Source organism: Adiantum capillus-veneris, chromosome 5 (genome assembly GCF_014529385.1).
Source record: "Adiantum capillus-veneris isolate H3 chromosome 5, ASM1452938v2, whole genome shotgun sequence".
Lineage (NCBI taxonomy): Eukaryota > Viridiplantae > Streptophyta > Polypodiopsida > Polypodiales > Pteridaceae > Adiantum > Adiantum capillus-veneris.
In genome coordinates this window covers 100,241,556-100,313,644 of record NC_140935.1, presented here as the reverse complement: position 1 = coordinate 100,313,644, position 72,089 = coordinate 100,241,556, and the positions used below count along the sequence as shown (strand labels likewise).

Here is a 72,089-nt window from a genome sequence, read left to right as displayed (position 1 = left end):
CTGTCATGTAATGTATACACCAACCATTTTGGCATACCTCTAGCCTGCTCATTTTCAGCGCTTTCCTCATCAAGTACATCATGTACATCTGCATCAGTAATAGGCTGATCTGTAACATTTTTTAAAACCCCCATAGGCTGTACATTTGCCTCATTGGAATTTACATTCAAACTTCCACCACTCAAAAGAGGCAACAAAGTGTCATAAATGTCTTGTGAGCTTACATTACTGTCTCTAGTACATGACAGCAAGGGCTGAACATAATCTTCCACAAACACTACATCCCGTGAAACCAAAATACGTTTTGTTTGCGGATGGTACAACATGTAACCTTTGCTTTCAGCACTATAACCAACAATAATACATTTGACAGCCTTATCATCCAATTTTTTGCGCTGTGTTTGTGACACCAAAGCCTATGCCAAATAGCCAAAAACACACATGTGCTCAATAGAAGGTTTTCTATCATGCCATGCTTCATATGGAGTAATAAAATGCAAAGCTTTTGTAGCACACATGTTAACTACATAAGTGGCACACATGATGGCCTCAAGCCAAAAAGAATGTGGCAAAGCTTGACTTTTGACCATACATTGTGCCACTTCCGTAAGTGACCCGTTATTCCTCTCAGCAACACCATTTTGTTGAGGTGTATAAGACACTGTACATTGGTGTTTTATCCCATGACTAGCCAAAAATGCATTAAATTCATGAGACATATACTCCCCCCCTCGATCGGAACGGAGGGTGCCCATAGTACATTTCGATACATTTTTCAGCCATAGCCAGAAATTGTTTGAAGCACATAATAACTTTAGACTTCGCTTTAAGCGCAAGTACTCATGCATGCCTGGAGTAATCATCAATGAAAGTCACAAAGTACAGGTAATTGCCCAAGGCCGGAGTTTGCATGGTCCCACAAACATCACTATGCACAAGCTGCAACCTGCATGTGGCCCTAATTGAACCCTCCTTTGGAAACTTAGAACCCTGCATTTTACCCAAAATACATGTTGGAATTAGGGTTGCAGAGAAACACACACAGCTTGGAGAAGACGAAGGAAGCTCAAGGCACACAATAGAGAGTGTATAACTTAGTGTGCAATGGAAAGATAGATAGCCCTAGAGTGATGGGCATATATACAATGCTCGGGGGAAAAAACCTCCTAAAGAGGGAAAAAATGCCCTGGCAGTCCTAGTGTGTTCACACACATCACTACCACATGTATATGATAACAAATCCCCCCTGGAGTGATGCGGTGAACGAGAGCTGGCACATGAGTAAAGCGAAGTGCCATGCTCTGAGGACATGATCAGTCCACAAAGGGGAGTAAGCCCAAAGCTTTGCAGAAAGCTTCAAGCTTCTCACAAGACAATGCCTTTGTGAAAAGATCTGCAAGGTTGTCCTGTGTTGGCACATAAGCCAAGCTGATCTCTCCTGCTGAGAGCCTCTCCCTGACATAGTGGTAATGCACCTCAATGTGCTTTGTACGAGCATGAAAAACTGGGTTCCTCGCAAGTGCCAATGCGCTCTGACTGTTAGTGTAGATAGTGTTGGCAATGTCCTGTCCAACGCCCAAATGAGCCATAAGGTGTTTGAGTCATACACACTCAACCGTAGCTGTGAAGACTGCCCTGTACTCAGCCTCACAACTCGAAGTGGCCACAGTAGGTTGCTTCTTGCTCAACCATGATATACATGAACTGCCAAGCATGAAACAAAAACCACTTGTGGACACTCGCATGTCAAAACAACCAGCCAAATCTGAAAAAGCATGTAAGTCTGGCGGCAATGATCCCCCCTTGGGATAAAACAAGCTAAGATGTAAAGTTCCACTAAGGTAGTGGAAAATCCTCTTGACAGCCTGCCAATGCTTAGACCCTGGGCTATGCATAAATCTGCTGACCTGCGAGACTGCAAACTGAATATCCGGCCTCGTGTTGCATACATAAATGAGGCAGCCAACAACAGTTTGATAAAGAGTGACATCAGCAGGATCACCAGCATCATGTAGACTCAACTTCAAACCTGTTTCCATGGAGTGGCAATAGGTTTGCAATCCTCAAGTCGAAACTTACATAGCAATGTCTCTATGTATTTTTTTTGACACAAGGCAATACCATTATCACACTGCTTAAACTATATACCCAAGTAATGATGCAACAGCCCCAAATCTTTCATGTTGAAAGTAGCAGTCAAATCAGCCTTAAATTCAACAATATGTCTCTCATTTGGTCCAGTGATCAGCAAATCATCAACATAAAGAACCACACTGAGAAGTACATCACCCTCACGCTTTACATACAATGTGCTTTCTGTTGGACTGTTACGAAAGCCTTGTTTGACCAAATGAGTGTCAACCTCGCCTGGTTCTTGCTCGCCTTGTAAGCCCTCAGCCCCCTTCGCTCCAGCTTACCTCTGGTTCTGCCTGTTCTCAGCCTCTCCTGGCTCATGCTCACCTTGTAAGGCTTCATTCGAAGTTAGCCGAGCACTGTTCAGCTCGCCCTCCCCGCTTGCCTTGCGTTTCTTCTGCCCCGCTGGCTTGCCACAGTGCATCAAGCACTATGCAGCTCTTTGGAGCTTGGTGTTTCCAACTTTAAAGTACATAACCTTTCACCTAAAACTCTCTCCCTCCCTGAAAAGCGATGCTTAGCTTTAGGTTTAAAATACATCCCTCCCCCTTCAAACCCTTCACCCGTTTCTCTTCTTAACGCTCATACCAAAATGGCAAGAGAATTCAAACCCTTCACCCGTTTCTCTTCTTAACGCTCATACCAAAATGGCAAGAGAATTCAATCTTAAGTTTTTTCTTCAAGAATCATCCAACTCTACCACCCTCTCCTTTCAAAATACCAAATCCCCTTTGGAAGCCGCCCTTGTAAAACCCAGCTCTCAACCAAATCTTACTCACCAACCATATTAACCTTAACCTTATTTTAAACTCTAATTTCTTCCCACCCTCTAAACCTCCCCGTTTTGTCATTCAAGCCTTAAAAAGCCTCAAATTGGATCCTTCCATTGTCATAAAACTTGCTGACAAAAACCTAGGCTTGGCCATACTACCTTTGGATTGGTACGAAAGCAACGCCCTCACTCACCTCAATGATGCCTCCACTTACGAGCCTTGCCTCTCCATCCCGTTTTCCTTTATTGCTTCCCTTCTCTCCTCCATTACCAGCCAATTTTTGATGTTATCTACTTTGGATCGTAACTTCATCCTCTCACCCCTTGACAACCTTGCCCCATTTATTTCATCCCTAAACAGCACAAACCCTCCCTTGTCTCACAACCTATTTGCTCCTATAAAGGCTATATCTTTGAAAAAGCTTCCATTTGGCTTCACTTCCAACTCTTTCCTATCCTCCTCACCTTTAAACAAAATCTTTAAAACTCGCTCACCCTCATCCAGAACCTTAACAATCTCCCCCTCCCACCCAATACCCTACTCTTCACCTTTGATGTAGAGGCCCTCTACCCTAGTATCCCAATCAACCATGGCCTCGCGGCGCTCAAAGCCTCCCTTTCTACCCATTTTGACCCTCTCAAAACCCACTTCATCCTCTCTCTTGCGGCGCTCATCTTGTCGCACCACTACATTACCTTCAAAGGTAAGTTTTGGAAACAAGTCAAAGGCACCGCTATGGGCGCCAATTTTGTCGTAGTGTATGCATGCCTCTTCTGATGCCATTTAGAAGCCTCTTCTTCCCTTTTGAATAGTCCTAACCTTCTCTACTTCAAGCGATATGTAGATGATGCCTTTGGACTATGGATTGGCTCTAAGGCCTCCCTCACCTCTTGTCTGAATGACTATGGAAAACCACTTCAAGATCACATTAAAATCTCTAGCCACATCTCTCCCAACCATGCCACCATCCTCGACATAGGATTTTTTAAAGGAACAAAGTTTGCCACCTCAAGCCTTTTAGACTCTCACTGCCACCAAAAACCCTTAAATTCCTATAACTACATCCCATGGATCTCGTGGCACCCTACACACTTAAAAGTGGCTTTCATTTTTGCAAAACTCAAAAGATTTATCATTAGAGAAATCTCCTTGGAAGGTTTCATTGCTATCCGCAATCTCTTCTATCAACGCCTTAGGGCAAAAGGATATCCACCAGGTTTTCTTCTTTATGTGTTCAAAAAAGCCACCTATCAGAATTGCACCTCCCTCATCAAGACCACTCTTCGACTTAAAAAACCACCCCCCATAACCTTCAAGTTACCTTTCACTCCCTCCACCAGAAGGCTATCACCATCTCTTTGTATCAGCAACCCTATCGCTTCAGCTTGCCAATACAACCCCTCACTCATGGTTCTACCTAGACCCACCATCTGTTGGACCTCTGGGCCTAACCTCCATAGCATGCTTGTACATACTTTGCACCACCCGGGAAGACTCACATAACTCTTTGAATGGGCTACACGTTCCCCTTTTTTTTGGCTTGCCACACACCTTTGACAAAAATATATATTTGAAAATTTCCGTTTTGCTTCAATACCCTACCCTTTAAAATAGGGGAATTTTTGGTTAGGCCCCTCCCTTCCACTTTATCCCCCCCCCCCCCTCCCTCAACACCACTCCTTTCTCCCTTATCTTGGGAGCTCATCTTAGCCAATTAAACCCCCCCATTCTCTTACCTACCTCTTTCTACACCCCTTGTTAAATAATAAGCCAACTCCACCTACCAATATACCTTTGGTATGCTAGCCCCATAAAATTTTCTTTGATCTACTAGCTCCATGAAAAATATAAAAATTGGTATACTAGCTCCATGAAAAAATAATATAAATGGATATTAAAAAATCCTCTTATGTTCCCCTAAATCTGGACCTTTCTTTTCACCCTCTATCTCCCCACTAACTTGGGTATCAAATCACCATCATCTCCAAAAACATAACTCTATTGGGTACGACATGTCTACCCCAACTTTTCCACCTTGTACTTTTGTACACTACCATTAACTCACCTGTCCCTGACTCTTCCACCCTAACTCTTTCCTAGGTACACTTGTACACTACCCTAAATCTTTCCTATGTACACTTGTACACTACCATTAACTCCCTTCCCCCCCCCCCCCCCCCCCCCCCCCCCCCCCCAAAATCCACCTCAAGCTACCCCTATATAAATCCCCATTCACCTCCTTCACCTGTATAAGAAAACTCACACCACTAATGAGTGAAACGCGTTTGGTGTCCCATCTTCTCTACCTAAATCACCCCTCAACCTCCCCGTGTATCCCTATCTAATTTAAGGATATTCAACGTCCCACCGTTCCTTTTGTCTCTCTATACTTGGGGTCGTTTCGCACGCTTTCTTACATTTTTTTCTCACAAAATCCTCTTGACAGCCTACCAATGCTTAGACCCTGGGCTATGCATAAATCTACTGACCTACGAGATTGAAAACTGAATATCCGGCCTCATGTTGCATACATAAATGAGGCAGCCAACAGTAGTTTGATAAAGAGTGACATCAGCAGGATCACTAGCATCATGTAGACTCAACTTCAAACCTGTTTCCATGGAGTGGCAATAGGTTTGCAATCCTCAAGTCCAAACTTACATAGCAATGTCTCTATGTAACTTTTCTGACACAAGGCAATACCATTATCACTCTGCTTAAACTATATACCCAAGTAATGATGCAACAGCCCCAAATCTTTCATCTTGAAAGTAGCAATCAAATCAGCCTTAAATTCAACAATATGTCTCTCATTTGGTCCAGTGATCAACAAATCATCAACATAAAGAACCACAATGAGAAGTACATTACCCTCACGCTTTACATACAATGTGCTTTCTGTTGGACTGTTACGAAAGCCTTGTTTGACCAAATGAGTGTCAGCTTTCTCATACCAAGCACGAGGAGATTGCTCCAACCCATACAAAGCCTTGTACATTTGCACACTTTGTCCTCTTGTCCTTTTATGACAAAACCGCGAGGCTGTGTTACATAAACTTCCTCAAATATGTCACCATTCAAGAAAGCAGTAACAATGTCTGATTGATGTACATCCCAACCAAAATGAGCTGCCAATGCACATAGAAAACGCACAGTAGTCATAGGACAAGTGGGAGCAAAAGTCTCTTCATAATCTATGCCTTTTTGTTGTGCATAACCCTTTGCAACAAGTTGAGACTTATGGCGATCAATCTCACCATCCGGCTTGCATTTCAAGTTGTAAACCCACTTCGTAGCAATGGCATTATTTCCAGGAGGCAAATCACATAAAGTCCATGTGTCATTTTCTATGAGTGCATCATATTCTGATTGCATGGCAGCCATCCAATTTTCTGAATTCTGTGCTTCATCAAAAGACAGAGGCTCCTCAACGTCATATAAACTAGACACAAACAAAGCATAACAATCTGATGCATAAGATACATGGCGAGAGCCTGAACAAGTATGACTAGACAAAGGTGCATTCAATTTACTGTCACGCAAAGTGTGCACCAGCCATTTTGGCATACCTCTAGCCTACTCATTTTCAGCCCTTTCCTCATCAAGTACATCATGTACATCTGCATCAGTAATAGGCTGATGTGTAACATTTTCAAAAACCCCCATAGGCTGTACATTTGACTCATTGAAACTTACATTCGTATTTCCACCACTGAAAAGAGGCAAAAATGTGTCATAAATGTCATGTGAGCTTACATTACTATCTCTAGTACATGACAGCAAGGGCTGAACAGAATCTTCCACAAACTCTAAATCCCATGAAACCAGAATACGTTTTGTTTGCAGATGATACAACATGTAACCTTTGCTTTCAGCACTATAACCAACAAAAATACATTTGACAGCCTTATCATCCAATTTTCTGCGCTGCACTTCTGGCACCAAAGCATATGCCAAACAGCCAAAAACACACATGTGCTCAATACAAGGCTTTCTATCATGCCATGCTTCATATGGAGTAATAGACTGCAAAGCTTTCGTAGGACACCTGTTAAGTACATAAGTGGCACACATGATGGCCTCAAGCCAAAAAGAATATGGCAAAGCTTGACTTTTGACCATACATCGTGCCATTTCCATCAGTGATCTGTTTTTCCTCTCAGCAACACCATATTTGCTGAGGTGTATAAGGCACTGTACATTGGTGTTTTATCCCACGACTAGCCAGAAATGCATTAAATTCATGAGACATATACTCCCCCCCTCTATCGGAACGGAGGGTGCCCATAGTACATTTCGAGACATTTTTCAGCCATAGCCAGAAATTGTTTGAAGCACATAAAAACTTCAGACTTCGCTTTAAGCGGAAATACCCATGCATGCCTGGAGTAATCATCAATGAAAGTCACGAAGTACACGTAATTGCCCAAGGACGGAGTTTGCATGGGCCCACAAACATCACTATGCACAAGCTGCAACGTGCATGTGGCCCGAACTAAACCATCCTTTGGAAACTTAGAACGCTGCATCTTACCCAAAATACAGCCTTCACAAACATGTTTGACAGGTGCTTCACAAGGCGGCAAAGAAGCAACCATATCAGATTTCTGCAAACGCAGCAAACTGGCAAAATTCAGATGACCAAAACGTGCATGCCAAAGTTTTGCATCTGAAATAGCCCTTGAATCTACAACAGCATTTGCAAAATTTTGTCCACACTTGTCATACAAAGTGAGCTTATACAACCCACAGCACAAAAGGCCAGATGCAACAATTTCATCACCAAAACTGAGATCATGAACTGTACATCTCTCATCCACAAATTTGACTACAAGTCCAAGTCTAGCAAGTGCGGATACAGACAAGAGATTCTTCTTGATCCCAGGTACATAAAGTGCATCAACAAGTGTGAAAGAACTGCCATTAGCAGCAGTAAGCACAATCTTTCCAACTCCCTGAACTGGATAAGAGGCATTGTTGGAACAAGTGACTGAATTCCCATGAGGGACAGACTCGAGAGAGGTAAACAATTCACGATGTGAGGTAATATGCTTTGTAGCACCACTGTCGAAATACCACACATGTGAATATGCAGCAACTGACAAGCATGCATCATGGACAACAGGATTGTAAGTGCACTCTGCACTAAAAACCCATTGTGCATCAACATCAGCATGACAGTCTCCTTTCACAAAAGACTCAACAATGGCTGCATTTGTAGTGGAACCATCATTTGCAGTGGAACCACCCTTTTTCTTCGTAGCCTCTTTGGCCTTCAACTTAGGACACGACTTGATCAAGTGATCATTAGCTTTACAATAATAGCAGTGCATCTTCTTTTTGCCCTTATCACTAGAATTTCGAGACGAAATGCCAGCAGAAGCATTAGAAACATGTAATTTTCCACTCGCAGAAGAACCATAAGAAGTGGTTGCATTGTTGTTGCCACCCTTTCTTTGAGAAGCAATAGAAGCCTTTTCAACTGCACGCTATCTAGTCCTATTTTTCTGGAAAGTGACTCTTGCAACAGCAATGTGCATAATGTATCAAACTCAACAACTTCAGGATCTCCTTGGGTCATAAGTCTCTAAGTACTAGCAAAAGTCTAGTAAGAATCTGGTAAGGCATCAAGAACAGTCTGCACAAGGGAACTGTCCGAAATGACTTCACCTGCAAAAACAAGTTGCTCATTGATATCCTTGACACCAACAAGGAAAGTGTCCATATCATCTTCCTCATGCATAATCTTTGATTCCAACTCTTTACGCAACAAAGAAATTTTTGCCTCATTACAGCTTGCATAACGACCAGCCAGAATATCCCAAGCCTGTTTAGCAGCTTTTGCTAAACGAATGTGAGGAGTAATGGTGCGCTTCACAGACAACGCAATCAACAAATGAGCTTGCGTATCCTTTACATGCCAACGAGCTTGTTCTGCCGTAGGCAAAACAACTCTAATAGCAGCAATCCTTGAAGCAAGACCTGCATCATCCTCAAGATCGCCTACATCCTTAGAACCAAGACGTACATCAATGCCCTGCACAATATTCCAGACGCCCTTTGACACAAGAACATGTCGCATCATGTAAGCCCACATAGGGTAATTGTCCCCATCCAATTTGTCCTCAGATGCAAACATCTTGAACACATCTGTTTTGTTGTTAGCCATGAAAAATGCATGCACCTGATGTAAAAATTACCCAAAATGAGGAGAAACTGAGTGAGACCATCACATGCTATATAGCACAACCCGCAGCAGACTGTATGCGACCTTTTATGCAGTATTTGGCACTAACAAAAATTATGTACAAAATGACAAAATTTGTCTGCGCAGACCTGGCTGTAGTGAAAACGGAGGCCGAAATGAGCCCGAATCAGAAATCTAAGCAAACTGAGCTCTATGAGCATTACCCAAAAAATTTATTGACCTACGAACGCTCGCCAAAGCTCACAGAAATCGAAGAAAGTGAGTAGGCGTGTGTTGGAGCTGCTAGCGACTAAGCCCGAGAGGATGCAACCTGCTCTAATACCAATTGTTGGAACTAGGGTTGCAGAGAAACGCACACAGCTTGGAGAAAACGAAGGAAACTCAAGGCACACAATGAAGAGTGTTTTACTTAGTGTGCAATGGAACGATGGATAGCCCTAGAGTGATGGACGTATATATAATGCACGCAGAAAGAAACCTCCTAAAGACGGAAAAAATGCCCCGACGGTCCTAATGTGTTCACACACATCACTACCACATGTATATGATAACAGTGGCTTGTGTCTACTTGAACGCTTAGGTGCCATCATTGAGGGCATGAGATGATCAATTATTTAGTGGGATCTTCAAGGTTGTAGGTGGGACATGCATTTTTATTTGCCGTTTGGTGCCCTTCTTAATCCTTCACCCTTATCCTCATTGCATACTAGCTTCTCCCGCTTCACGTACCAATCTTTGAGATATAACATTGGTTTGTTCAAATTCTTTCATGTACCAGTCTTTGAGATAAACATCGGTTACTTAAAATTCTTTCACTGACTACTCTCTTGAAAATCATTCATTAATCCTTTGCTATTACCTTAAGCTTCTTCCATGGTTGGCCCATATGCTTTCTTGTAACAGCGATCACTCTTCCCTCGCTTGCCTTTGTGAGTTTTGTAGTAAGCCAAATCAAAGATGAATAGAAAAGTGGAATGAAGTTACAAATAGGCCACATTTGTGAGGTGCATTAGTACTTGATTGAAAATAGAGGTTAGAGACACACTCTCGAAAGAAGGACAGATCAATGGGAACAATGTGAATGCTTTCACATTTTGCACATGTGGCTTTTAAAGGTAGATTATGGTGCAAGGCTATTGATTTGTCTCTGATTTTATCCATTTGCCTATTATCATAGGGTATTTGGCCTCAGCACTAAAGGGCACGGGCACTTTAATGAAGCCCAAGCGGTGGGATCTAGGTAGCAAAGTTCAGACACGGAGATCGAGACGCGTGCAACGATAGGATGCTGGGGTAAACTAGGACACTAAAAGGTAAACTTGGACGAGCAGGGGGGTCTATCCAAGTTTATTTATCATTTGCCGGTTTGCCCATATGTCAACTTCCCCATCGCGGGCGTAGCAGTTAGTGCATTGGGCTTTCATGGTGGTGGCGAGGGTTCGAGTCTCCATGCTTGCGATGGGCGCCCATTTTTTTCCACCCTCAATCCCCCTCGAGATTCCCCCTTTCGACCTGCGCCGCCAATGCCATCTCTTTCTACCCGTGCTCTTTAGTGCCGTGGGGGTATTTGGTGGTGTGTTAAGTCCGATGATCTTTCTGACAATGACACGCTTTCTTATCAATAGGCTGGTACTTGTGTAGAGATGCCCACAAACCTCAATATTGAAATGCCCACCAATAGCTTACAAACAATTACGAACCAGTGGAAGCCTCAGGACTAAGTAACACCTATATTTAAGAGGGGGAGGCAATGGGATCAAAGGCGGAGAAGCCCACGCACGAAAGCCGAGAAGATCATAGCCCCAAAAATCAAATCAAAAACTAAACCTGGACAGCCTGGGAAATGCATTTTATTTTATAATATCATGTTGTAAAAAGGGGTGTGAGTACACAATGCGTGCGCGGGTGAAGTGGTTAGCCTCTGTGACCCTAAACATGGACGGCCAGGTCCTGGGTTCAAATCGCCTCGTCGCGCCTCGTTTTTCCCGCTGGCCATGTTTAATGTGCCTCGCCTTTTTGACGGCGCGCCACGTTAGTGCGTCTCGAGATCCCGCCCCACAGTCCCGACCATCAATCCCATTACTCCACCGTGCATTTAATATAGGTGTCATTTAGTCACAAGGCAGTGGAACTAACTTCACCTTTGGTTAGATCACTCTGTTGTCTACTTAACACTCCTACACTAACATAATGACATTTCAATGACCAAAATGATTACTTTGTAAGATTCCCTCCTAACCAATGTCTTCCCTCCGCCTTTGCGCCTCCCCCCCCACCCACCGCCCGCCCAAAAAAAAAAATGCACACACACACACGCTAATACATGGAACAAAGCATCGTTGAGCACAACATCTTTCTCCAACAGGCCTCAACCCGCGAGTTTCCTCACTTGTGTTGACCCTCGCCTGTGTTGATGTCTTGCATAAGGCCATATGCCTTCAAGGTCAAAGCATATATGATTGCATGTGGAAGGTGAAAGGTCTTCCCTTTGAATCTGGTGAAAATAGCACAGAGCTTGATTTGCTACCCCTCGATGGAGACAAAATTGGTGATGCTTACTTGAAAATTGAGAAAAAGTAGTGTGTGTGTGTGTGTGTGTGTGTGTGTGTGTGAGAGAGAGAGAGAGAGAGAGAGAGAGAGGGAGAGAAAAAGAATCTCCTTAGATTCTCCTCCTCTCACTCTTCGGTGCTCCTCCAATTCACTTGTCCTTTGCATTTCTTCGAAGCGCCTCACTACCTCAATTGGCTCATGTGCCCCCCTGCCCAGTGCCCCGTTGTCGTGTCGCTTTACGTGCACAGGTGAAAGATGCAAGTATGCATACTTATTTGAGGTGTTGGTTTTTGGTCTAGATATGAAGTGCTGAAGGAGCCTACATGTCTTTTTAGATCAGTAGTCGGAGCTTTGGATGCCAAGTTATCAGCAGTTGAAGTTTTGTCGGGGCTAGGTTTGTGTCGTGTTAACCATCAGTATCTCGAGCGCCTATGTCGAGTTCTAGTGTCTCCAGTGTTAGTATCTCAAGCGTCAGTACCAGTGTCTCGAAAGCCAGTGTCTCGAGAGCCAGTGTCAAGTTCCAATGACTCTAGTGTCAGTATCTCGACCGTCAGTGTCGAGTTCCAGTGTCTCAAGAACCACTGTCAAGTTCCAGTGTCTCCAATGTCGGTATCTCAAGCGTCAATGTCAGTATCTCGAGTGCTAGTGTCTTGAAAGCCAGTGTCGAATTCCAGTGTCTCCAGTGTCAGTATCTCGAGGGTTAGTACCAAAGTCTCGAGAGCCAGTGTCGAGTTCCAGTGTCTCCAATGTCAATATCTCGAGTGTCAGTGTCAGTATCTCGAGCACCAATGTCGAGTACCAGTGTCTCAAGAGCGAGTGTCGAGTTCCAGTGTCTCCAGTGTCAGTATCTTGAGCGCCTATGTTGAGTATTAGTGTCTCAAGAGCCAGTGTCCAGCGCCAGTGTCAGTGTGTTGAGTACCAGTGTCTCGAGAGCCAGTGTCCAGAGCCAGTAAAACCAATACAAGTGAGACTAGTACCAATATTCAACTGTTGAGCCGTGGAGCTTAAGGAAAGCTAAGAATAACATCTAGAGGGAAAAAAATAGGGAAAAGTGAGGATTATACACGCCATGCAAAAGCTAAATAAAGATAAGGGGGCGGGATTAAAATAGGAGGTCGGACGCGCCCTAAAGGGTAGTTTTAGGGGACAATTGATATAGTTTCCTGGGGGGGGGGGACGAGGAAGGAGAGGCGAGGCAGTGGAGAGCGGGTGGAGTCGAGAGAGAGGAAGAAGGGTGTTGTTTTGCAGAGCGAGAGTTGTCAAGGAGGAACAAGTGTATTGTTTGATGAGCAAGAGGAACGACAGAAGAAGGTTTTGATAAGCAAGCTTCTCGTTCGGGAACGTCTAGCACAGGATTCAAGAGCAAAGAAGAGTATATGGTGGGTATTCTGCTTAGCAATTACGAGTTGCTTCCAATGGGGTTGGGTTATTGGAATAGGGGATTTCAAATCAACAGGCATACCGACGTTGGCGTATGCAGTCGATTTGTATCAAGGATTCCATATATCTGTTTAATGGAAATATCTTCTGGTTGCCAGCTCAAGTAAGTGTTAATATCTATTCTAAGTTGGATTTTAGCCATTAACTCTATTCCGATATGTGATATTCTCCTGAAATTCTCTGAAAACACCTCTATATCATCTTATTAACACTAAATCGGCCCGAGTCATACTAGTTTTCCTTGGTTTGCACCTAGACTACTTCTCCGTCTACAGCCAGAAGCCCAGCGCTTTCCCGGTCGACCCTAGAGAGACGTGCACTGCGACAAATTTGGTAAACCCGATGCGAAACTGACCTGGGTAGACTGAAGTAGTGATGTCAGCATGCCAAGATAATGGTATGCAACAGTTAATGCAGCAATTTGATGCACTTATGCATCAACAGCATCCGCACCATCTGTAGATGATGACTCAAAGTTCGGAAAGAGAAATGGAAGCTCGGATTCGTGAAGCCAGACAAGTAGTGACAAATAAATTGGGGCACTTTGAAGGTTGTGACATTTCTAAATTTTGCAAAGTTTATGAGCAGGTTATGGAAGACAAGGGAGCCAAGGAGCATGCTGTAGTGGAGAATTCGTACTCGTTGTCGTGCCTGAATTACGTGCACGGATTGAGGATTTGAGACTGCACATGGTGCTACATGGGTGGAGTTCAAACAAGCTCTCAAGGATTAATATTTTTTTAAAGGGTAAGGAGCATGTTACAAAGAAGAGTTTTTTGAAATGAGTACAATAGCATAATAAGGGGCTATCTGCTCCAAAATTATTAAAAGAATTTGAAAAGAGATTTGCCCAATTGTCTGCAACCGAACATGTTGCTCTTAATTCAGAGAAATTAGAACTTTTTGTGCTTGCTGCAGATCCAAAGTTGCAGAAAAGCTTAGTTGATCTCCTCGACGATCCCACAGGGGAGTTGGGGCTGAAATCAGATTGGAAAGAAGTGATTGAAGCAGTTAATATGGTGGTGAAATGACAAAGAAGATTGGATAAGTTGGTTGGAATGAATGCAGATGTGGGAGAAAAGGAAGAAGAGGTTCTTGTGCCGACAAAGGAGAAGATTCCAAAGCTAGAGGAGTTGTTCATGGATGAGCTTGAGAAGGGGATCCAATTTGAAAGTTGCGAATCTTGAAGAGAAAAGTTCAACCTCTCGGTCGAGACAAGGCGATCCTCAAAGAGGAAGTGGAAGTCAATATTGTATGTGGTGTGACAGTCTTGGCCGTGTAAGAAATGAGTGCAAGGAGTTTGCTAAAGCCAAGGAAGGATGGTCTAATACACTTGCAAGAAACAGGGTTGCCTCTAAAGACCAAATATGGAAGAGGTGGTATAAGAAAAGCATGGATGAGATGTTGCAAGAACACCATGCAAGTGTAGTTGAAGCACTGAGGTTGAGAACAAAGGGTATGAAAAACCAATTGAAAGTTCTAGCATGAACGGGGCCTTCAGGCCATATGCTATGACAACATCGAAAAAAGGAAAAGTTGGGTATCAACAATTGCGTCAAGTGGGAAATTGTATTAGAAAGACTACTAGGTGGGAAGACCCTGTAGATTCCCTCTCATTATATGCATACATAGCTAAATCTCAAAACAACAAGGCTTTTGTAGAAGAGAAGCGAAAGAGGGAAGAGGATATGGCAGGAACTTCAAAGAGAATGACGGGAGTGTGTTGAGTTTTGAAATAGGAAGTGAATGCTAGCCTAGTTGACCAAGGAAAGGAGTTTGGGATGAAAGCATGAAACTTTGAAGTTTTAACTAAACTTTTACCTCAGGTAAACTTTTGCTAACTTTTGCTAAATTGGTAATATTGGTCTTGTGTGGGGAGAGCAACTTTTGCTAAATTGGTAATATTGGTCTTGTGTGGGGAGAGTTCACATGAAAAAAATAGATGGTTTAATTTTAAGCTTACAAACTCTTAAGTTTTTTTTAAAGCTTAGAAATTTTTGATCTGGTGTTTCCTCTTTTTTATGAATTCTAAGCAAAAGATAGGTTTCATAATTTAATCGTTTTTCAAACCTTTTTTTATCATAATTCTTTTGAATTGCCTTAATTTTTTAAGTACGAGTTTTACTCCATATCTCTCTCTACATTTACATTAAAGAAGAGATGGGAGGGGTGTGTGGGGAGGGTAGAATCTCTCTCTCTCTCTCTCTCTCTCTCTCCCCCAACCAAGATGTCAATCCTTGGGCATCGAGAATTAATTATTAGCCTCAAACATACCACATGATACGTTGTTGTGGTCCCATAGGTCACACTTAGCCTTTTAGGATGATAATGAAATCTCTCTCTCTCTCTCTCTCTCTCTCTCTCTCTCTTATTGAGTACTATACAGGAGGTAATTGGTCGATGGGACAAGGTAGGGGGTAGGGGAGAGCAAGAGGGTGATAGGGGATGCATGGGGCTACATGCTATCAATAACAGACTCCCATTGTACGGGCAATATGGGGTTGAATGGAATGTGGGTAGAAGGCCTATGTGCGAGCAACTTGCACAAGATTGGGGTGCATGTTGCATGGGTGAGAGGCCCTTTGTGTGCAATTGACAATAGGCATTGTAGGGGATGCATATCAAATTCACATTGGGATATGGTCAAAAAGACTATTACAAAAGAAAGTAGTGGAGTTTCTCAAATGGCTATCTGCACATGCGTTTGACATGGAGGACAAATCCTCCAATAGATTTCTATTGGGAATGTTCATTGGTTGGGTATAGCAATTCCATATATATATTTATTTCAAATTGTGATAACTTTATTCTAGTCTAGCATTTAGCTCCATAGTCTAACAAAAATTTTAGTCTCACTTTGTAGGGTTAAGCCTCCCTTCCCCCCCCCCCCCCCTCCCAAAAAAAAAAAAGGATTAATTTTTTAAAAGCAAATGTGTGTGTGTGTGTAGAGAGAGAGAGAGAGAGAGAGAGAGAGAGAGAGAGAGAGAGAGCGCATAGAGGTGGATCTCTTTCTTTGCTTCACTTTGCATATTAACTCGCCTAAGAGGTAGGCCTTGTGATTTTATCACTTGTTTTTATTCAAAAATGATGAAGAATCTGACAATATTTCTAGATTCTATGTTAAGAGATTCTCTCATTGCTCTCTCTCTCTCTCTCTCTCTCTCTCTCTCTCACACACACACACACAGTGTGCGTCTTTTGACTCTAGGGTATGTGCTTGATATTTCTAGAATGTAAATAATGCAATTGAGAAGTGTGGGTACTATCATTCCACCTCAAGAATTTGACTCATGCAATAATTGTCTATTTGCGGCGCCCAACATGGAGTGATGCCCGAACCACCTTAGAGGTGGTCAAAAATAGATTTTGGTATGTGGCCATGAATTTTGGGTATCAAGGATCGGGCTGTAAAAATTTGGCGGAATTCAGAGTCCGTTCAGTATTTTCTCGCTCGAACAAAAGTCTTTTGGGGGTCAAAAATGGACCAAATAGGTCAAAAATGGTGTGAAAAGGCTGAAAATTGCCTTATCACTCACGATTCCATGAGTATCCAACCTGAGGGAGAGTGTGTGGAGTTCAATATCAGCACTTTCACCTCTCTTTGTGTGAGAGGAAGCAGGGTTTCTATAGGTGGTCTCGTCTTGTTCCTGTCCTGTTTTCGAGTGTGTGGAAGAGTGAAGTTTCTTCTCTTCAATTTTTCACTTGGGTGAGTCTATGGAAGTTTTGAGGTTTCCATGGATGTGTGTATACAAGGAATTGAGGGAAGAAGTTGCAGCTTTCTGGAAGACTATGTGACCATATATCGGTGCCATTAGGGTTGAGGCTACACCAAAGAGTCCTCGAAAGTGGAGTTGTTGGTTAATTTTTTTGCAATGGATTGAGTGAGGCCTTTTGTGGTTGGAGGTTTTGAGTTTTTGATGGTTTTTCTTATATCTTTTAGTAGCCATCAAGTGTGATTCAAAGCCTTGATTAACTCGGCTCACTGCGTATTGTTTGCGGGTAGGCAAGGGCTTGTTGTTCGAGACGTTTGGAGCTTAATGTGGGTTTGGGGGGAGAACTTTCATTGAGCTCTTGAGTAGTTGTGTGAGGTGATAAAACCAAGATAGTTCCTTGTGTTTTTTTAAGGTGTTAAGGTGTGTGAGTGTGCGCACCATGTCTTTTGCTCCATCAACGTAATGCCATAGGTTTTCATGACACAAGCGAAGGTGATTGCATCTTTAAGGAGAGGAGAGGGGCACCGGCTAATGGTGGAAATGTTGTTGAGGTAGAGTGACAAGGCAACGAAGGGACATGTGTGGAGGATCAATGCAATAGTTTCATGATAGCGAGTATGAGGGCTAGCAGGGCTCCTGCGTGCTAAGGAGCGAGTGGAAGGGCAGTTCCCTTAGGTGGCTAGAGGAGCAGCCAAGGGGAGAGGGAGGTGGTATGGTATACCACCTGCCTCTTTAGTGTAAAGGGGGTATGGTATACCCCCTTTACACTAAAAGAATCAAAATCTCTGAAGATGCTCTGTGTGTGTGTGTGTGTGTGTGTGTGTGTGTGTGTCACACGTGAGTGGAGACAAGGATGAGGGTGGGGGTACGAGAGAGGTGAGTGAAGGGGAGCAAGGTGTAGGACAGGGGGGGGCATCTTACTAATGGATTTATTTATTTTAACACATGCCATTATGAATCTGTTTAACTAAAGAGGGAGTAGGGGAGGACCCATTCTTTTTAAGGGGAATCACTAGGAGATTCCCTTTGAAAGAAATGGGTGGAGAAGAAAGTGGGAGGGAAGTCGGGTGAGGTATCAAGGTTGGGTGACAAGTGGAAAAGCATGGCGGCAAGGTTGCAGGCATGAGATGACAACTTGGCTAGCTCAAGGGATGACCAACATGCAAACGGTGTTGGAGTGCGCGTCACTCCAGGGTCTCGACCGGGAAAGCACTGGGCTTTGTGGCTGTAGACGGAGAAGTGGTCTAGGTGCAAACCAAGGGAAACCAGTATGACTCGGGCCGAATTAGTGTTAATAAGATGATATAGAGGTGTTTTGAGAGAATTGCAGGAGAATATCACATATCGGAATAGAGTTAATGGATAAAATCCAACTTAGAACAGATATTAACACTTACTTGAGTTGGAAACCAAAAGATGTTTCCATTAAACAAATATCTGGAATCCTTGATACAAATCAGCTGCATACGCCAACGCCGGTATGCCTGTTGATTTGAAATCCCCTATTCCGATAACCCAAACCCATTGGAAGCAACTCGTAATTGCCAAGCAAAACACCCACCCTATACTCTTATTTGCTCTTGAATCCCGTGCTAGACGCTTCCCGAATGAGAAGCTTGCTTATCAAAAACTTCTTCTGTCGTTCCTCCTGCTCGTCAAACAACACACTTGTTCCTCCTTGACAACTCTCGCTCTGCAAAACAACACCCTTCTTCCTCTCTCTTGACTCCACCCACTCTCCACTGCCTTGCCTCTCCTTCCTCGTCCCCCTCCCCCCTAAAAAAACTATATCAACTATCCCCTAAAATTGTCCTTTAGGGCACGTCCAACCTCCTATTTTTACCACCCCCCCCCCCCCCCCCCCCCCCCCCCCCCCCCAAGATGCTATTCTTAGCTTTCCTTAAGCTCCACGGCTCAATACTTGAATACTGGTACTAGTCTCACTTGCATTGGTTTTACTGGCTCTCGAGACACTGGTACTCGACATTGGCTCTCGAGACACTAGTACTCGATACATTGACACTGGCGTTGGACACTGGCTCTTAAGACACTGGTACTCGACACAGGTGCTCAAGACACTGACACTAGAGACACTGGAACTCAACACTGGCTCTCAAGACACTAGTACTCGACACTGGCGCTCAAGATACTGACATTGGAGACACCGGAACTCGACACTAGCTCTCGAGACACTGGTACTGACGCTCCAGATACTGATACTGGAGACACAAGAACTTAACACTGGCTCTTGAGACACTTGTACTCGACACTGGTGCTCGAGATACTGACACTGACGCTCGAGAGACTGACACTGGGGACACTGGAACTCGACACTGGCTCTTGAGACACTGGTACTCGACACTGGCGCTCGAGATACTGACACTGATGCTCAAGATACTGTCACTGGAGACACTCGAACTCGACATTGGCTCTGAAGACACCAGTACTCGACACTGGAGCTCGAGATACTGACATTGGAGACACTAGAACTCGACACTGGCTCTCGAGACACTGGTATCGACGCTCGAGATACAAACACTGGAGACACTGGAACTCGTCACAGGCGCTTGAGATAATGATGGCTAACCCGGCACAAACCTAGCCCCGACAAAACTTCAACTGCTTATAACTTGGCATCCAAAGTTCCGACTACCGATCTAAAAAGACCAGTAGGCTCCTTCAACACTTCATATCTGGACCAAAAACCAGCACCCCGAATAAGTATGCAGATTTGTATCTTTCACCCTGTGCCCGCAAGGCGGCACGACATCCACCCCCTCTAAACCTGCACATCCTCCGGTATGTGCCAAGCTTTAGAAGGTCAATGCTCCATGGCGAAATTTGATTGGTTGGAGTTAAGGCACTCTTCTGTCGGGCCCTCCATTTTTCTTCCGACCCCCCCTTCGGAAGAGTTGATGGCCTCTCTCAGTCCCCTTCGCTTTTTCATTGTTCCTCCTCTACATTGTTCACATTAGGCGGCGGAAGATTTGCGAAGACTTGTTTCTTTCGCCGGTTTAGTCTGAACACAACCTTAGATGTACACACTAGTCATCTAAACTAGTGCTCACTATCTTATTTCACCCAATCAGCATTTTAGACCTATCAAAAAATGCTTGAAAATACAACTCAACTACAACTCCCTCTTTAACAAAGAGCCGAGTCGCCCCAACACCAACAGGGTTAACAACATGAAGGAGTACGAGCGGAAGTGCGACGCGAGAGAGAGTGCGAGAAGAAGAGCACGATGATATGGTGAACTCTCTCTACTCTAATGTGTAGAGCATAGTGAGTTCTTATTAGGTTTTTACAAAAGAATATGTGTACATACCTGGTGGCCCGCCCACTTACCTGGGCGACCACATTGGGCTTTATACCCCAACAACCTCCCACTTAAAGTCCAATGTGGTACTTTAAGTGTGAGAGAAGCTACTATACAAGCTAATATACAAGAGATGTAGAGAAGTGATGTACTACCCTACACCTAATTGCTTGCGAAAATGCGCAAAGCTCTCTGAGGGAAGTCCTTTTGTAAGTAGATCAGCAGGATTTTCTGTGGTGTGAACTTTGACAAGCTGAAGTTGCTTATCCTCGAGCATTTCCCTGATGACGTGATACTTCACATCCACATGCATTGTCTTTGAGTGATAAACTGGATTGCAAGCCAATTGTATAGCACTTTGACTATCACAATATAACACAGGCATCTCTTCTTTGATTCCCAAATCTGTTACTAGTCGATTAAGCCAAATTGATTCTTTGCATGCTTCTGATGCTGCAACATATTCAGCCTCTAGTAGACTGAGTAACACAATCTTGTAATCTAAAAAGCCATGATATTGCTCCACCAGCCAATGTAAAGACATACCCTGACGTAGACCTTCGGTTGTCTAAGTCACTTGCATAATCTGAGTCTGTAAAACCCTTTACACTTAGCTCCTGACTCCCATAGCATATACGCATACTCTTTGTAGCTTTCAGGTATCTCAATATTCCTTTCACTGCCTCCCAATGTTTCTTGCCTGGGTTTGACATGTATCGACTTACTACTCCCACTGCAAATGCAATGTCTGGGCGAGTAGAAATCATTGCATACATCAAACTACCCACTGCAGACGCATATGGAATCTTATCCATTTCAGCCTGTTCTTCCTCAGACACAGGACAATCTTGTTTGCTAAGTTTCACATATGGTGGCAATGGAACACTCAGTGCCTTTCCCTTCTCCATATTGAAACGTTGCAAAACCTTGTCAATATACTCTGTTTGAGATAACCAAATCAACTTCTTTGATCTGTCTCTCTCAATGCGCATACCAAGTATATGACTTGCCTCACCCATGTCTTTCATGTCAAACGATTTTGCCATCTTTGACTTCAAAGCTGAAATTTCTTCCAAGTGCTTGCCAACAATCAACATGTCATCCACATACAAAATAAGGATCAGCCAACTACCATCCTTAACCTTCTTTGTATATAGATAGTGGTCGAACTCACTACATTTGTAGCCTTGAGAAAGCATAAACTTGTGGAATTTATGGTACCATGCCCTCGGTGATTGTTTTAAGCCATAAAGACTCTTTAACAACTGGCATACCCAATCTTCCTTGCCTTTCTCAACAAACCCTTCTGGCTGCTGCATGTAAATTTCCACATCTAAATCACCATGCAAGAACGTCGTCTTGACATCCATTTGGTGCAACACCAAATCTAATATGGCAACCAATGCAAGAAAGCATCTCAATGTAGTCATCTTGACCACCGGAGAGAAGACTTCATCAAAGTCAATGCCTTGTTCTTGCTTAAAGCCCTTGGCAACAAGCCTTGCTTTGTACTTTGGCTAACTATCATGAGCGGTGATCTTATACTTGTAAACCCATTTACAAGGTAGAGCCTTTTTGCCTTGTGGTAATTTAACTAGCTTCCATGTCTTGTTTTTATGCAGAGCTGTCATCTCTGACTGCATGGCCAATTGCCAATTCCCGGAGTCCTTCATTTGCACTGCTTCCTTGTAACATGAAGGCTCATTGCAATCAATCAACATGACATAGTTCATAGATGGAACAAACCTATTAGGAGGTCGCGTGACACGTCCAGATCTACGCACAATAGGTGGCTCAGGTTCAGCCACAACTTGTGGTTCCACTCTATCCTGTCGTTGCTCCTCTTGAGCCCTGACATTTTGTCTTGCACGTGCAGGTCCATCTTCTTGGAAGACAACTCTTCTAATCTCCTCAACCCTCTCTGGTTTAGAATGATATTTGGATTCATTGAAGTGAACATCATTGCTGCGGACAACCTTTCTGGATTCGGGATCCCAAAGTCTGTACCCCATCTCACCAGAGTTACCATAGCCTAGAAAGATGCACTTTCTACTCTTTGGCTCAAGTTTGTTCCTAAATTCTATCCTGTCGTTGCTCCTCTTGAGCCTTGACATTTTGTCTTGCACGTGCAGGTCCATCTTCTTGGAAGACAACTCTTCTAATCTCCTCAACCCTCTCTGGTTTAGAATGATATTTGGATTCATTGAAGTGAACATCATTGCTGCGGACAACCTTTCTGGATTCGGGATCCCAAAGTCTGTACCCCATCTCACCAGAGTTACCATAGCCTAGAAAGATGCACTTTCTACTCTTTGGCTCAAGTTTGTTCCTAAATTCCTTTGGAACGTGAGTATATGCCTCACAGCCAAAGACTCTGAGATGCTTGTATGAGGGCATTTTGCCTGACCATACCATCTCTGGCAGTGAATCCTTCTGCAAAACCTTGCTAGGAGATCTATTTACAAGATGAACAGCTGTTGATACAGCTTCAGCCCAAAACCCATTTGGCAGCTGTGCATTAGACAACATACTTCTGACCTTCTCTTGTATGGTCCCATTCATCCTCTCAGCAACACCATTTTGAGGAGGATTGTAAGGAGCAGTAAGTTCACGTTTTATACCTTTTGACTCACAAAAGTCCTGAAAGGCCTTTGAAACATACTCTCCACCATTGTCAGTGCGTAAGCATTTAAGCTTCTTGCCACTCTGATTCTCCACAAGTGTCACAAACGTTTTGAAAACACTAAACGCTTCATCCTTGTGCTTGAGAAAGTAAACCCATACTTTCCTCGAGTAATCATCTATAAATGTCATAAAGTAAGAAGCTCCCCCTAGAGATAGGTTAGGCATAGGTCCACACAAATCACTATGAACAAGTGCCAACTGTGTATCTCTTCTACTGCTTCTATGCTTATGTGGCTGCTGTGTTTGCTTACCATACATACAATGTTCACAGAATTCAAAATCATTAAATGAAAAGCCAGGCAAATAACCAGAACGAGACAAGATTTCCATTCCCTTCTTGGACATATGTCCTAACCGGCTATGCCACAAAGAAACGTTCGGATGCTCGGTTACATTGATTACATTTTTAGAGACATTTGATACATAAATCATGTAAAGTCCTCCAGACTTTACTCCATGTGCTACTGTCATAGAACCCTTGGATATCTTCCACATGTTCTGTCCAAAAGTGGTGACGTAGCCAGCATCATCAAGTAAACCTGTGTTGATCAAGCTCTTTGTAATTGCGGGAACATGTCTCACATTCTTCAGCGTGAAAGAAGAGCCATTCTGAAACTTCAATTGAACATCTCCAACACCTAAGATCTCACATGTCTGCCCATTGCCTAGCCGAACATGATCTTTAGTGGTCACATAAGAGGTAAACCACTCCTTGTTTGGAGACACATGAAGTGATGCCCCTGAGTCTATAATCCAGTCACTCAGTGCATTTCCATCAGATGATGTAAGAAGAGCTGAGTCCATTGTATTCTTCAAGAAGTAGATGTCTCCTGACACTAGACTGTCATCCTCTGCAACAGTGTTTGTCACATTTATTTCTTGAATCTTCACTGAGGACTTGTTCTTCTCACCATGGTCTTCAGCTTTCTCTTTGCCTTTTTCTGCTTTCCCTTCTCTGCAGTCTCTTTTCATGTGACCCTTCTTGCCACAATGGTAGCATTCTATATCACTCTTGCCTTTAGCACTGCGGGACTTGCTACGAGACTGATTCCTCTTTCCACCTTTGTACTTTTCTTTGGTCCTTCCCCTGACAACTAAGGCTGTTCCTTTGCCTTTGTCCATTGTCTTTCTATTGGTTTCTTCAGTAAGCAGACTTCCTTCTACACCTGCTATGTTCAAACCATTTGGAGGTGCAGGATTACTCAAAGCTGTGCGAAAAGTGTCCCAACTTTCCTGCAATGTGATCAACAGGAACATAGCTCTAACAGGTTCATCAAACTTGACACCTTGAGCTGACAACTGACTATAGATTGTGTTGAATTCATTCAGATGATTGGACATAGGTGTCCCTTCTTTCATCTTCAAGTCAACAAGCTTCTTAAGCCAGTATACCTGTGAAACTGCACTCTGCTTCTCATAAAGATCACTCAGCTTTAACCATGCTTGATAAGCCGACATCTCGTCTGCTACATTGAAGTAAACGCTTTCTGCCAAAGTCAGCATAATGGTAGAAAGTGCCAATTCATCCATTTCGCTCCATTCATCTTCGTCCATATCTTCTGGTTTTATCCCCTTGAGCTTTATAGGTTTTATCTTCTTCTTTTGTACCAGCACGTGCCAAATCTGCTTCTTCCACAATGGGAAAGTGGTTCCATCCAGCTTCTTGATATTGTAAAGAGCAGTGTCCTGTGATCCAGCCATAGCTACGCTTCACAGTAGTTTACTTTCCTGGGAAAAATTCGGCAGAGTTTCCCCTGTAAACTGACCACTGAACCAATATCAACCTGTCAAATGAACCAAGAAAGCTTCAGATTCTGCAGAAATTTTGGCAGAGTCTCCTTTGTAAAATGGCTCTGGTGTACTAAAAACAGCTCAAAAAACACTGTCTCTCTGACACTGTAAGCTGCGGGTAAACCTGTCCTGCACCTGTACTGTCTCTCACTGTCCTATCACTGTCCTGTAAGCATAGACTGCGACAATGCCTCAACGGCAGTAAAGCAAAGATGCAATCCCAATTGTCTAACTCACAGTCAATACATCCTAGGTGCCTATCTAAGGGTGCTCGAGGGATCGCTCCAAGACCTGTATCACCGAAAGGATCTCAACATTCGAGAATCCCCCAGCTCAATAAAACCTCACTCGACCGTCAACAAAGGCTGTAGTAAATCTGACAGTACATAGACTTCCCACAAAGTAATACATCCACAAATTTCCCACTGTATGCTGTAATCGCTGCGGCGGTTGTTTGCTGCGTGACTCACAGCCAGGAAACCCTCAACAGACATACATCATCTCTGACAATACATCCCATGTGGAAGTACCTGCAATGTCAGGATGAAATCTGGAATATCAAGCAGCAAACACAAGCTACCTGATGAACTAGTGGATGTCGCCTACAGTCTGTGTGTAGATGCGCCTGTGTCGTATGTGACACGCCTCCAAGAACTGTGAGCCGTCCTTCGATGTGTAGACAGCCACAAATCAACACTCTCGGAGTGTCGATATCCTCAGCACCTGCAATCGTAGGCCGAAAAACCCAAATTTGCAGAGTCGGATCTACACCCGCTGAGATCACATAGTCGAAAATGGCCTGCGTAGAACTTTGTTGAAGCCGAACAGTGACCGAGATGACCTCAGAATGAAATTCTGAGCACACGAAGACCTACGGGTCCTCCCACAAGATTCGGGGCCGTGTCTTTACCTGTCGAATTTCACTCCAATCTGAGCTGGTGGCCCCGAGCCTTGATCTAAGCTCTGATACCAGTTGAAGGAGTACGAGCGGAAGTGCGACGCGAGAGAGAGTGCGAGAAGAAGAGCACGACGATATGGTGAACTCTCTCTACTCTAATGTGTAGAGCATAGTGAGTTCTTATTAGGTTTTTACAAAAGAATATGTGTACATACCTAGCGGCCCGCCCACTTACCTGGGCGACCACATTGGGCTTTATACCCCAACACAACAAATTACCAAAACTTTGGTCGCACCCACAGATTCTTCATAAAGATCTTGAAAACCTGTTGAAAAGTGGAGCTAGAGTTCACTGCCTCATTGGTCGAAGGTGGCGATAGTCACCTTCGAAGGTGGCGATAGTCACGGTGGGTCGTTGTCATTCATAAAAAATAGCTTAGGCCCCCCCTTTTTACTTTGTTAGCGTAGTGGGCAATTCAAAATCCTTGGCCTGTCGTTAGCCCACGTGGCTCCTCTTTTAAAAAAAACCCCAGAAGAAAAAGCTCTTTAAAAAAACTACACCGTCAAAAGCTACCAACTACCAACTCTTAGTAGCAATTCGATCTTAGTTCGGAGTTTCCCATAGTCACACTGATTTCACGTTCATTGAGAATCCCCTCACAAAATCACAGAAGTGAAATATGGAGAGGAAGACAATGACACACACTCGAAAATAATGAGATTACCTTGGATGACCTCATTAAAAGCCTGTGCTAAGAAGAAGGATTTGTGCCAAGGCAATAAGGAAGATTTGCGCTAGTGGGTTACTTGAGAAGGACACATGCTTACAGAGCTTGTTGGTCAGTATGTATGTTAAGTGCGGTGCACTTGTCAGGGCGCAACAAGTTGTTGATGAGCTTCTAGTCCGGGATGTCGTCGGTTGGACTGTACTTATTGCAGGATATGCTCGACATGGGCAGGGTCATGAAGCTCTGGGCTGTTTTCATCGCTTGCAAAGCGAGGGCCTCTCTCCGGATGCGGTCACCTATGCTTGTGCCTTGAAGGCATGCGGTATTATTCAAGACATTGATCTGGGCAAACAAATTCATGACGAGATTGTTAGTCAGAGGTTGTTGGAGAGAGAGATGTATATTTTTTATTATCGTCCTGGATGGACAAATATGACATGTAGGACCAAAGGTACATGTGATTTTTTATTATCGTTTTGGGTGGTCAAATATGATGTATGGGACCAAAATATACATGTAATGAACTATATGGATAAGTGACTCTCAATGCTCAAGGACTATGTGACGAGACATAGTGGAGAGCCCACGCTATGGCTGGAGCGGAATGTATGTAGGTAGAGGTCATGGTTGAAAATGTGAGAAGCAGTTTCAAAATTCGAAGGTGAATTCTTTCCAATCTAATTCATCACAAATATAAATGTGTTCATGATGCTCAATAAAAAGTCTACCAAGTACTACAAACCATCAAGTTTGCAATTCTTGAAGTTTAGATGAACTATGCCCTTTTTTTCCTAGTAAAAGCATCAGAATTTGTATTAAGAGGGAGAGATCAGAAGCCATTTGAACAGGTCAAAAAGCTGAGAGTATTGGTGTCTCAAACGGCAAATGCCCTAGGTGTCAATGGTAGGAAGATGACATTCCTCATCTGTTCAAAGCTTTGGGCTTTATTCCCTCTTTGGGCTTTGTTCCCTCTTGGAGTCGGTTAGTCTTAGGGAATTCCATAAATCAGCTTTTGGAGGGAGAGATGAAACAGATTGTTTGATCAAGACCAAAGTCCATGTATGAGAGTTCTTTTTTCTGGTTTGAACTTGCAGACAAGTTGAAGCTCGAGAAGTGTCGATTCTACAATATCAACAATCAACACGATAGAGTCAAACGAATGATAATCGACACTAGAGTTGTAGATGCCAGGATGTTCGTGCAAATTGCCAATGCTGAGAAACTTATTTCTCAAATTAACGATGTTATTCAAGCCTTGCCTTGAGGTGTTTCTGATCCAATTTGAGAACATCTATTTTTGTATGCATCTCTTAGGACATCAACTATGTAGCTTGGGAGTGTACCGTCCTTTTGGATATTGTAATATTTTGAACTATGCTCTTGAACATGTAGTTTTGTGTGCCAAAGAACTCTATGACAAGCCTAGGACTTGAGACATGTTACAAAGAGGAAACCAAGATACCAAGCTACCACTTGGGTGATAAAGAACGGAAGAGACCAGAATAGCTGCTTAACTCACCTTAACAGCCTTATCAACAGCTTCACACCCCACAATTGTGGCCTTCGTGTCACCTGTATGACCCACCATGTCCCCATTGGAAGATTCACCCGCACCTACAAGCACAAATAGCCTGATGCCACATCAATCAAGAAGAAAATTCTTAGACATGAACTTGTAAATGTTATTGAAGTCTACCTGATCATACTTGACACTTAAAATTGCGTCCCTGGCTCTCTCACCAATTTGGAGGGCTTTCATGCCAGGCTTTTCATTAAAAGTGATACCTTGGTCACTCTGTATCTCCACATACGTCTCCAGCTTGCTATCAAATAAGCCTGACCGATTCCCATTCCAGAAGAATGTAACATGTCCAAACTTCACTGTCTTGCTATCTCAAGCGCCCAAAAAGATTAATTTCTAAATATACTGCATAGCCCTCCTTGGCATGAGGATTAACAACACAAAGCTGACTCGTCAGGCCTCTTCCAACTGTACCTGCATGCAAAGGTTCGGAGTCCTTTCTTTGCGAAGTATTCACATGATGTTCGGTCAATTTCGGGAGGGTTCACCAAGTACTTGCTAGGGAGCTTCAACTCACCATCATATTGAAGCATACCCGCATAGTGAATTTTGGGCACACCCACCCTATCAAATTTATCAAAGTTTGCATACTCGAGAGCTTTGCCAACATGATCATGCTGTCTGCTGTAAAGTTGAAGGTTACAACTGTATCAACATCAACATTGGACCAACATATTTTCCATTTTTGTCCACAATCACAAATGGAGGACAATATTGGTCATTGAATTTTGGATTATCTGCCTTCAATTGCATAAGAGCTTCTATACCACTCTTGAACTTGTGAGGAGCTTCTCCCAGAACTTGTGCATCCCTGCCTCTTTTTACCAGATTCCAGTCATTCTATTTCACAAAGTCCCAACAAAACTAACTCTTCAAGACTGCATTGTAGACCCAAAAAGTGAAACAATCAACAATGACAATTCCTATTGATCCTGTCTTGGCTCTTAAGGTGTTTGCATGGATGCATTAAGACCCATATTGAAATCTTAGCAAGCTCTTTCAAACCAAAAGGCAACTGTCGATATTTGGTTATCACAAGGTACCTCATAGAAATCCATAGTTACATGCATACGCCCCCCTCCAGATGCTAGTGAGGCATCCACTCCTTGTTGCCGTAACTCTTCTAAATCTTTCTCGAGCAAAATATGTGTCATGACCGGGGATATACCAGGTTTTACGCTTATTTAAGACTGTTTACCGCGTCAATGTTACGGTCAGTTCTCAGCCCCAACTTAATACAACTTTATGTGTTTTGGGAGGAACGTGTTCCTATCTATTAGTAGGTTTTTGGTTTTCTAGGTCAAGTGCCGCAAATGCTCACCAACCGCATAGGAGATTTTGGATTACTTTTAGGTATTCTAGGTATTTATTGGACAACTGGTAGTTCCAAGATTTTCGAATTGTGTGATTGATTTGCCAAATTAAAGGAAATTGGATTTTCCAATCCAATCTTGACAAATATCAATGCTTTTTTACTCCTTGCAGTGTCAAAAATGTCAAAAATCACAAAATGATAATGCTTACTCATTGCACGATTGAATGTCTGTCGTCGATGCACCTTGCATCAACGATGTTGGGCATCTCCTGCTCTTAACCCGCTGCAAGAGACGACAATGGAGGATGAAGGAGATAGTCTTGTGACTATTTGGGTGGAGGAACTTTAGGAAGAAGCGAGAATTTTTATATTTCATCTTGTGTCAATTCAGAGCCTATCAAAATTCACTCGTTGCTTCGTACGTCCAAATCTGGTGGAAGCAAGAAGGATGGTGCTCAATTGTGAAGGGCACATTAATAGTGGGTGATCAATATCAACTGGTGTAAAGAGTTCAAACCAGATTATTTCTGCCATCTGCACTATATGTACTCTTGTTTTGATTAGTTCCAAACTGAAGTTTGGAAAGTTGACAACATCATAGAACAAATCAATCTCATCCTTCATGTGCATAACCTGCTAACACCATAGTCCATGTTGTCAAGTAGTGTTTTGGACTCATCAAGCTTGCCACATTGCCAAGCACAAAATGTTTCTGCAACAGCCCCACAATAGCCCCTAATTGCATAGGTGATTGCATTTGAAGGAAGGCCTTTCCTTCGCATGGGCTAAAAACATCTCAATGCTTCGTTGCCACAGCCATGTTGTGCATATCTCATGAAAACATCCTAGCCATGAAAAAGCGCCTTTCTTTTGCATCTGGTGAAAAATCTGATTACTTCGTCATTGCCATAGCCATGTTGGGAATATCCTGTAGTGCACCACATTTGGCATATATATCAACCAAGGCAGTTTCAAGCACGACATCTTTTTCCAAGAGCCTCTGACTAACAATATAATTGTGATTTTTCTTGTTAGTATCACCGTCGAAAAGCATACAAGCATGACTTCTTTTTTCAACAGCCCTTGAATGAAAATATATAGGTGTAGGTAATTGCATACATGTCGACCAAGGTAGTGCCAACTATAACATTTTTTTCAACAGCCCCTGACTAACGATATCATCCTGAGTTCTTCTGTTCGTCCCAGTGTCTTCCAAATTGCAACATGCCTTCAAGATGCAAGCATAGGTGATTGCACATCTGAAGAGAGATGCTCAATTCGAAAACAGTCCAGAGTGTTCTATGTTAAGCATATCCCGTAATTAGTGCATTCCAAGAGACGACATTCCGAAATAGAAAGCTCCTCAAGCACTCTTTGGTGCTATCCCAAGAACAACACATTTCGCATACGTGATCATTGCTCCTACATAGTGCCACATGCTTTCAAGATGCAAGCATAGGTGATTACATCAGGAGAAATGTCCTCGCTTTGCATCTTGAAAATAGCTAGCTAGCCAGAGCTCCCTGGTCCTGTCACTGTTGGGCAATGAGATGCACTTGAAGACACGACATTCCGGACATCAAGGCAGTGATACATGCCTTCAAGACAAAAGCGTAGGTGATTGCATTTGGAGAGGTGCCCTCACTTTGCATCTGTTGGAAACAGCCCAGGGCTCCATGGCGTCCCACGGATCGAGGGAAGACCTCGAGAGAAAAGTTCGGAGTGGCGTCAGGTGTGGGTGTTGGAGTATGCATCTAGCCACGCTTCTCCCCATCAACACGAATGTTCTTTGTGACACATAAGCTTTTCCTTGTGGACTAATTGATCTTTGCTCAAGTTCTGGTCAACTTCTCACTATGCTGACAATGCAAAACCTTTTTGGAATAAGCTGAAGATTTTGTGGAACCAATGCGCGTGAGGGGAATATAATTTCAAGATCTTGTTCGTTACGTAAAGGGCCACTGTGCCCAGGCCAGAATGGCCAACCCCCATCTCACTAACCTTAACTTAATATTCATTTTACCTATACACACACAATCAAAGAATAAGGGTCTGGTGTGTTGCTGCACGACTCCATCCACTACTGTGTACTCTCCTCTCTCACTCCTCTCCGTGCACGTGCAAGCATTGCATTCTCATCACTTGATTTGCCCCATAATGTCGGTCTAGTTGGACTACATGCTCAAAAGCAAACTTTTCAAGCTTGACATTTCCCCATTGTCGGCAAGCACCTAGAAGGGAGACCCAAACTGGACGATGATCAGACGACGGCATCATCGTAATTACTCTCATTGCTTTGTCAAAGAGCCTTGTACGTCCAAAAAGATCAACCATGCAAGTATAGTGTTCTTTGTTTGGTGCAATGTCATGTTTTTCCCTCATGTTATCAGAATGCATCTGGCCCTCATCGACTAAATCTGAGTGGCTACATGCATAGAGCACATTGACATAAGTGATTGCATTGGGGGAAATGCCATCTTGCTGCATGCATTGAAAACAGTCCAGAGCTTCATTGGCCCGCCCTTGTTGGGCATATCCTCCTATAAGTGCGGTTCAAGAAATTACATTTGGGGAGAAACCCTCCCTCTGCATTCGCTGAAAACACCCCTTAGCTTCCCGGCCCTGCCCCTGTCAGGCATATCCTGTAATTAGTGCATTCCAAGAGACTTCATTCTGGACAGAAAGCTGGTCAAGAACTTGTTGTGCTTTCAAAAGTACACCACACTCGGCATACATGTCAACCAAAGCATTGCCAAGCACGACATCTTTTTGTAACAGCCCCTACCGTTCAATCTCACCATTACTCTGCTTGCCCATGATATACATCTCTCTCTCTCTCTCCCCCCCCCCCCGCCCCCCCCCCCCCCAAAAAGCTTTTGTCTTCTAGAGGTTCTTGTTTTCTCTTACCCTCGGACTCTCCGGCACTCTAGTTCAAAGTGCTAGTTGGGCTATCATATGCGTACGAATCCCTTGCCTTCATTGCAGGAGATACCAAATATGGCGAAGTCACTCTTCGCGCCCGTGAGTGGGACCGGATATATTAGCTTTCACTTTGGGGGGAGAGAGAGAGAGAGAGAGAAAAGAAAAGAGAGATGGACCCAAAAGACGAATCGAAGATGCAGGCGGCTTCTTGCGAGGCCGCCCGGCAAGTGAAGGAGCTGATCAGCCATTCCGACGTCAACCAGCTCAAGCATCTCCAGCTCCTCACGTAAGTTCACCCTTCCCACAGACACACACAGAGAGAGAGAGAGAGAGAGAGAGAGAGAGAGAGAGAGAGAGAGAGAGAGAGAGAGAGAGAGAGCTTTAACGTTGTGGGAACAATCCCTAGAGAGTGTTGCTCTGACCCATTCGATAGCTGGGTATGAACTCCTGGTGATGAGCCCCCCCCTTGCGTGATGCACTACATGAAGAGTGCCCACTACCTAGCGCTCTATTTGAACAGTGCTGAATGGCATAACAGATGTCTATGCACATGTGTATATGAGAGAGAGAGAGAGAGAGAGAGAGAGAGAGAGAGAGAGAGAGGTCTACGGGGACCGTGCTCTCCGATCATGCCCCCATTTCTTTGCACGATACTACATAGGCCTGCTCGGTTTCTCGCTGTGGCATCCATATCTTTGACCTACCGTTCTTTTGGAGTAGCCTACAAAAAATCTATTGACCATTTGGCTTCTTGCATTATTTTGTCCACAGTAGCATGTAGGGCAGTTGCCTCCTCGTGCAAGGTTCTTTTGTAGAGACAGAAGAGTGGCTATCATGCTGATGTGGCTTCCATCCAACACATGAGCAGCTCTGTTGGATGGCTTTTAAATGAGCAAGAGCAGCAGGCCAAACAAGAACTTTTGCATTTTCAGCAATTGAGATCTGAGGTTGTCCATCATGCCTCGGTTTCTACTTGGATTGCTAAGGTAGATGGGAAGTATCCTCCGGAATGTTCAGAAGATCATTGTATTGATCTCATAGCGGGTAGCTCTCCTCCTTTCAAATCTCATACAGGGCGAGTCTTGCTTAGAAAGAGGAAATTTTGAAGCAAGTCAACGAGCTTCTAGAGAAAGGTCTAGGTCTGATACGATCGAGTACTGTCACAAACAGGAGCGCACATGAATAATCAATAAGCTGATATAAATAGAATACTAAACAAAAGAGACGAGGGAGAAGATCGACACAGTATTGGGGACTAAAAGATGGCTATGCAGAGAGAATCTTTTTACAAGCACAAGAACCGGAGAAACCCCTCCGTTCTGGATCTAAGACTTGATGGTCGTTTCCTTCCCCTAGGCAAAATCCAGAGAGACAAGCTCTCAGTAACTTTCTGGTTTGTACTTGGAGCATCAGAACTCCGCAAGCCATCTCGGATTTCGTTTCCAAAATGTCGCGAGCGTAGGCCGAAGTCTCCTAGCTCCTCCGCGATGGAGTAAGTGCAAAAAGCACAAACACAATAGCAAAGAATCGTAGAGCATATGGATAACATTCACCTGTTGCTCCTAGTACGAAAAAGCGACCTCCGTACTTAAGAAGTTGGTGGATACTAGGAAGTGAACTCAATAAAGGCATAAAGTCAAGGTGGGATCACCAAAAAAAAGTATTCGTCAGTTGGGCCACATTGCACTTTTGGATGCGGTCCCAATGAGGATAGATGGTCATATGACGAGTGGGAGCGCAACGGAAGTATCTCCTAAAAATTAGGGAACTGCTATTTTGTGCTGTGAAACGTGTTCGCGTCATTACCTTCGTAATGACAAGGAGAACATTTTACAACTCTGCCGCGAAGTCAATCGGGCAACCAGCCGGGAGATTTTTAGGCGGCAACCCGGAAAAATTGTCTGTAAACGCGCCAAGTGGCACATTTTTGTGCACTTTCCTCTTGCATCAAGAAGTGGTGCTGATTTTTAAGCTTGGAGAGGCCTCATTTTGCAACTGTTATAGGTTAAGAGCTATGGAGTGCTTTCTTTCCACTCTATGTACAATGTGGTGCTAGGAGTGATGCCCTGCACACTACACACTGCTCTCTCTCTCTCTCTCTCTCTCTCTCTCTCTCTCTCTCTCTCTCTCTCTCTCTCTCTCCCCTACGTGCAGTTATGTGATGCCCCACAAGAGGGCTCTTCATTTGACTGATGTACAGCTGTGTGGTTTCATGCTTTTGTGCTGAGGCAAGAGCCTCCTTGAGCAGGAACAGGGCTAGCTAATTGCTACTCCAAAGCAACACTGGTGAGGGTCATAACTTCACCATACAGGTGCATTTTCAGCGCTGTAATTTGACTGTTTTTCAGCCATACTGATACCAGAACCATTGGGAACAGTGCTCCATTGACAGAGGACAGTTCGGGGGCTGTTTAGGGCTGAAAACAGGGCAAAAACCAGTAAATACAGTGTGTTGAATTTACTGTTTTTGGGCAGGCATCTGAGGGTTTATGCCAGTGGAAGTGAGTTCCAGCAGGGGAATTGGTTTTGCGCAAGTTTTGGGGCTGTTATGCTACCGAAATTTGGCCAAAATAGGTGGTGTCTAGCTAGATACAGGTAAAGAATTCCCAGGTCTCTGCTTTGTAATTTACCCTCTCAAAATATAAAGAAATACTGCAAGGGGCGCCAATTTTGGGGCCTATAGGTTGTCGGCGTCTACTCGAAGCATTCTAGCTTTCGAGCCGTGTGTGTGCTTAAGTGTTAATTCCCGTCGCAGGTTTCCTTTGCACGTTCTCTTTGTGTGTGTCTAAAGTAAAGAATTTTGGGTGAAAGCCAAAGCCTACCGCCCCACGGGCCGGTTTCAAGGTTCCGTTGCTGGGACATCAATCACTTTTTCCTCAAAGAGTGAGCCTCGGTTGTTTTGGGTAAAGACACAGAGTATAGGAACGCGGGATAACACTATGCCCGACAAAGGGAAGGGCATTATGGAAGGGTTCCTCTTCGAAGGACAGATAAGAAACTGCTATGGTGTTCGGATTGTCGAGAGCTCACTGCCACGTCAGTCTGTATATCCTATTGATGTGAATGTCCCTCCAGTAGTACAGGGCTTTATGACTGGGCAACTTGAGGATGATGTGTTGAGGACTCAGTTAGTTGCCGCGGTGAATGTCTTTTCGCAACAGGTGCAAAATCCAAGGTTTATGGAGTTCTTGCAAGCGCCACTAGTGCAACAACAAAATAGGCAACCTATACCACATACAGAGCTTGTTGAGGCTCAAGCCCAAGTACTTCATGCGACTCACGAGGATAGGGAACACTCGCATGTTGCGGAGCCAGGGGCTCCAAAACAGGTTCCTCCCGTGCTTGAACAGGTGGCTAGAACGCCTATTCCACAGGTTATGCCAGTTCAGCCCGCCACCTTTCAGAGCCCGCATGCTGTCTTGAATGGATAGGGAACTATATACCAGACAATGCATCCAGTTTTTCCACCACCCACGGTACATCCTGGGTATTTATGGGGTGGATCTATGTTCCAGAGTATGGCTGGTTATGTGCCTGGAAGTCAGCCGTACATGCCAGGAATAGTGTTTGGGGGTATGCAAGGCATGATGCCAAACCCCATGTATAGTAGTATTGGCATGCAGCAAGGTTTTTAGTGCAACCAGGGCAAGTTTGGGGTGCCACATGGTCATTTTGGCATGGCTGGTTTTTCTGGACAGCAGCCAGATATCGCACCTCTTACGCAAAATGTTAATGGCCAAGATGTGCTGATCATGCCTACTATATTGCCCATGTTGCAGACCACTCCTTATGACAGTTTGGGGGCACTGGAAAAGCCGAAAGTTTACAAAGAAGGTGGTGCAGCTGTAAAGTTCAGCACTTTCAGTGGCTTCGAGGATAAAGCAAAGGCTCTCACTTTCCTGTCACGTGACACATCCAACCCTTTGTGTCCGTGGACAAGCTACAGCATAACAGGGTTCAGTCAGTCCAGTCTGTTTAGATTAGAAGTGATCTGACACTTTTTGTGAGTCTATTCGTAGACCGTGCATCCCCAGTCACTTAGCATAGATGCATATCCTCCGGTTGCGCACAGCATGATCATCAGAATTCCCATCAGAATCCATTAGAATCAGTTAGGGGAATTTTCCAGTGCATTTAGCCTATTTTCCCTATTTTTGATATTTTTCACTTATTATTTTTAAGCGACTTTCCAACAAAAGTAGGTAGGGCAATTTTGCTAAGTTTGTATATAAGCAAACTAGAGCTAGCACTATTTGGCAGAAGAGGGAGCAGGAGCACCGCTCAACAGGCACCTTCTCAGCAGGACCCCAAAGGCTTCTAGCGTTTTTGCTTCACAGCATCTTGGCTAGCGTTTTTGGACAAAACACCACAGAGCAGGCAGCGTTTTGCATTTGCAGAGCCACGACGACAAGACCACAACAGATCAGCCTAGCGTTTTTGCATTTGCAAAATCCCGGCGACAGAAACTCCATTTTCAGCCCTAGCGTTTTTGCATCTGCCTAGCGTTTTTGCATCAGCCCTAGCGGTTTTGCATCTCCATTTTCAGCCCTAGCGTTTTTTGCATCAGCCCTAGCGTTTTTGCATCTGCAGCTGCCAGCAACCTCAGTGTTTTGCAGATCTATCGTGACAGAAGCAGCCCTAGGATCAGCGTTTTCAGTTTTCAGCAGTCAGACATCGCAGATCAAGTCCCGAACCTCGCAGATCTCACCTTCCCACAGCGGTCCCTCGCCGCACGATCAGTTTCTGCAAGGTTTACAGTTTCAGCCGGAAAACGCAGATTTCAGCATCTGTGTTTTCAGCGCATCGTCGTCATCGACATTGTCACCGAAATAGAGTCAGAATTCAATAGATAGAAGATTAGCAGATTTTAGCCCATAGCGTTTTTGGACAGCAGTAGAAAGATTGCAGATTTCAGTCCTAAAAGTTGTCGCCGTCATCACCGTTGTCGTCATCGGCATAGTCTCAAGTTGCATTAGTCCATTGCATACGCATTGTACCACTTTGTGCAATCATAAGTAGACCACTCTCGCCGACGAGAGTGGGGCCTTCGGAGGAGGGTTTTACAACGTCTCTGGTGTCGTATCTCTCTTCTCTCTCTATCTCTCAGTCTCATTCACATTCACGCACAGTGTCGATTCACTTTTTTTGTGAGCATAGCACTCTCTCATTAAGAACGGAAGGCTCTCCCTTCCATAAGAACAAAAGGAACCTTGAGCACAGTTCAGAGCACTCATCTTGAGCAAAGCGCAAACAATCATTCCGCTGCACCTAACATTTCCTCCAGCAGTTTGATACAGCTTATGCAGGAGGGAATTTTACAGAGGCCTCTAAAGTAAGAAAAGCTGTCACTTTCTTAAAGGGCAATGCGCTTACATGGTGGATGACACTGCTAATGCAAGGACAGCCGCCACTTGGGTTTACTTCAAGCAAATGTTTGCATTTGCTTGGTTGGCTGTCAAATGAATTTGAAGCTGACGTCATGACATGCTTACTTTGGCTACATGTAAGAGCTTGCTGGAGTACTGTCAGGTGACACATCCAACCCTATGTGTCCGTGGACAAGCTACAGCATGATCAGGGTTCAGTCAGTCGAGTCAGTCTAGATTAGAAGTGATCTGGCACTTTTGTGAGTCTATTCGTAGACCGTGCATGCCCAGTCACTTAGCAATAGATGCATATCCTCCGGTTGCACACAGCATGATCATCAGTATTCCCTTCAGAATCCATCAGATTTAGTTAGGGGAATTATCTAGTGCATTTAGCCTATTTTCCCTATTTTTGGTATTTTCACTTATTATTTTTAAGCGACTTTCCAACAAAAGTAGGTAGGGCAATTTTGCTAAGTTAATATATAAGCAAACCCAAGTTAGCACTTTCTAGCAGAAGAGGCAACAGGAGCACATGCTCAACAGGCACCTTCTCAGCAGGACCGAGCAAGAACCTTGGTGTTTTCCATTGCCGTCACCGCCAACACCCATCAGCCTTGACCCAACGTTTTTGCAGCGTTTTCAGCCCTTGAATTGCAGCCCTAATCCAGCGATTGTCAGCGTTTTTCAGCCATGGATTTGCAGCAGTAAAACGCAGCCAGAGTCTCCCTCTTCTCAGCGTTTTTATGAGCCCTAATTACCGCGACAAAACAGGGAATTTCAGCCACTGAAACAGCGACCAAAACAGCGTTTTCAACATCCTAAGTTGGTCCCAGATTCTCAGTCATTACCCCCTTGTGGACAACAGATAGAAGAGCATAGAATTCAGCCCTAAAGTCTTCATCGTCGTCATCGGCATAGTCCCCATTTGCATCAGCCCATGCATCATCATTGTACACCTTTGTGCAATCAAAAGTAGACCACTCTCGCCGACGAGAGTGGGGCCTTCGGAGGAGGGTTTTACAATGTCTCTGGTGTCGTATCTCTCTTCTCTCTCTATCTCTCAGTCTCATACACTTGCACGCACAATGTCCATTCACTTTGTTTGTGATCATAGCACTTTCCATTAAGAACGGAAGGCTCTCCCTTCCATAAGAACTAAAAGGAACCTTGAGCACAGTTCGGAGCACTCATCTTGAGCAAAGCGCAAACAATCATTCCGCTGCACCTAACATTGGTATCAGAGATTTGGCAGTGTTCTGTATCACTCAAGGAAAGAACCAGAAGAATCACAAGAATTTTTTTTGCTTGTTGCGGTCGCACGAACCCAAGTTCGCTTGGGCGTGTCGATTCCTAATCGTGTTTTGTTGAAGAGCGACAGGAATCCTAAGAAAGAAGTGCTTGTCCAGCCTCCCCTTGTGTCTCTTTTCACTCATTGAGAGCGGACCGTGCACTTAGCGGCCGGCCAATCGACGTGAGGTGGGAAAAAGCAACCTTGGTGTGAGCGCAAGGCGACCAAGGGGTGCGCCCGCAGAAAAGAGTAGAACTCGGGTGAAGAGAAGATCCTTCTCCAACGCGATTTGCAAGCGAAAGAAAACCTCAAGAACCTCAAGAACCTCAAGATCCCAAGAACCCAAGAACCAAGACCCTCAAGAACCGAAGAACCCAAGAACCCAAGACCCTCAAGAACCAAGTTCCTCGTGACCTTAAGAACCAAAGATCCTAGTGCATGGCGGTCACCCGAAGCGGAATGGATACTTCGCATACAAGTGATGAGCATGAGAGAGGCGACGAAGGATTCTCCCCACTAGGAGATTTTTCCAACCCTCCCCCTTCGCCATCTACACCACGAGTTGTTCTAACTCCTATGGAGATGATGGTCAAGTCAATGATGGACATGATGTAGGCACAACAAGAAACGACTCGCATTACGATGGAACGAAATGAAAGAAACGCACTACAACAACAAGAAGCGACTCGCCTTACTTTAGAAGCGAATCGAGTTGCGTTGGCACAACAAGAAACCAATCGCCTTGCTTTCGAACGCGAGCGCGATGAACGAAATGAACGAAAAGCAGAAAGAGACGCCGAGCGTGAAGCTCAAAGGGAGCTACGCACTCAATAATTTATTTCCCAAGTGCTAGCCTCGAAGACCGAACCACCCAAAGATCGTTGGAGTTCCTCAAGTGGTGCAAGCCACGACGCGGATTCCAACCATCCAGTCGCAGAGAAGTTGACTTTTAGTAAGTATGACGGTAAGATGGATGCTACGGTGATTCATTCTTGGTTGCATCAATTTAATGCTTATTTTGCGACAACTAAGAAGACAGGAAATAGCAAAGTTTTGACGGCAGCTATGTATCTTGCCGGTGATGCCATCAATTGGTACGACGCATGGCAAGAGGCATAGCTAGCCGCACACCTAGAGGAAGCCGATGGATTCACGCCCCTTTTCTTTGATTGGGCTGATTTCCAAGACAAGCTCAAGGCGCGGTTTATGCCACCTCAGTACCTCGCACTATTGAAAGACGATTGGCGCTCTCTCAAGCAAAATGGTATGCCAGTCATGTCTTTTTCTAATCGTGTTTTGCAGCTAGGCACTCAATTACGAAAATCGGATGATGAGCACAAGGAGGCTTTTCTCTTTGGATTGGACGAGTATATCAAGTACGATGTCGAGGTTCTCGATCCAATTGATCTCAACAAGGCGGTAGCGATTGCTCTTGCACAGGAGATGAAGCACAACAAGGGAAAGCCTAAGGAGAACAAGACTTCCACAAGTACCTCGCAGACTTCTCAAAACCCTCAGAACGGCAAAAACGGTAAGAACGATAACTCTTCTAACCAATCTTCCAACAGTCTCTCATCAAAGAATTCTTCCAATGAATCTAAGGGTAAGGCTAACACAATTGCTAAACCTAAGCTTACTCCATATGAAAAGGTAGCACAAGGAATTGTAGCAGGATATATCACGTTGGAAGAGCAAAGCACTTATTCTAAGGAAGGTCGTTGTTTTCATTGTCACATTAAGGGTCACATAAAAAGAACATGTCCTAAGCTTCAATTGAATGAATCTAAAGAACCCACAACACCCACTTCCATTGTCAATGCAGTTAATGATAATACGAGTGTGCCCCAAGTTTCTCATGACCCTCCCATTGATGATTCTCTCATTAAATGTTATGGTCGTACGTCGGGACACCGTTTTGTCATATTGTTTGACCCAAGTAGTATACACGATGTGATCAGTTCCTCTCTTGTTGAGAGAGCCCGCCTCGAAGTTAGTCCGAGATCTCCTATCGAGGTCTCTGGCTTTCGTCCTGGTATGGACGCTCTCATCACGGAGGAGTACCTTGATGTGTTGTTTGCAATTCAACAGACTGCCTTCACTAGAAGATTTGTGGTATCTCCTCTATCAGGATGTGATGATTTTGGGCATTCGATGGTTTCGTGATAATGACGCTCTCATGGATTTTCTCACTAACACTATAACTCTCAATGCCAAAAGTGATTCTCCTATTGCCATTCATGGAGAGGACATTGCTCATTCTCCATCTCTCATTGCTAATATGTAGGACAAGATTGAAAGGATTCAGGAGAAGGAGACTCTCTCAGTCTCTTTTCCTCCACAACATGACACACAGAATTTGCATGATTATGAGAAGCATGATGAATTGAATGATAATGATAAGCATGATGACTTGGATGACACTGACAAGCATGATGATTTGCATGATCAAGATGTGATTTCTCACAAGCATGATGAGTTGCATAAAGATGATGTGATTGTTCACAAGGATGATGTGTTAGTGGATGCTTTTTCTAGCGAAACTAACCTCGTTGTAGATTCGATCCATCACACGAAGAAACGATCTTGCCTTTCGAGTGGAGGTCCAAAGAACCTCCACAGGACGATTCGATCATTCAAGAAGAAGAGATCTTGGCTCTTGAGCCTAAGTCCAAAGAACCCTCACAAGAAGTATTATGTGTTCGCATGATTGATACGCACGCATTGTTCGAGTGTTTCGTTCGTGATCGTTTCCTGTATTTTAGTCAGCATCGTTATGTGATCCCTTTTCCTCATAGTTACAGGGGACGGAGGAGACGGACCCTAGGGACGGGGGACGCCCATTTCCTGGACGGGGACGGGTGGGAACGGACAGAAAAAAGGCTGTCAAGTGGAAACGCAAGCAAAATGTCCTGGGGACGGCAGGGGACGGAGGAGACGGCAGGGGATGGGAGGGGACTTTTTTTAAAATTTGAAAACCTGATCATTTCTAGAGGCTAGTTTCTCTCCAATAGCCATATGTTTGAACTTTGAAGCACCCTAATGGCTTCAAAAGCCACCCTTTGGGTCCTCATTTCTTGATGTTTTATTAGCACATTTGTGTCTATATGACTCATGTTCTTTGGTCTATTTAGTGTAAATTTGTGGTCAAAGTGATGCTCTATGTGTGTGGCATGTGTATAGGTCAAAAAATGCCAAAAAAACTCTTTTTTTTTTTTGCCGTCCCGACCCTCGTCCCCATTTCTTGACTTTTGCCGTCCCGTCCCCGTCCCTGTTCCCGACCTCGACCCGCTGTCCCATGTAACTATGCTTTTTCTAGGCATGACATATTGTATGTTGAGCACGTTTCTCTCATGGATGAGCACGAATGTATGCGGATTTTTCATGAAAAGCTGAAAGGTATGTATATCAGGAAGTCACATTCCATGTCTCTTCCTTGGCATGACACAGTTGTAGACAGAGCACATGAAAGTATGAGCACCAAGCATGGGCATTTCCGTTGTGAATTGCCACAGTTGATTGCTCTAGATCAAAAGATAAATATTCGATCTCATTGTTTGCGTGTGTTTGATGAACGGGTTGTCACTCCGTCTCTATGTTCATCTACATTGCATGCACAGTCTTTGAGGAAGACAATAGGTATGTTCATGGTTTTGTGTTGGAAGTGGTTTCAGGAATTTTCAGCCATGGAGATTCTTGAAGAAGAAAGAAGCATGACTCTCGACAAAGTTAAAGCATCAAAGGAGCCACAGAAGACTGTCGCTTTCTGCGCGGCCCAAAGAAGTAGGCATTGTAGACCTTTATGAAGTTCAAGTACCGCATGACCCACACATCGGAGTGGGCCGGCGAAGAGTCCCTTCCAGGATTCCGGATGCTATTGTCGATCTCCCTCGACGCCATACAGTTCGGTACCAGTACCTCACTTTGAAAAGGAGGGGATGTCACGTGACACATCCAACCCTATGTGTCCGTGGACAAGCTACAGCATGATCAGGGTTCAGTCAGTCGAGTCAGTCTAGATTAGAAGTGATCTGGCACTTTTGTGAGTCTATTCGTAGACCGTGCATGCTCAGTCACTTAGCAATAGATGCATATCCTCCGGTTGCACATAGCATGATCATCAGTATTCCCTTCAAAATCCATCAAATTCAGTTAGGGGAATTATCCAGTGCATTTAGCCTATTTTCCCTATTTTTGGTATTTTCACTTATTATTTTTAAGCGACTTTCCAACAAAAGTAGGTAGGGAAATTTTGCTATGTTAATATATAAGCAAACCCAAGTTCTCACTTTCTGGCAGAAGAGGCAGCAGGAGCACATGCTCAACAGGCACCTTCTCAGCAGGACCGAGCAAGAACCTTGGTGTTTTCCATTGCCGTCACCGCCAACACCCATCAGCCTTGACCCAACGTTTTTGCAGCGTTTTCAGCCCTTGAATTGCAGCCCTAATCCAGCTATTTCAGCCCTTGAATTGCAGCCCTAATCCAGCGATTGTCAGCGTTTTTCAGCCATGGATTTGCAGCAGTAAAACGCAGCCAGAGTCTCCCTCTTCTCAGCATTTTTATGAGCCCTAATTACCGCGACAAAACAGGGAATTTCAGCCACTGAAACAGCGACCAAAACAGCGTTTTCAACATCCTAAGTTGGTCCCAGATTCTCAGTCATTACCCCCTTGTGGACAGCAGATAGAAGAGCATAGAATTCAGCCCTAAAGTCTTCCTGATCGTCATCGGCATAGTCCCCATTTGCATCAGCCCATGCATCATCATTGTACACCTTTGTGCAATCAAAAGTAGACCACTTTCGCCGACGAGAGTGGGGCCTTCGGAGGAGGGTTTTACAATTGTCTCTGGTGTCGTATCTCTCTTCTCTCTCTATCTCTCAGTTTCATACACTCGCACGCACAGTGTCCATTCACTTTGTTTGTGATCATAGCACTTTCCATTAAGAACGGAAGGCTCTCTCTTCCATAAGAACTAAAAGGAACCTGGAGCACAGTTCGGAGCACTCATCTTGAGCAAAGCGCAAACAATCATTCCGCTGCACCTAACAAGTACAATCGGAGGTTTTGTAAAGCGTTACTCTCAGTGACCTCCTACAGATTTGTGCCATTGACAGAGCAGATAGAGAAGTATTGTTGTGGGCTGCCTAAAGGGCTTCGTGATTACTGTACCAAGAACAAGAGTGGCTACCCTCACTCAGCTTATGGAAGTTGTTGACACTGGTCTTGCCTTGTTGAAAGAAGAGGACAGTCCGACAATGGGTTTCCAAGCAACGAGAAAGGAGGGCAGCAAAATAAAAATTCAGCGAAGAAGCCCTTTGTGAAAACGGCTCATGAAGTGTCACAGGGGTCAAAAAAGGCCACCAAAGACAAGGATTCAGCCGGGACTTCTAGAGCGCAGGCAAAGAAACAGAAAAGAAAGCCTTTTGTGCACAAGTCGCTGGAGGAAAAGAAGGTCCTAATGGCTGAAAATAAATGCTTTATATGCAAGCAGCGTGGTCACTCTGCTACCAATTGTCCACAAAGGAAAAGACTAGCTGACTCAGATGATAAAGAGGACCAAAAAGACAAGAAGCCTAAACCCCCTGCAGGTTTGGTGCCAGATATGGTGGGTGATAGGCAAAGTACAGATGCCAGTGAGTTATGCAGGGCATGGGGTAAAGTTAGGGATCAGACGGTACTCATCTTCTTTGATCCAGGTGCCAAAGCCAACTTTATCTCACCAGAGTTAGCTATGAAACTGGCCATCAGAGTTGAAGAGATGGGGTACACAGCACAGGCGGGGTTGGCACGTCCTGGCTACTTAGAGTGTGTTACTCCCATTATTGGAAAGCTGCGTCTGCATATTTAGTCATATGTGGACACAGAAGAATTTTATATCATGCCATTGGAAGGGTGCGATGCACTACTTGGATTTCCGTGGATGTTCAGAGTACATGGTGTGTTGGATGCCTTCGACAAGACGATCACCCTTCAACATAGGGGACAAACTCATGTTTTGGATGTAAAGCTCATAGGGGAGTCTGTCCCTATTGTATCTGCTTCTGCTATCACTTTTGTAATAAAGAATCATCTTTCTGTGTACTTGATTCTTGCACATGATGTCTCAGATAATTGTCAGTCAAATTTTTCTGTGTTAGATAAAGAAAGGTTAACATTTTTGCGAGAGTTTAGTGACTGTTTCTCTGATTCATTACCATCGCAATTGCCGCCAGAGAGACCTGAGGATCATCGGATAGATTTGGTGCCAGGGTGTAGCCCACCAAATAGACCTTCCTACAGGGTTAGCCTGACACAACAGAAAGAGATTATGGGCCAGGTTGAGGAGTTATTAGAGAAGGGGCTGATTAAACCTAGTTCTTCACCCTATTGCTCCCCAGTGCTCCTAGTGTAGAAAAAGGATGGCTCATGGCGCATGTGTATTGATTACCGTGCGTTGAATAAGAATACCATCAAGAATAGGTTTCCTATTCCTAGAATTGATGATATTCTCGATCGTTTAGAGGGTGCTGCAATTTTCAGCAGGATAGACCTTAAGAGTGGGTACCATCAGATCCGTATAAGGCTAGAGGATGTGCACAAGACTGTGTTCAGAACGACATTTGGTCTTTATGAGTTTCTAGTGATGCCGTTTGGGCTAACAAATGCTCCTGCCATGCTCAACAGAATGATGGACCGGATTTTCTGCTCGCATCAACAATTTGTTGGGACGTTCTTCGATGACATGATAGTCTATTCGAAGAATGAAGAGGAGCATAGGCGTCACTTGACCATTGTGTTCGAAGAGCTGCGCAGTCACATGCTATTTGTCAATTCTAAGAAAAGTGAATTCTTCCTGGAAGAGATCCACTTTCTTAGCCACATAGTCTCAAAGGATGGTGTTAGAATGGTCTCGCAAAGGTCGAAGCTATTAAGACATGGCCAGACTTGAAGACTATGCACGATGTCAGAAGCTTCTTAGGATTGTGTTTCTACTATAGAAGGTTTATTAGGAATTTTGCAGAGATAGCATCACCTCTTCACGCATTGCAAAAGAAAGAGGTCACTTTTAGATGGACCCAAAAAGAGATTTTAGCTTTTAGTCTCTTAAAAGAAAAGTTGACTTCAGATCCAATAATTGTTTTGCCAGATCTCTGGAAGTCATTTGTGGTCTAGTGTGACGCGTGTGACAGTAGCATCGGAGCAGTGCTAATGCAAGATGGACGGGTAGTAGCTTATGAAAGCCGAATTTTGCAAGGGCCAGAGAGGACTATGCAAGTCTATGAGAAAGAGCTCTCGGCCGTCATTCATGCGCTTTCTAGCTGGAAGCACTACCTCTTAGGTGCTGATTTTGTTGTCCAAACGGATCATCAGACCTTGCGAGACTTCTTGACACAGTCAAAGTTATCCGAAAAGCATATATGATGGGCAAACATTCTTTCTATGTTCCACTTCTAGATTATGCATGTGGAAGGCAAGAAGAATATTGTGGTTGATACGTTATCAAGGAAGCCACAAATTTCAGCTGTGTCAATTCCTTATCATCATGAGTTAGATGACATGAAGGAATAGTATGCTATTGATGAAGATTTTGCAAGGATCTTTGAACAATTGCAAGAGGGGCAACATCATGAGCACTACCTCCTCAGAGATGGTTTTATGATGATGCATGGCAGACTTTGTGTCACTAGGCCATTGCGACATAAGGTCATGGAAGAGAGTCATGTCCCACCGTATGCAGGGCATCGTGGTATTGATGCGACAGTTATAGCGGTAGAGACATTCTTCTATTGGCCTACCTTGAGGAGAGATGTGGATGCCTTTGTGCGAGTCTGCGTGATTTGCCAAAAGGTCAAGTTTGACAGGCAAAAGGCACCAGGGTTGTTACAACCACTGCCGATTCCGGATAAGCCATGGGAAAGCATTGCTATGGACTTTTATCTTTGATCTTCCAAGAACGCCAACACGGAATGATGGTATATGGACCATTATCTACAGGTTGTCAACGTCTGCTTGGAGCATTCTAGCTTCCGAGCGTGTGTGTGCTTAAGTGTTAATTCTCGTTGCAGGTTTCTTTTGCACAATCTTCTGTGTGTGTCTAAAGTAAAGAATTTCGGGTGAAAGCCAAAGCCTACCGGCCCACGGGCAGGTTTCAAGGGTATGTCACGAGGACGTGGCAACTGTTAACTATGTCATGAGGACGTGGCAACTGCTAACCTTAGTTGTTGGTTTCTTTCCAATGATTTTTGTTTTATTTTTGAGACCCTCTTTTTGAAGTTGCAGTCGGACATTGTATGGCTAATGTGAACGGTAGTTTCATCCGCAGATGGGAAGTTGGTCAGCACTGGAATTCGTATAGTAAGAGGATGTCTAGGCTCAGTGCAAGATCATGTAGGTTCCCCCGTCGCACTTAGCAAGTTGGTGGATACTAGGAAGTGAACTCAATAAAGGCATAAAGTCAAGGTGGGATCACCAACAAAAAGTATCCGACAGTTGGGCCACATTGCACTTTTGGATGCGGTCCCAATGAGGATAGATGGTTCAGATGACCAGTGGGAGCCCAACGGAAGCATCTCCTAAAAATTAGGGAACTGCTATTTTGGGCCGTAAAATGTGTTCGCGTCATTACCTTTGGAATGACAAGGGGAACATTTTACAACTCTGTCGCGAAGTCAACCGAACAACCAATCGAGAGATTTTTAGGCGGCAACCCCGAAACGGGAAAATGTCTGTAAACGAGCCAAGTGGCACATTTCTGTGCACTTTCCTCTTGCATCAAGAAGTGGCGTTGATTTTTAAGCTGGGAGAGGCCTCATTTTGCAACTGTCACAGGTTAAGAGCTATGGAGTGCTTTCTTGTAAGGTGCAGTGGAAATGAATGTTGAACTTTGCTCAAGATGAGTGCTCCGAACTGTGCTCAAGGTTCCTTGTTCTTAGGGAAGGGAGAGCCTTCGATTCTTTAATGAGAGAGTACAATGGACACAAACAAAGTGAATGGAGACTGTGTGTAAAGGTGAATGAGACTGAGAGATAGAGAAGAGAATACGACACCGGAGATGTTGTAAAACCCTCCTCCAAGGACCCCACTCTCTATGGCGAGAGCGGTCTACTTATGATTGCACAACTCTCTACAATGCTTGGACTTACCGACGATGTTGACGACGATGAGGACGACGACGAGACAGGCTGAAATCTGAAACTGCTAATGGCTGAAATCTGCAAATCTTTATCTGCTGAATTCTGATGCTATGTCGGTGACGATGTCGATGACGACGATGTGACGACGACGCGCTGAAAACACAGATGCTGAAATCTGCGTTTTCCAGGCTGAAATTGTAAACTTGGCGGGATCTTGACCGTGCGGCGAGAATCTGTTGCGGGAAGGTGAGATCTGGGAGGTTCGGGGACTCTACTGTGGTATCTGACTGTTGAAAACTGAAAACGTTGGTGGTTCTTGATGTTCCGTCTCGGTGAATCTGCAAAACGCTGAAGTGTGATGCTGATGCAAAAATGCTAGGGTTGATCTTTTTCTTTTGCTGCTGCTAGTGGTTTGCAATGCAAAATGCTAGGTTGATCTGATGGGGTTCTGTCGCCAGGATGATGCATAAGCAAAAACGCTGGCTGCTCTCGTCCAAAAACGCTAGGTGTTGCAGTCTCTTGCAAAACGCTAGGTCTCTGTGGGGTTCTGCTGAGAAGTTGCCTGTTGAGCAAGGTGCTCCTGCTGCCTCTTCTGCCAGGAAGTGCTAACTCTGGTTTGCTTATATATCATCTTAGCAAAATTGCCCTACCTACTTTCCAACAAAAGTCACTTAAAAATAATAAGTGAAAACTGTCAAAAATAGGGAAAATAGGTTTAATGCATTGGAAAATTCCCTTGATGGATTCTGATGAATTGTGATGGTAACGCTGATGATCATGCTGTGTGCAATCGGAGGATATGAATCTAATCTAAGTGTCTGGACATGCACAATTTGCGAACACTCACAAAAGTGCCAGATCACCTCCTATTCTAGACTGACTTGACTGAACTGAATCTTGGTCATGCTTGTCCACGGACACATAGGGTTGGATGTGTCACATGACATTTCTTTCCACTCTATGTACAGTGTGGTGCTAGGAGTGATGCCCTGCACACTATACACTGCTCTCTCTCTCCCCTACGTGCAGTTATGTGATGCCCCACAAGAGGGCTCTTCATTTGACTGATGTACAGTTGTGTGGTTTCATGCTTTTGTGCTTAGGCAAGAGCCTCCTTGAGCAGGAACAGGGTTAGCTAATTGCTACTCCAAAGCAGGCACTGGTGAGGGTCATAACTTCACCGTACAGGTGCGTTTTCAGCGCTGTGTATGCAGTGTAATTTGACTGTTTTTCAGCCATACGGACGCCAAAACCATTGGGATCAGTGCCCCATTGACAGAGGAATTTCGGGGACTGTTTAGGGCTGAAAACAGGGCAAAAACCAGTAAATACAGCGTGCTGAATTTTCTTTTTTTGGGCAGGAATCAAAGGGTTTATGCCAGTGGAAGTGAGTTCCAGCAGGGGAATTGGTTTTGTGCAAGTTTTGGGGCTGTTATGTTGCCGGAATTTGGCCAAATTAGGTGGTATCTAGTTGGATACAGATAAAGAATTCCCAGGACTCTACTTTGTAATTTATCCTCTCAAAGTACAAAGAAATACCGAAAGGGGCGCCAATTTTGGGGCCTACAGGTTGTCAACGTCTGCTCTGAGCATTCTAGCTTCCGAGCCGTGTGTGTGCTTAAGTGTTAATTCCCGTTGCAGGTTTCCTTTGCACGTTCTCTCTGTGTGTGTCTAAAGTAAAGAATTTCGGGTGAAAGCCAAAGCCTACCGCCCATGCTCAAAATAGGGCTGAGAATGATGTACACGAGCACATCCTTGGTCCCACCTGATCTAGAACCTATGTGAGATAATGTAGATCATTGTGTCGGGAGATCTAGCAAGGTGAGGAGACCAATTCAGAGATTTGGCCCCTCTTTGCAATGCCTTATGTTGACTAATGAAGGAGAATTTCTTACATATAGAGAGGCCATTTCTGTGATTCTAGAGCTGGCTATGCAGAAAGAAATCAAGGCACTGCATACCAATAATACTTGGAATTAGGTTAAGTTACCCAAAGGTAGGAAAGCCATTCCTTACAAGTGGGTGTACAAAATCAGAACTGTTAATGGGAAACCAAAGTACAAAGCTAGGCTTGTTGCTAAAGGATATGCGCAGAAGGTAGGCATTGATTTTCAAGAGGGGTTTTCTCATGTTGTGAAAATGACTATCCTTCGCGTACTTTGTGCTCTCATTGCTATTTTGGATTTGGATTTGGAGATGGATCAGATGGATGTAAAGATAACATTCTTGCATAGTGATTATGAAGAAGAGGTGTACATGATGCAGCCGGAAGGTTTTGTCATCCTTGGCAAGGAAAAGCTTGTATGTAGTCGGGAAGAACAAGAGCACTCTTGACACTCTCAAAACCTAGCTGAATTTAGCTTTTGTAATGAAAGATTTGGAGACAGCTGATCGTATTTTGGGCATTCACATAAGGAGGGATAGGCAACAAAAACTGTTGTTTTTGTCTCAAGAAAAGTACATTGAAAGAGTACTCGACATGTTTAATATGGCTGATGCTAAACCTTGAGCGTGCCATTGCAATCGCATGTAAAGTTGAGTGCAAGTAATTGCCCAAAAATTGGTGATGCAACCAATGCTATGAGAGGAGTACCTTATGCTTAGCATGTGGTTCTTTCATGTATGCTATGGTTGCCACTAGACTTGACATTGCTTATTCATTGGGAGTATTGAGTAGGTTTATGTCTGATCGTGGCAGAGTACATTGGGATGCTGTAAAGTCCATAATGAGGTACTTGAAAGGGACCAAAAGAAAATGCCTGCGTTATGGGAAAAGTTTATTAGAACTGCACGGATATTGTGATTTTGACACGGTAGGTGATGTTGATACCCGCAAGTCAACTAGTGGGTACATTTACATCATGGCAGGTGATGCTATTTCATGGTGCTCTAGGCTTCAGAGGATAGTTGCATTGCCTACTACTGACATAGCAGCTAAAATATGCGTATTTTATTTAGAATACACGACGTCTCGTATTGAAACGTACAATATGTCTCATAACGTTTTCTATTCTAACGTTTTTTTACTCAAAACGTATGTCTTTTTCTAATTGATCAATTGTGTTTTAGAGCTTCACGGTGCTTGTTTATGTATGCTATGGCTTACTATTGAAGAGTCGTTGAGGAGGTCCATGAACCGCTTCATTTGTTCTTATTAAAGTAACATATATAAGAAAGTTGACGTATTTTATTTTTGATTCTAAAAAATACGTCTAGTACGCGTATTGTACACCGCGTATTAAACGTCCCGTCCCATACCGTAGCTGCTGTGACTACTGAAGCTGAATATATTTCAGTTATTGAGGCTTCCAAAGAAGCCATATGGTTAGTTCGCCTGGTCAGTGAGCTTGGATTGCCCGATGACACACCTGTCCTTGGTTGTGATAGCATGAGTGGAGTCTGTTTGGCTAAAAATGTCATGTTTCATGTGCGTACCAAGCATATTGATGTGCGGTACCATTTTGTCGAACAGATGCTTGATGATGGTTTGGTCTCATTGATCAAAATTAGTAAATATGAATACCCTACAAATACTCTTACCAAAAGTTTGCCAAGACATAACATGAGCATTGCCTACAGAAGGTGGGAGTTACATAGCTTAAAGGTGACTCTTTGGGCCTTTAAGTGGGAGATTGTTGGGGTAAATGCTTAGATGTCACCTCCGGATCGTTTCCACCGTGTAGCTCAATTCGCAGATATACTTTATGTATATTTTTAGCCCACCATTTTGGACCTAAACAAGCATTATACTCCATTTATTGGCCTTTGGGCCACTTGGACTTTTCTTAAAGGTTTCAGATTGTCCAAGTGGCCACATGGCCCATTTTGATAAAAAGGGTTCTAAAAACCTCATCACTCAAGTTTTTAGGACTTCCTGAGATTGTTGCTCTCTCCTGCAGCTAGCGCTCAACCCTCACACTGCCTCACTGAGTCTCTCTGCACTCCACCTGCACGCACAGTCTCCACTGCTCAAACTCACCCAACCTGGGTTCGCGAATCTCCTCTTTCATTGGTCTCTATGCTTTCACAAATAGCTGCTCTTCCACTTCTCATATCTTTAAACAAAGAGGCCCACCTTCCACTAGATTTCCTACTTTGGTAAACTTAATTGTTTTCCTTCTATGACGTATTCAATTAACAGGACACCCTTTTGTTTGGGACAGGCTGGGAAGACTACAAGACAGCAATGCAGTTTTGTCACATTTAAATGATTTTTCAGAACGGAGCTTTGCTGCTGTTGTGAATGATTTTTCCAAAAATACAAAACTGGTTAAATCAATGAAGGATGACTTGGACTACATCTTCGCCCGCATCAGGTGATACACATGATATTGCTTTGGTTCAGCGTAAATATAATCTTCAGCTTTTGTTTGAAGCTTCTGTTCTTTGTTTTTTTTTGGGTATTTTACAGAACCTTGAAGGCACGTCTGGCTTCTCAATACCCAAATGCTTTTGACGAGGCCACAAAAAGTGAGACCGCGGATCGAAGACCCGACCTTGAAGAGCCCATATAAAATTATCAGACTGTGAATGCTATTATTAAGAACAAGGAAAGCTCCATGCCAACCTTGGCGAAGCTGAAGGGCTTATGTATGCTGATGTTAGTGCCAAATTTCAGCGTGTAGAAATTCTTTGTGCAATGTAATAGGTGAGTATGGTAGCACAACACGAGCCATTGTGTTTTATTGGTCCACCACATATTTAATTTATATTTAGAGTTATAAATTGATATAAATAAAAAGTGACATTCAAAGATCCATGAAGGGGCTATGAAAAAGATTCCAGAGAGAGAGAGAGAGAGAGAGAGAGAGAGAGAGAGAGAGAGAGAGAGCTCTTCTAGAGGATGAGCAAATACAGGTACTTTGCCTTTGATTTGAAACTTTGCAAACAACAAATGTTCTCCATAGTTTGATGTGCTTAAAAGGAAGTAATTGTTGATGCTGTTTTGCTTTCCATAGGTTACCCTTCAAAATTCGCACGTGCCTTGACAGAAAAGGTGGTCTTTTATTTGTCAATGACACATGTCTTTGGCTTTCTAAAAGGAGTCTTCGAGGAGAAGAGAGTTAGGTAGACATTTGAAATTTAATTATTTCTAGTATTGCTCGGACCTACCTTTTGGGGTGAATGATTGAGATCTTCTTTTTTTAGTTTGTCAATGTATTTGAGGAGTGGCTCACACTTCTCATCCCCTCACTTTTGCAATTGTGAATTTTCATCTTATTTGTGTGTTAATTCCAAGGTGCCCATTTAGCTGAGATGAGCTAACTTTTCTTTTCAAGATCCTAGCCATGCATCAAGGTTGGGTAAGGGCCTTGGGCAAGGGTTGTGTGTAGGAATCCTCACTCACCATTGTGAAGTCACATGGGGATCCCTTGCTTAAAGAGCACGCCAAGTTAACATAACGTCTCTTCTTTCATGAGAGCTAAATGTGTGTCCAAAGTGAAAACCATTGGACAAGGTCATTCGGGACCACCATCACTACTATTGATGATTCTAATCGGCAAACCCATGATACAACATGTTTTGTACCATATCCCTTGTAGAAAACTACAGCTCAATCTTAACTCAACAAAGTGGGTTTACCAATTCCCTTCTATGCAAAATTACCAAGTCCTCGTAAGAAACTATCATGATTGAAAGCTTATTGGCACTTGACCACCAAGTGAGTGTACATACATGCTCGAGATGTCTCACATCTTGATATCCTTGTGATCCTAGAGAGTGTTTGGAAAAAGTGTGCCTTAGCTTAGCTTTGAGCCAGTTGAAAAATCAAAACAGCCAGTTGAGGGGAAGGGAACAAGGAGAAAATTCGCTTGAACATTTTGAAAAATAGAGTTAAATTGCAAAAAAAGCAGATTATTTTGAAAATGTTCCTCTTTCAATCCACCCTAAAGCGAATTTTGTATGCTTGTGAAATTGATTTTTTTCGAACATTGCCTTTGGATGCTCCATATGCACTTCTAACTACAAGTTATTGTGTAAGAATGCATTCTTCACATCCATTGAAGCAAAATCCAACCTTTTGATGTAGCCAGTACAATAATGGCACCAATGGTAGCCATGTTGGTGACACAGTTGCCTGCCTCTTTATAATCATCCCAGAAGTTTATGCTGCTAATCTAACTTTGTACATGGTCAATGTTCTATGCTTGATTATGTAGGTCCACTCATAGCCATTCATGGTTTTGCCTCGAGGCATGGCATCAAATATCAAGCCTCATTTGCATAAAGGGCAGCCGTGTCCTCATCCATGGTTTCATTTCACTTTGAGTTTCTAACAATATCCTCATGACAAGGGAAGAATGTATGCAAGGATTACCAAAATTTGAGCACGAGAAGTTTGAGCAATGTTAAAAACATGAGCAATAAAAACAAACGAGTTAAGAAGCCAAGCGACACAGTAAATTCAAAAGTACATAGTCCTATTCTTCATCTAACAAAACAAAATGAACTGAAGAACATAATAATTAAAGTAGCATATGTTCCTCCTACTATACGAGAAAGGACCACACAATTGCAAATTCTATTGTTTAGTAGTATTGGAAACTTTACCTTCAAAAGTGTAGACTAATTATACAATATAAGCGACCTACATGAATCCCAACTACATGGCCATTTGTGCAATTATGTGCTACTGGTTTATCCCATGCGAATTAAATCATCTTTACAAAACCCATCAATTAGGTTTTTATTAGCCGGAATGAACCCCAAAGAAATTTACAAGCCTAATGTGGCATCGACCATAGTGTGCATTGTGTCACTAAATACAATACCCATCACCAAGATTTCAATAGTCGGATGAATTCATTCCAAGCTCCAAGCTTGACGTTGCTTCTAACATAACATGATTTCTCAAAATTAGAAAATTGTGTTGTTCTGAAATAGCCAAAATGAAACCTTGTCTACACCATACATGTGATATTCTTTCTCTCATTCAATGCATGAAACAAGTCGACATTGACACATCAATCAATCAAAGCACTATAATGTAAATGTAGTATATGTGTTTTGAAGAAAGTCTTTCTCTCTTATTTGCACCTTTCTTATATGCATGAATACATGGGAAAAGCATGGCCTCATTGATGCTTTTTTCCTCATATCCTTGTGTTTTAACATCAGTAGTGCCACCTTATCAATTTGTGTTATGTTCAAAGATTGAATTTAAATTTAGGTTTTATATTTTTGAATTCAAATTTAAGTTGCGATCACGTTTTTCAATTTTATTTAAATAAAATTCTAATTTTAAATTTAAGTTTAAATTATAAGTTTAAGTTTATAGTTTTATAAAGATTAAGCTTAAAGTTTACACTGTTAACTAGAATTTAAGTTTTTCGAGTTAACATTTCGATTAAATTTAGGTTTTGAGTTAAGAATCTAAACTTAGAGCTTAAAATTTAAGTTTAAATATATGCTCAACACAAACAACAAGATGACAAGCCGTCTTTAAAATTGATATGTTTGCGTTTTTCTTTTAGAAATGCAAACTAACTTAAAAAATGACTTGTCTTCTTCTTGTTTTTGCTAACAAGAACATATACAACTTGCCCAAACTATCAATAAACAAGTGGACAAGCCGTATATGAAGAGGCAAGTACATATGAAAAGTGTGCAATCTGTCTTCAAGTCAGTTTGCGTTTAAGCTCCTTAAAAATGCAAACGAACTTCAGAAACGGTGTGCATACTTTCTATTTGTACTTGCCAATTTGTATACAATTTTCCCTTCTATCTATTGATGGTTTGAACAAGATGCCAAACAGAAATGGAAAGTACGCAAGCCGTTTCTAAAGTTTGTTATGCTTTTAGGAGAGAAAAGACGCAAATGGACTTTAGAAACGGCTTGCGCACTTGTAATTTGTGCTTTCCGCTTTGCATATAGCTTACCCATTTTTCTATCGATGGTATGAGCAAGGAGTATGCAAAGTAGTCAGCACAAACGCAAGATGTCAAGCCACATTCCTAAAGTCCATTAGGAAACGACTTTAAAAATGGTTTTTTCATCTTGCCATCTGTGTTACCAATACGCACACCGCTTGTCTAAACCATCAAAATAGGCAAGTGAGCAATCCATATGTGAAGCGACAAGTACAAATGGCAAGTTTGCAAGCCATTTATGGAGTCCGTTTGCGTTTTCTTCTCTTAAAAACACAAACGGAATTCAAAAACAGCTTTCTCTCTTGTCGTTTGCGCTAACAAGAATGCATATGGCTTGCCTAAATCATCAACATGCCAACAGATTAGTCGTATGCGAAGTGGCAAGCACATATGATAAGCCGTTTGCAAAATGATAAGCCGATCATCCGTCTCCACCAAGCACTCATGGGAGTCATTGTGGGCCCGATGCTCTGGTGGTGGAGGTGGATGCTGTGGTGATGGCGCCACCGATGCTTCCACACCACCTTGAAGTCATCAAGCATCCATTCCTACCTTCTCATTTGACACTCTCACACCTCCTACACAATCGTCATCTACTCCGACTTTTGTTGTAATTACGGTTGCAAGAAAACACACACAGCTTGGAGAAGACAATATATTGTTAGTGTGCAAAGAAAAGATAGATAGCCCTAGAATGATGGGCGTATATACAATGCACAAGAGAAAAAATCTCCTACTGAGGGTAAAAATACCCCAACGGTCCTAAGTGTGTTCATACACATCACTACCACATGTATATGGTAACAAATTTCCTCTGGAGTGATGCGGTGAACGAGAGCTAGCACATAGAGTAAAGGGAAGTGCCATGTCCTGAGGACATGATCAGTCCACAAAGGGGAGTAAGCCCAAAGCTTTGCGGAAAGCTTCGAACTTCTCACGAGACAATGCCTTTGTGAAAACATCTGGAAGGTTGTCCTGCGTTGGCAGATAAGCCAAGCTGATTTCTCCTGCTGAGAGCCTCTCCTTGACATAGTGGTAATGCACCTCAATGTGCTTTGTGCGAGCAAGAAAAACTGGGTTCCTCGCAACTGCTAATGTGCTATGATTATCAATGTAGATGGTGTTGATAGTGTCCTATCCAACACCCAAATTAGCCATAAGGCGTCTTAGCCATACACACTCAACCGTAGATGTGAAGACTGTTATGTACTCAGCCTCACAACTAGAAGTGGCCATAGTAGGTTGCTTCTTGCTCAACCATGAATACATGATCTGCCAAGCATGAAACAAAAACCAATTGTGAACACTCGCGCGTCAAAACAACTAGCTCATCTGAGTTCGAAAAAGCATGTAAGTCTGGTGGTAATGATCCCCCCATGGGATAAAACAAGCCAAGATGTAAAGTGCCGCTCAAGCAAAAAATCCTCTTGACAGCCTGCCAATGCTTAGACCCTTGGCTATGCATAAATCTGCTGACTTGTGAGACTGCAAACTTAATATCCGGCCTCGTGTTGCATACATAAATGAGGCATCCAATAGCAGTTTGGTAAAGAGTGACAACTGTAGGATCACCAGCATCATGAAGACTCAAGTTCAAACCTGTGTCCATGGGAGTGGCATAGGTTTGCAATCCTCAAGTCCAAACTTACATAACAATGTCTCTATGTAACTTTTCTGACACAAGGCAATACCACCATCACAGTGCTTAAACTCTATACCCAAGTAATGATGCAACAACCCCAAATCTTTCATCTTGAAAGTAGCATTCAAATCAGCCTTAAATTCAGTAATATGTCTCTTATTTGGTCCAATGATTAGCAAATCATCCACATAAAGAACCATAATGAGAAGTACATCACCCTCACGCTTCACATACAATGTGCTTTCTGTTGGAATGTTACGAAAGCCTCGTTTGACCAAATGAGTGTCAGCCTTCTCATACCAAGCACGAGGAAATTGCTTCAACCCATACAAAGCTTTGTTACATTTGCACACCTTATCCTCTTGTCCTTTCTTGACAAAACCGCGAGACTGCGTTACATAAACTTCCTCAAATATGTCACCATTCAAAAAAGCAGTAACAATGTTTGACTGACGTACATCCCAACCAAAATGAGCTGCCAACACACATAGAAAATGCACAGTAGTCACACGACAAGTGGGAGAAAAAGTCTCTTCATAATCTATGCCTTGTTGTTGTGCATAAACTTTTGCAACAAGTTGACAATCAATCTCATCATCTGGCTTGCATTTCAACTTGTAAACACATTTTGTACCAATGGCCTTTTTGCCAGGAGGAAAATCACATAAAGTCTATGTGTCATTTTTTATAAGTGCATCACATTCTGATTGCATGGCAGTCATTCAATTTTTTGAATTCTGTGCTTCATCAAAAGATAGAGATTCCTCAGCATTATGTAAGCTAGACACAACCAAAGCATAAAAATTTGATGCATAAGATGCATGGCGAGAGCCTGAACGTGTGTGACTAGACAAAGGTGCATCCAATTTATTGTCACACAATGTATGCACTAGTCATTTTGGCATACCTCTAGCTTGCTCATTTTCAGCCCTTTTCTCATCAAGTACATCTGTACATCTGCATTAGTAATAGACTGATCTATAACATTCTTAGAAACCCCCATAGGCTATACATTTACCTCATTGGAATTTACATTCAAACTTTCACCACTGAAAAGAGGCAAGAAAGTGTCATAAATGTCCCGTGAGCTTACATTACTAACTCTAGTACATGACAACAAGGGATGAACAAAATCTTTCACAAACACAACATCTCGTGAAACCAGAATACGCTTTGTTTGTGGATGATACAACTTGTAACCTTTGCTTTCAACATTATAACCAACAAAAATACATTTGACAGCCTTATCATCCAATTTTAGGCGTTGTGTTTGTGGCACCAAAGCATATGCTAAACAACCAAAAAAACGCATGTGCTCAATAGAAGGATTTCTATAATGCCATGCTTCATATGGAGTCATAGACTGCAAAGCTTTTGTAGGATACTTGTTAAGTACATAAGTGGTACACACGATCCAAAACGAATGCGGTAAAGCTTGACTTTTGACCATACATCATGCCATTTCCGTAAGTGACCTATTTTTTCTCTCAGCAACACCATTATCTTGAGGCGTATAAGTCACTGTACATTGGTGTTTAATCCCAGACTAGCCAGAAATGCATTAAATTCATGAGACATATACTCCCCCCCTCGATCGGAACGGAGGGTGCCCATAGGACATTTTGAGACATTTTCAACCATAGGCAAAAATTGTTTGAAGCACATAAACACTTTGGACTTCACTTTAAGCGGATATCCCATGCATGCCTAGAGTAATCATCAATAAAAGTCACGAAGTAAAGGTAATTGCCCAAGGACGGAGTTTGCATGGGCCCACAAACATCATTATGCACAAGCTGCAACTTGCATGTGGCCCTAACTGAACCATCCTTTGGAAACTTAGAACGCTGCATCTTACCTAAAATACAGCCTTTACAAACATGTTTGCAAGTGCTTCAAGAGGTTGCAAAGAAGCAACCATATGAGATTTTTGCAAACGCAGCAAACTGACAAAATTCAGATGACCAAAACGTGCATGCCAAAGTTTTGCATCTGAAATAGCCTTTGAATCCACAACTACATTTGAAAAATTCTTCCCACACTTATCATACAAAGTGAGTTTATACAGCCCACGACATAAAATGCCAGATGCAACAATTTCATCACCAAAATTGAGATCATGTACTGTACATCTATCATCTACAAATTTGAGTACAAGCCCAGTCTAGCAAGTGCATATACAAACAAAACATTCTTCTTGATCCCAGGTACCTAAAGTGCATAAACAAGTGTGAAAGAACTGCCGTTTGCAACAGTAAGCACACTCTTTCCAACTCGTTGAACCGGATAAGAGGCATTGTTGGCACAAGTAACAAAATTCCCATGAGGGACAGACTCAAGAGAGGTGAACAAATCACGATGTGAGGTAATGTTCTTTGTAGCACCATTGTCAAAATATCACACTTGTGAATCTGTAGCAACTGACATGCATGCATCATGGACATCATGATTATAGGTACACTCTGCACTAAAAGCCCATTCTGCATCAATATCAACATCATAGTTTCCTTTCATTAAAGACTCAACAATAACTGCATTTGTAGTGGAACCAACATTTGCAGTGGAGCCACCCTCTTTCTTCTTAGCCTCTTTTGGCCTTCAACTTAGGACACTGCTTGATCAAGTGATTATTAGCTTTACAATAATGGCAACACATCTTATTTTTTCGCTTATCACCAGAATTCCAAGACAAATTGCTGCCAGCAGAAGCATTAGGAACATGTGATCTTCCACTCACAGAAGAATCATAAGAAGTGGCTGCATTGCCGTTACCACCTTTTTTTGAGCAGCAATAAAGGCCTGTTCAACTGCACGCTATCTAGTCCTGTTTTTTGTGGACAGTGACTCTTGCAACATCAATGTGCATAATGCATCAAACTTGAAAACTTCAGGATTCCTTGGGTCATAAGTCTCCAAGTACTAGCAAAAGTTTGGTAAGAGTGTGGTAAAGCATCAAGAATAGTCTACACAAGGAAACTGTCAGAAATGACTTCACCTGTAGAAATAAGTTGCTCATTGATATCCTTGACACTAGCAAGGAAAGTGTCTATGCCATCTTCCTCATGCATAATCTTTCAGCTAAATGCATAATCTTTGACTCTAGCTCTTTACGTAGAAATACATTTTTTGCCTCATTGCAACTTGCATAAAGACTAGCCATAATATCCCAAGCCTGTTTTGCAGATTTAGTTGAACGAATGTAGGGAGTAATAGTGCGCTTCATAGATAACACAATCAATGCATGAGCTTGAAAATCTTTTACATCCCAACGAGCTTCCTCAGCCGTAGGCAAAACAACTCTAACAAAAACAATCCTTGCAGCAAGACCTGCAACATCCTCAACATCGTCTGTATCCTCAGAACCAAGAGGTACATCAATACCTTGCACAATACACCCTTTGACACAAGAACATGGTGTATCATGTACGCCCACATAGGATAATTGTCCCCATCCAATCTGTTCTCAACAGGAAACATCTTGAACACACCTGTGTTGTTGTCGGCCACGACGAATGCATGCACGTGATGTGAAAACTACCTGAAAAGAGGAGAAACGAAGCGGGAACAACACGTGCTATATAACACAAACCATAGAAGACTGTAAGAGACCTGTTATGCAAAAAACGGCACTGATTCAAATTCTGCACAAAATGACGAAATAACCTGTGCAATACTGCTTGTAGTGGAAATGGAGGCCGAAATGAGCCCAAATCAAAATTCTGAGAAAACCCAGCTCTTTGAGCTTTCTCAAAATTTTTGTCGACCTACGAATGCTCGCCAAGGCTCACAAAAATTAGACAGAGCAGGCGTGTACTAGAGCTGCTGATGATTAAGCCTGGGAGGATGCAACGTGCTATGATACCAATTGTTGGAATTAGGGTTGCAAGAAAACACACACAACTTGGAGAAGATGAAGGAAGCTAAAGGCACACAACAGAGAGTATATTACTTAGTGTTCAAAGGAAAGATAGATAGCCCTAGAATGATGGGCATATATACAATGCACGGGAGAAAAAACCTCCTAGTGAGGGAAAAAATGCCCCGGTGGTCCTAAGTGTGTTCACACACATCACTACCACATGTATATGGTAACAACATCTGTCTGAAAGTTGGTCACTCTTTCCTTCACACCTCATGTCACACAACTTCCCACTCCTGGCCTCATGTTAGATCCCTATCGAGACTCCTGTTGTGACTCCTCGGTACCACCAGGGCACACGGGTGAACTTTCCTTACATCATAGACCCTACCATCAATGAGATTTGGGCAGATGAAAATGGTAAGAAGGTGACTACTACCATGCAGAGCTTGTACTTACATGTATTCCGTCACCACCTCATGAAGAAATGGAAAGAAATACCAACCAAGCTTGAAGAAAAGCAACATGCTTCACAACGCTTTTTACGTCAAGAATATGGAGCACCATTTTTTCACCAAATGGATTCACACATGCATGTGTGGCTACTTAAAGCACAAGTGCTCGGAGGTATACAAAGCAAAATATTGGCGTGCCCAAGCTATCTTTGCTTGACAAGGAAGATTGGAAGAAAGAAAACCAAGAATTGCGTGAAAATCTTGACAAGTACAAGCAACAAAAAGAGGAAGTGAAGGCACGAGTGGAGTTGGGGAGTTCGCACCACTTGGGTAGTGATGGATGGGCGAGCTTTGAGGATGATTTTGTAAGTACAGTTGCCTTGTATTGATGGTTAGAATTTTATCAATTTGTAATTACTTAATTTGATTCCTATGTTTCTTTTAAAGCTTTTAAACAATGGGTGATGACTAATCAGGACCCTACTCCATTCGAGGAAAGTTATGGTGCATGGTGTTATTGAGTTAATGGAGATTTTTGAGATTTGGACTCGGCGAGGAACATATAAACTTTGATTATTAATTTTATTTATGTTAAAGTATGTTTTTGTATATACTTTTGTTACTTTTTTTTTGTCTCCTTTTATTTTGCAAATCTGACTTGAACGCCCTTGTAGTGTGAGAAAACCTCTTCACCAAAGTAATGCACTCATACGCTACCATATCTTTTAGTTTTATGTATCTATTTGGGATGAGACAATTCTCCCATTTTGTATCTCAACATTCGACTTATTCTTTACACATCATTTCAGTTTGGGAAATTCGTCCATTTTTGTAATGTAGCATACATATCACACTATATACAGATCTTTTTACATTTGACGTTGACAATCCCTTGTATATAACACATTTATATCAATGAAAAACAAATTTTCTTCAAATTTCATGTCATCTCAATGTTTTTAGGCTAATTGGTGTTGGTCAATTTGTTATTGTTTTCAAAAGTTCAAATCTATTTACAATGGTTAATCTTGGTTCTGCGACCCCAAAATTTTGTACTTGCAAGTTTCGATATGTGCATGGGAATATATCCCAATGTCGATATCATAGTCGATATTTGTGTTGATAAATATACATAATGACGTACATATCCACGCTTCTATCGGTGTCTATATCGATGTTTTGTTTGCGACACTTATATCAATGCCTGTATCGACATTTTGAAAAGAGAAAGCCAAGTTCATTTGCATCAATACGGGCGTCACAAGGGTGAAGAGCCCCTTTTAGTGTACAATAGTTACCCTATATCCTCCTAAGATAAATTCTAACCCTTAGCTCCTAGCCCCTAGTAGCCACTATAAGTGGCCTATTAGAACTCGTGCCTTGATAAGTGTACTACTGCAAAAATGATAGAGGCACAAAAGCATCAACTTTGAGCCAATCAAGCAAATCAAGCAACTTTGAGCCAATCAAGCAAAAAGCCTCAAGCATGATAGAAACAACACATGTAACTAAGGTTAAAATCTGTCATAAAATATAATATCTAACTCTACCAAATGATTTTTTCATATTAAACTGATCATTTATTATGTGAAGATAAAAGGGGAACAAAATCTAGGATATAGATATGTGCTTCTAGACCTATCTCAACAGGGGATCAAAAGGAGAAATGGTTGCATCTCAATAGGGGTCCAAAAGGGGACGGTCTACCAAAGAGCAATGTGCAATAAGTTCTTCTAGATTTACCTCAGCAAGGGACCAAGATGAGAGATGGTTACATCTCAATAGGGGTCCAAAAGGAGGTAGTCTATCAAAGAGAAACATGCATCTAATGGAGCTTAAAAGACCTTAGGGTTGACTTCATTAAAGACCTCCAAAAGTTAGTGTTAAAAAGTCCTTTGACCTTAGGCTTGCTAACTAAGTGTTTGTGGAAACCTTTCCCAAGCTTGAGGTGCTTCTCATGCTTTAATGACTAAGGTTCTTGAAGTGTTCAATTCAAACATAAACTCTCAAGAGGCATAAACGGTTTCCATGCTTAATTGACTAGGTGCTTGAAGTGTTCAATTCAAACATGATATCTTAAGAAGCATAAAAGACACATGTCAAGATCCTCCACATGTGGCCCTCATGATGTGCTTGAATCCTATTGAATAGGCTTTAAAGGGGTCCAATGAGAATTTTTATGCATAAAAATAAATAATTAAGTTCTTTCTCTCAAAGATGAAAAAGAGGACACATGTCCAAATGATATAATTAAATAATACACGAGAGAGAGAGAGAGAGAGAGAGAGAGAGAGAGAGAGAGAGAGAGAGAGAGAGCATGAGAGTGGGTATGCTCTCCCACACACATACACACACACATCCTCTCATTGTGTGGAGTGAAAAGTGCAAGAGCTCCATCTCCTTCTCCAAGCTTGTGGAGAGCCTACACCAACACTCTTGGTTATGGAATGCAAATACAACCAAGAGCCATGTTTCCATGCTTAATCTTGCCATCTTCTTCATCTTCAGTACTATGCTATTATGCTATGCTAAGCAAGAAGAGTGATGATAGGAACTATTTATTTCTCCTATGGATGATTCTTCTTCCTCTTCCCTACCCTCATTCCCCGCTAGCTCTCTCCACCTTCGAAGGTGTTTGAGGCCTTGGGCTTTGGATAGCTACTGCTTTTTGCAAAGTTTATGTTATGCTCATGATGCATCAAGCTTTCCATCTTCATAGCATCCCCAAGGTCACAAGGAACACAAAGATTGTATTATAGCAAGTCTCTCTTGATGGGAGAATCTATAATACAAATTTCCTTTTGGAGGGGGAACCGGCTCCAAGTAAATCCGGTCCTCAACTATTGTATGTTCTCTAATACTCTCTCTCTTGCAAAAGTATTGTTCATGCCAAGTTAATTAAGTACTATGTTTATGTTGCTACCATAAATTAAGTTCACCCTCTCTGTTCTCAAAGTGATCTCACAAAAATGCTCACTTTTAATCTCTTAATTCCACTATTCTCAAAGTTCATAGGCTATTTTCATTACATTGGTATCAGAGCATTTGGGTTCTCTTTTCTTGCTTAAGAAGGGAGGTCCTTAAGTAGCCTATTAATGGTTGATTTTGTTGATTATATTAGGGTAAGTGGGACTGGGATCTATTATCGATTTTGTTGAGCCCACTATGTGTGATATGGTGCACACCTCTGGAGCTTTGGTCTTAATAATGGGGTTTTTTATATTGCCTACTACTTTATCATTATTGAGCCATAAGAAGTTCAAAAGGAGCTATCCCTCGGCAATTCTTCTATGTTAGACCCACCCCACTACTCTCTATAATTAACCAATGCGAGCTGTGGGTGTAGATACTTAAGTGCTTATTTTCAAAGGCTAAGAGGAGTAGCAACTAAGGTTTTGAATTGCCAAAGAATACACTAAGTAAACACATAAGTATAATTAGCACGACTGACAATAACCAAGAGAGTAGAATGAACATTGATAACTTTGATTTTGCACATGAAGGTGCTAATGATGATGCCCCCATGTTTATCAATTATCTTGTTAATTGCAAGATGAAATTACTCAACAACTTCGTGCTTATGGGATTTCCCTTCCTCTCCAAGAGAAGGGAGAGAGAGCTTAGGAGGTCTCTTGATGAGACTCCCAAAAGAAGACTCTCTCCCATAAGAGAGGAGGAATCCAAAGAACAAGAAAGAAGCAAATCCCTAAGTTCCTCTGAAGATGTGCCTCCACGAAGATGGCGGTCTAGATTGTTGCCAACTCCTCCCAAGAGAAAACGGTCAACCCATAGTCCTTCTCCTCATCATTCCGAAAGGCAGAGAGGAAACAAAGGAAGAAAAGGCAAGAAAGAGATCACCCTCTTCTCCTTCTTCTTCACCTTCCTCCTCTTCCGACGAAAGAAATAGTTATTCTCCTAGAGAATACAAGAGGAGAGGACATCGCAAAACTTACCCTGCATGGCGAAGGTCCCTAAAGATCAAGAAATTCAAAGAGGGAGGAAAGAGTATCTCTTTTCTCACCTATGATGGCACCTTTGGTGCCACCAACAAAGTATTGGCCTTCATCCAGCAATTTGATGTGGCCTTTGGAGATGAGGGCTTCATGGAGTCCTCTAAGCTACACCATGTAGCTGAAATGTGCTCATCAATGGTGGGCTAGCCTTCATGGCAATGGCAAATCCCCAAAGACATGGAAACCTCTACAAGTTTCCATAATGAAGCAATTCATTGCAAGCGATGCCAAGGACAAAGTGCTCACCGAATGGCAAAGTTTGAAGCTACTCTTAAACGAGTCTATCCACAAATATGTTGACAAGTTTTGGAATTTACATCTCAAAGCTACAATCTTTCAAAGGATAGACTTTGCCGAACAAAAGCAACAATTTTGTGCGGTATTACCTGAAGAAATGACCGAGTATGTCAGTTCACAATGGCCATCAATTTCCAACAAGGGGCGAGAAGAAATTTCAAGCCCATGGAAAACAAGGATCGAAATGAAGCTAAAGGGAAGAGCAATGCTCAAAACTCTTCCCAAGGCAACACCAACACTAACAACAACAAGGCCAAGGAGAAAGGAGCTTACAAAGGTAAAAATAAGCTCTCTCCCAAAGAATTAGAGGCCTTTCATAAAGACCATAAATGCTTGAAGTGTGGGGAGCAAGGACATGGTTATTGTTCTTGCACCAAAAGAAATGTATGCAATGACACTCCTAGAGCTTCTATGGTTGAAGCTCCAAAAGAGGATACTCATTGCAAAGGCTCATTCCTCTTCTATGCTTTGGGAAAAGGTAAGGGAACATGATTCCTTCATCTTGTTTGACCTTGGCTCTACTCACAACTTCATATCAACGGAGTTGGCCACCAAGTTGGGTATTCAAGCTTTCGAGATGGGGGATACTGTAACTACTGACACAAATTTCAATGGACAACAAGCCTTTGTTACTCTCTTGATTGGGAAGTTGAGGCTTCATGTCCAAAGCTACGTTGACAAAGAAGGATTTTTTAATCTCTCCTCTCCAACATGAGGATTTTATCCTAGGGGCACCATGGTTCAACCGCATGGCTGCCAACAAGAAGTTCCCTGAAAGGAGAATCTATTTCACATACAGGGAAAAGAGCATGTACCTAGATTCTAATGAGTCGGGGAACACCATATCCCTGGTAAATACGCTTGCTTTTGATAAGTCCATGAAAAGCTCTATTTTTGCGTGTATGATTTTTGTTAGAGAATCTGTAAATGATTCTAATGTTTTCACAAGTAGCAATAAAGGGAATCAAGAGGAATTAGATTTGTCTAATTTCCTATATGGATTTCAAGTTTTTTTCATTGATGACATCCCTAGTGAGCTACCTCCAAAACGAGGGGATGATGACCATGCAATAGAGCTTCTACTAGGAAGCTCATCGCCTAATAAACCTCCTTATTGAGTTTCACAAGCTCAACAAGAGGAGATCATGAGGCAAGTGCATGAATTGGTGGAAAAAGGAATGGTGAGGTCTAACTCCTCTCCATTCTGTTCACGAGTACTTTTAGTGCAAAAGAAAGTGGCATATATCACATGTGTGTCGACTATAGAGCACTAAATAGGATCACTATAAAAAAAAAGATTTCCCGTGCCACGGATAGAAGATCTATTTGATAAGTTACAACTTTTGGCTTGACAAATGCTCTAGCTGCATTCAAACTCACGATGGACAAAAATTTTCAAGCCACTCAAATTCTCTTGAGGAGTACAAGTGACACTCCAGGTAATCTTTCAAGTTATGAGAGAGAATAAGCTTTTCATTAATCCAAAGAAAAGTGAATTTTTTTCTACAAGAGATTCAATATTCAAGTCACATTATCTCTCAAGATGGTATCGGTATGGATCCATCAAAGTTGGAGGTAATAAAAGCATGGCCTAATCCAAGGAATTCACATGAGCTAAGAAGCTTTATTGGTATGTGTGCATACTATAGATGCTTCATAGCAAAATTCTCTCAAATAGCAGGACCACTGTATGGCTTAACAAAGAAGAACATTAAGTACTCATGGACTGCTAAAGAACAAAATTCTTTTGACAAGCTCAAAGAGAAGCTTACCTCTCAACCAGTCCTCATGCTTCCGGATCTCTCAACGCCATTTGAGGTCCAATGTGATGCTTGTGGTCATTGCCTTGGAGCAGTTTTGCTTCAAGAAGGCCATGCCATAACATATGAGAGGTGAAGGCTCAATGCCGATAAACGGGTCTTGGGCATATACGAAAAATAGCTTTTTAGCTATTCTACATGCCCTAGACACATGGAAGCACTATCTCTTGGGGGCTCCATTCATCCTACGAATGGATCACAATGCCTCAAGAACTTCATGACGAAAACCAAGCTTTTCGACAAACAAATGAGGTGGGAAAATTTTCTTTCGCAATTTAAATTTCATATTGCTCACATTGCTAGCAAGCACAATCAAGTGGTCGATGCACTTTCACAATGGCCAAGGGAAAATGTGGTGTCTATAGCAACTCACAATGATCTATCTTTTATGATAGATGAGTTTGCTATTGACTGAGACTTTAAGTGGTAATTACAACGTTGAATTAGGGAAGAAAAAAGAACCATTCACCTTGAAGGATGGTTATCTTCCAAACGGCAATAGGCTATGTGTTACTCACCCATACAATAATAGATTCATGTATGAATCCCCCGATTCTCCTTATGCGGGTCAAAGAGGGATTCCATAATCTTCTCTTCAAGGAGTAGAAATGTATTTCTGTTGGTCTACCATGAAAAGTAAACATACAAGAGTAGTTTCAAAATGCGTGGTATACCAAAAATTAAAATTTGATCAAGGGAAGCAACTTGGATTGTTTTAGTCGACAGGCTTAGCAAGAAAACACACTCTATGCTTGTCAAAAAGACTATTAAGGCACATCAAATGGCAACCCTCTTTAGATCTCAAATTTTCAAGTATCATGGCTTGCCAACATCCATAGTGTCAGACAAAGATCCTAGAATGACCAGTAATTTCTAGAAGGGTCTCTTTGAAAATCTAGGAAGTAGATTAAATTTCTCTTTCTGCCTATTATCCACAAACTGATGACCAAAGTGAAATAACTAATCTAACAATTTTTGAATCTACTAAAAGCCTATGTCATGGAAGTAGATCAACGTTCTCAATGAGAGAAGTACCTACCTCTTGTAGAGTATGCCTACAATGATATTCTACGTACTTCTATGGGGAAAGCACCTTTCGAGGTTAAAGAGGGAAGATAAAAAAGTCCCTTACTAATTAAAGTACATGGGAAGATCTTTGTTATGCTGATGAATATAGCTGAGACTCACAATAATCTTTTCCAAAGATTAAAGAGGTTATATCCATCTCAAAGCAAAGGCAAAAAGGGATGTTGGTAATACGCACAAAAGAGCTGGCCTTAGCCTTTAAGGAAAATGATTGGGTCTTGCTAAAGTTTCTTAAGGTTCGTTTAAGCTATACTACGGGCAAGAATCCTACGGGCCACCAAGAGTATTATGCTAAACTAGCAAAAAGATACCATGGTCCTTTTTAAATTCTTAAGCCAATCAATGAGATGGCTTATCAATTAAAGTTGCCCAACCTTTGGCTCATGCACAAAGTTTTTCATGAGAGCTTACTTAAGCCTTACATAGGAGCACCACAAAAAGAAGAAATAGTTGCAAAACCTCCAAAAATCAAAGATCAAGAAGAAGTACTTCAATCTGAGTCCATCCTACGACATGAAGACAAGGTATTAAGAAATGGTAAGATTATCCAATGATATCTTATTAAGTTAAGGATTATCCTTTTAAAGACGCTAGAGGGATGCAAGGAACCTAGCTTAAGGATAATATGAACCTTGTCAATGCTTACAATGCTACACTAAAGTAAGCAATGAAAATGTATTTTAAATGAACAATGTTTTTGTCTTATAAAACTCATTCTATTTCTTTTATTGTGCACAAAGTTTAAGAAGTATGCATCCTTAGGATCAACGACGTCTCTCAAACACCAAGTAGAACTTGTCACTCTACTTTGGGAGTATGATATGGACTAAAGAGCAGACATGCTTGCGGCAGCTAAGTCTCCCAAGCACCAAATGGATTAGTCATCCATTCTGGAATGATGTTATAGGGTAAAAAGGGATCCTCTACCCGCTAAGAACCATGGACTAATGACTAGGATTTATCTTCTCTACCTCATAGTCAAGGACGACTATGATTTCAAGAGAGAGATAATGTCATAAAATATAATATCTAACTTTACCAAATGATTTTCTCATATTAAACTGATCATTTAATAGGGAAAGATAAAAGGGGAACAAGAGTTAGGATATAGATATGTGCTTCTAGACCTATCTCAATAAGGGACCAAAAAGAGAAATGGTTGCATCTCAATAGGGGTCCAAAATGAGATGGTCTACCAAAGAGCAATGTGCAATAAGTGCTTCTAGCTTTACCTCAGCAAGGGACCAAGATGAGAGATGGTTACATCTCAATAGGGGTCCAAAAGGAGGTAGTCTATCAAAGAGCAACGTGCATCTAATGGAGCTTAAAAGACCTTAGGGTTAGCTTCATTAAAGACCTCCAAAAGTTAAGCTGACCTTGAGGTGGGAATCCTACCTAAGCATGAGGTGCTTCTCGGCTTGCTAACTAAAGTGCTTAAAGTGTTTGTGGGAACATTTCCCAAGCTTGAGGTGCTTCTCATGCTTAAATGACTAAGGTTCTTGAAGTGTTCAATTCAAATATAAACTCTCAAGTGTCATGAATGTTTCCATACTTAATTGACTAGGTGCTTGAAGTGTTCAATTCAAACATGATATTTTAAGAAGCATAAAAGACACATGTCAAGATCCTCCACATGTGGCCCTATGATGTGCTTTAATCCTATTGGATAGGCTTTAAAGCAGTCCAATGAGAATTCAGATGTATAAAAATAAATAATTAAGTTCTTTCTCTCAAAGAGGCAAAAGAGGACACATGTCCAAATAATATAATTAAATAATACGCAAGAGAGAGAGAGAGAGAGAGAGAGAGAGAGAGAGAGAGAGAGAGAGAGAGAGAGGTATACTCTCCCCCACACACACACACATTCTCTCATTGTGTGGAGTGCAAAAGATTCTGGACACCTTAGTAGGTGGAATGTCAGAGCCTTGTGAACACTCTGTATACCAATAGGAGACATCCAAGTCACCACTCGAAATATTCAGAGGCCACTGACATGCTGCAGCCAAATCAGCTTTCGAAATCTATCTTGCAATTGGCATGTCACCACCATTAATTTGAAAGCATACAATCAAACCATTCCAAGTCAGCGTTCAGAATGTTATGCAGTAGTCTACAAAATCAGCTGTCTGCGCCAATCAAAGGCACCCACATTAGTAGTCGAAAGGCGTCTTTGTTGTGCAGCTCTTGTGTGTTTCATGTCCGCATATTAGTGATCACTGCCGAGCCTTGGCCTTCCTCTCCCCGGCTGTGGCGACCGGGGATGGTATGTCAGTGACCATTCCCAGGAATGTAGGCGACTGGCTCTGCGCTGATCGCCATGTGTCGTCTCCAATGTTGTGTGTGTACACAAAAAAAGTGTAAATAGAGAAAATTAGCTCGATTTTTCAAAATTTTCTCTTTATTAAAAAAGAATTGTGTATGGTTGCAAAAATGAGAACACAGCAACTAATAACTCTCGACATTTTTTCAAGCCTTCGTCGTTGTGCGGAGCCATCCTGCGATGACAGAACGGGGAGCTTTGCTCTTCCACATGGACGGCATACAATACTCAAGACATGCAAATGCGAGCTCAGAATTTGAGGCCGACGCAGAAGACGGAGCTCATAATGACGCTCGGAAGAAGAAGGCTTTGCTCATCTTCATCAAGCACTTGAAGATAATAATGCATGTGCGATGTGTGCAGCAGCATGCCGTTTTTCTCCCAAGATTGTTTCCTTGCCGATCTTCTGATTTGGATATCCACTCTAGGACTCTCTGATGTTGGTGGATCTTTGGTTGACATGTTTGCCAAGCGCAGCTTTCTGTCACAGGCACCTGCAGTGCTTGAAGAGACCCCTTTGCGCTCTGTTGACTCATGGAATGCACAAATTGCAGGATATGCAGGCAAAGAGCGCTGGGACAAAGTGCTCAACTGCTTTGAGCAGTTGCAATTGCAAGGCGTCCCTCCAAACAGTTTCATGTCTGTGTGGATTTTGAAGGCTTGTCGCATAACAGGTTCCTTAGACAAAGGCATGGAAGCGCAAGCTGAAATTGCTAGAGTTGGCTTGCTTGAGCGAAACGTGATAGTCGGCAATGCTCTAGTGGACATGTATGTTAAGTTTGGCTTGCTTAAGAGTGCTCAAGAAGTGTTTGACAGGCTACCAGCTCGAGATATTATCTCATGGACAACATTAATCGCAGGATTTGCAAAACATGGGCATGGCAAGGAGGCATTAAGG

At 42.7% G+C, this 72,089-nt stretch overlaps 2 protein-coding genes and 1 pseudogene across 2 annotated transcripts in view; 2 read left to right on the top strand and 1 right to left on the bottom strand.

Annotated features, from left to right (window-relative positions):
• Window positions 1-27,243: 27,243 nt before the first annotated feature.
• LOC147457817 (2,3-bisphosphoglycerate-independent phosphoglycerate mutase-like) lies at window positions 27,244-28,953 on the bottom strand (annotated as a pseudogene).
• A 3,232-nt stretch (window positions 28,954-32,185) lies between these two features.
• On the top strand, window positions 32,186-52,586 carry LOC147457816 (kxDL motif protein). Its single transcript, XM_086512602.1, has 3 exons — window positions 32,186-32,343; window positions 51,991-52,143; window positions 52,239-52,586. Exons 1-3 carry the CDS (start codon window positions 32,228-32,230, stop codon window positions 52,339-52,341), a joined length of 372 nt encoding a protein of 123 aa, XP_086368728.1. The 5' UTR covers window positions 32,186-32,227; the 3' UTR covers window positions 52,342-52,586.
• Window positions 52,587-71,311: 18,725 nt separating this feature from the next.
• Window positions 71,312-72,089, top strand: part of LOC147457815 (pentatricopeptide repeat-containing protein At4g13650-like) — a 3,331-nt gene continuing 2,553 nt past the window's right edge. The window contains exon 1 of the mRNA XM_086512600.1: window positions 71,312-72,089. This exon is cut by the window's right edge and continues 2,553 nt beyond it. Coding sequence (XP_086368726.1) covers window positions 71,538-72,089 — 552 coding nt within the window. The 5' untranslated portion in view covers window positions 71,312-71,537.

Bases quoted from the DNA above. Each gene is read 5' to 3' on its own strand.
- LOC147457816 (XM_086512602.1), top strand. From the start codon at position 32,228: ATGGACCCAAAAGACGAATCGAAGATGCAGGCGGCTTCTTGCGAGGCC. The intron at 32,344-51,990 runs GTAAGTTCACCC...TGTTTGGGACAG, and splicing joins AAGCATCTCCAGCTCCTCAC to GCTGGGAAGACTACAAGACA. The intron at 52,144-52,238 runs GTGATACACATG...GGTATTTTACAG, and splicing joins TACATCTTCGCCCGCATCAG to AACCTTGAAGGCACGTCTGG.